General features: G+C 46.2%; 2 long non-coding RNA genes across 2 annotated transcripts; both read left to right on the plus strand.

Annotated features, from left to right (window-relative positions):
• Positions 1-28,488: 28,488 nt before the first annotated feature.
• On the plus strand, positions 28,489-32,658 carry LOC309346401. Its single transcript, XR_014158611.1, has 4 exons — positions 28,489-28,735; positions 30,363-30,456; positions 31,244-31,373; positions 32,491-32,658. It is a non-coding gene; the product is annotated as an uncharacterized lncRNA (long non-coding RNA).
• Positions 32,659-37,935: 5,277 nt separating this feature from the next.
• Positions 37,936-44,898, plus strand: LOC309346400. Its single transcript, XR_014158610.1, has 5 exons — positions 37,936-38,075; positions 38,300-38,465; positions 39,512-39,605; positions 41,946-42,075; positions 43,569-44,898. It is a non-coding gene; the product is annotated as an uncharacterized lncRNA (long non-coding RNA).
• The last annotated feature ends 16,050 nt before the right edge of the window (positions 44,899-60,948 follow it).

A 60,948-nucleotide genomic window follows, 5' to 3' on the forward strand; every position in this document is an offset into this window, starting at 1 on the left:
CTGAACACTAATGAGAAACTGGGTGGAGGACACACAGGAGGGGGGAAATAAGTGTGCCATCTAGTGGCACCTTAAGAGGCATCAGGGTCCCACCCCAAACACAGCTGGGCCAACTTACCGCGTTTGAAGAGAGTGCAATAATACACACCACCATCTAAAGAGCCTCCCCCCCCACTCCCCCAGTAAGACCATTAAGTTCAGAGCCTAAAATAACTGCACTACCAGCCCCATAGAGGCCGTCTATAGAGAATGCAAATCTGAAAGTCTTTTATCTAACTGTGCACTTTTCAGTATTCATCCACCCCATACCAGAGACATCATTCTCCGCTGATCCAGGCAAATAGGCAGGCAGATCGACATTTCCCCTGAGGTTAATGGCATGGAAGAGAGATTAATGTGCTCCCACAGGGCGCATCGGGGCGCATCGAAGCATTAGTTTGGTGTGAAAGCCCGCTGTTGATGCTTCACTGCAGTGACAGCTTTTGCTCTTCTTTTGCAGCTGTTTGGCAAGCTCAGGAAGCTCTGTCAAGCCTGTGAGAAGGAGTCCTTCCAGAGGCAGCCAGGGAAGGTGGACTGCGACGCTTGTATTCCTTGGGAAACACGTGCCCCATTCCCAGCAACAAAGCAGAACTTCTGACACTGGCAGGATATCAGGATGGGGCCAGGAAGTGCCCCACATCAAGTGAGTCATCTCATTTGAAGACTGACTTTACCAAGGGTCTAGGATGGGCATGTGTAGCTCAATAGGTAGAGCATGAGACTTTTAATCTCAGGGTTGTGAGTTGAAGGCCCACATTGGGGGAAAGATTCCTGTATTGCAAGGGATTGGACTAGATGACCATTGTGGCCCCTTCCAACTGTACAATTCTAGGATTTGATTACTTTTATTTATTTATTTGTTATATATATATAAGCCCACCCTTCACCCAAGGATTCCAGGGCAGAAATATGCACCATCTAAACAAAATTTAAACAATAGAATTAAATAATTACAATAATGAGTTCCGGGACCATGGAAAATACCCTCTGTCTTGCCAGCCTCTGTCAGTTAGTTCCTCAGGCGTGGGGAGTCTGTGGCTGGTGTGCCACCCTTTGTCCAGCAGGGGGCAGTCCAATCTGGTCAGTGAGACCATTTCCCCCAAACGACATCCACCTGTCAATCAGCCAACATCAAGTGCTATGTCAGGGAGAAAGAAGGCTGCTTATCGGAAACCCTGTCAATCATGTGTCATAATGCTGTTTTGTGATTGACAGCTGACCTGACAAAGTTGGCCTATGCTCTAGGGGGTGGAAAGAAAATAAATGAAAAAACGTTCCCTGTTCCTGCTGTAACTCCTCTCCCTGCGCACTGCATGGGATCATCATTCTTGGCTCATTCCTAGAGGTGGTTGTTGACTCCCCTGGGTCAGAGAAGGAACCACCTGATCCCTGTCAGAAAACACTCTTCAGGGGAGTGAATCCAGGAGACGCAAAATCTGGACACTTCACTTGGTAAGGGGTCTGCATTTTGGAATGCTGTGAAATTCCAGGAGAAATTGCCAATCTCTCTCTGTGTGTCCTGTTTTGAACGGCTGACCTATCCAAGTTGTGTTTAAATATAAAAACCACAAGAAGAGAGATGGGGTACGGAGTGGAAGTTATCCCCCTACAGTTTGCAGCTCACTCAGTCAGTCTTCCCCACCATGGTGAGCCGCACTGCGTTCCAAGTTAAATTGTAGCTGCCACAGTCTCTAAATCTGCACGTATACATACATGTAAGCATACACATATTTTGCTGCTCTGGGCTCCTTTGAGAGGAAGGATGGGGTATATATTTAATGGGTCAAATATATTGTTTTTTGAATGCAAATCTCCACCCACTTTTGTCCTTTTCTGGGGACAAATGTATCCCTTCGCTTCAGGCAATGTGAAAGTGGCCAACTGAGGACAATCAAATCGCACAAACCATGAATGGTCTTGTGTTCAAGCTGTTTTCCAGTTTCTTTTTACCATCCCGAATTACAGGACAGCGCATAAGGACTTGCTGTGCCAAATCACTCCAAAGCCTCATCTGGTCCCATGTTCTGTTCTCAAAAGTAGCCATGAAGTTCCTCCAAGAATACTCACAGGCAGCGTGTGATGGGGATGACCCGGCCCAGCTGTTGATTGTCCTCAGCATTCTTAGCATCTGGTACACAGAGATAGAGTGCCTCTGTGCATGGAAGTTTGATTTACATTTTCATGCCCAATATCCATTGGTTGACCTCTCCCATAAATGTGTCCATTCCCCCCCAAAAGCCCCTAAGCCAGTGGCTATCGTGATATCATGTGGCTTCATATTGTCACAGGTATTAACCAATAGGCACCTTCGCACAGGAACTTAACTCTTTCCATAGAAAGGTGCCTTACACTGAGTGAGACAATTGAACTTGTGGGAGTGAATTCTGTAGTTTAATTATGTACTGTTTAAAGAAGCACCTTCTTTTGCCCATCCAGAATCTTTCAATATTCAGCTTCACTAGATGCCCCCCTAGTATTATGAGGGAGAAAAACCTCTCTTGCCATACCATGCAAAATCTCATACACCTTCATCATATGCCCCTTTGCCTGTTTTCTAAACTTAGAAACCCCAAATGTTGTACTTGTCCCTCATAAGATCATTTCTCCAGCCCCTGTACACTGTCCAAAGTATTCCAAGTGTGGTTTCACCACATCTGCTTTTGAGAATCAGGGATGCAAGTCCAGTCTTGGCATCCTCACAACCCAGAAGGCCAGAAGACCTGGAGATACACCTGGAGCTGCAGGTGGACCCCATGCTCTGTCAAGGTAAAAGGAAGGATGGAAATGACCAATTTCCTTGCTCAGAAGTTACTTTTAGTCTTTCCTTTGGCGATCCTGAGAAGAAGAATGAAGCTGCTGGTCTTGTCCAGAGCTTTCTTTGGGAAGTTTGTCTTCTATTTGGGGTGGCTAAAATGTCTTTTAATCCAGCTCAGTGTCCAGGCTGTGGGTGTGAATATGCAGACCAAAGTACAGCATGTTCAGCCTCATCTCTCTCCCCTCCCCATTTAGAACAGCAGTTTCACTTCATCTCACCCACCAGTGCATCAGGACATGCAAATGACCACCTGTGAACCACATCTTTTTCTTTAATCCACTAAAGGGAGGCTTTGGGAGTAAAGAAGTCATATGACTTCATATAAAGTTATATGACTTCATATAAAGAAGTCATATAACAGTCATATAACCCATAACAGTTGGAGGAAGATGGTGCAGCTTTCTGATATGGAACAAGCTGTGCCCCACCCCCCAGCCTTGGGAAAGATAAATGGGAAGAAAAGGTAGGTGGTACTTTATGGCCATCAAAGCCAGGCATTTGACTCCTGCTCCTTAGTGGGGAGGGAGAGAAAACTTCCATTGAAGCTTTACCGTGCTTAGAAGGCAGGCAAACCAAAGGACAAAAGTTGCCCAAGGAAAAAGAGATGAGGAGGGAATAAAAGCAAGCTCAGAGACCAGTTCTTTAAATTACAGTTCTTACAATGGCCAGCTGGGAGGGAAGCCTTTCGCCTGGTGGAATGGCTGCTGCTATCTGACAGCTGAGGGAGGGCCAAAGGCCGTTGGTCTCTCAGCAGAGCCAATGGAGAAGCCCTGCTTCCCTTCTCTCGTTGCTGGTCTGCCGCCTGATGGAAATGATGGAAGAGATGTGGCTGGTGCAACTGCCAAGTGGAGATGAGGGAGAAAGGAGGAAACACATCCCTAAAAAAGGCCATTTCAAGGAGAGGAGACATTACAATCTATATACAAAAAAGGGGGAGTGAGTGGGTGGTGGGGCTCATCAACCTGGGAAGGAAGCTCATATAGGAGAATCATGGGATTGTAGAGTTGGAAGGGACTTGGGGGTCATCTAGTCCACCCCCCTGTGATGCAGGAATCTCTGATTCTAAACCTCCATTGCCTTGCCGGACTAAACCCTGCACAAATCTGGAGTGGAGTCCCCAAGAGGGTTGGATGGCGCTTTGTACGCCTCCTTCCAGCCCTTCCTGCAGCCAAGCTGGTGCCAAACGCCTTGCTCTGTTTTCCTTTGGACCACATCAGAGAGGCTGAGAGAGGGGTTTTCTTGTCTGGGCAGCCCAGGCCCTCCAGACACACTGCCCAGGCTGCTAACACAGCAGTCTGACTTCACCCCCAGAGGCACACTCCATTGTCTCTTGAGACAGATGGATTCCAACTACACTCACACTGTGGCTCTGTCAATTCCAGTTGTGAGTCAAGGACCCGCCACCCGCATAGGATTATAATAAGACACAAAGACACATTATTTTTGGTTAATGGACAAAATTAGGCCACAACTATATTGGTTACAGCATGTGAGTAGTATTGGCTTAGGCATTGGATAAAACAGCAATACATGACTCCACCCCGCTCAGCAGGGAGGCATTTCAGGGTTAACAACCAATGGGAGGAGCTTGTTGATGCAAATACAACTGGAAGCTCCTCCATGACGTCACCGGAGGTCATGCCATGGCCCTAGCCACCAACAGGGCATCGGATAGGATCCATGACTGCCGGATTCCTTTAATGGAATATCCAAAAGAGGAGGGGTAGATGATGGCCCATACCCAACTCTCCAACACAGCACACCTAGTCCAATGCCTAACCGCCAATACCAGAAAGTTGTGACGAATTGCTATGAGGTAGGCAAAAAGACCAAGAGGCTGATGCCAATTTGCCAAATGGATAAAAAAAGTCCTACCAGGCCCCTTGGGCAACCAAGGCAACCAACCGAAGTCCATAGCAAGGTCAATACGAAAAGAAGCTGACCTAAGAGGGAGGGAAGGCGGGAGATCCGAAGAAAGCAGGAACAGACTGGGGACAGAGCGCTGCCGAACCCTGCCCACCAGCCAGCCCTATTGGCTGGCTGAAGGGCTTGGTCGCGGCAGCTGAGACAGAACGGAGGGGCAGAGTGTTGCTGCAACAGCAGAAGCCCCCTGCTGATCTCATTACATTATGTTCCTGGAGGAGCTACTTTTAATTGCCTTAGTTGTTGCTAGTCTATGCATCAAAATGACTGTTTCAACTGAAACAAAAGCCTGCTTGTCTTGAAACCAGAGCTCGAGATGTTCCAAGAAAATTGCCCTGATTTTAATCTCCGGGGATTTCATGGATTAGCTTTAAAAAGAGAGAGAGAGAAGAAAATATTTAGCTCCCATTCATTCATTCATTCATGGATGTGTGAGCAACAGAACAGAGCAGAGGTGATTTGCAAGTGTGTTTGGCAGAGAGGTGAGCTTTTTGAAATCCTCAGAACATGTTTCCTGAGTACATACATCCACGGAAGCTGAATTCCTTCTAGGACCATTTTTTCAAGTCATATTTTTCATTGTCTATCCCCATATGAATATACATATGTCTTAAAACTGAACAACGGTAGTTAAAACACCACCAGCAATTAATAAAAAGCAAGCTGGTTTCCCCCCAAAAAACAACAACAACACATTTAGATTGTTTCTCAAATGCTTCCAGTGATGGGGCCACAGGAGCAACTGAGACGGCCTTATCCTGAGCCAGACTATGGCCCACTAAATTCAGTGTTGTCTTCACCAGGGGTGGGGAATCTTTTTGGGGCTGAGAGCTGCATGAGGGCTGGATGTGGTCCTTGGCCTACAGGCTAGCTACTGCTGGTCTGCACTGACTGGCAGCTGCTCTTCAGGGTTTCAAACACAGAACCTTTCCCAGCCCTAAGTGGAGATGTTGGGGAACTTGAACTTGGGGGAGGGCTGGCCCAAGACATTTAGGCACCTGAGGCAAACTCCAAAATGGCGCCCCCTTCCCACCAGGGAAGAGTGTGTGAGGGAAGATCTACATTAGGAAAAAGGGAAGAAGAAAGATTGACATCAGAATCTTGGGTGAGCCAGCCCTGGCTTGGGGCTTTTTGCATGTGAAGCAAATGCTCTGTCACTGAACCAGTGACTTCCATATATGTGGGGCCACTGCTGAAAAAACCCATTCCCTGATATTGGTTTGCTTCATATCTCTCATAGATGGGCCAGAGACCTGAACGGGCAGCAGTACAGCCTGCATAGTTTTGTATTGGTGTAGGCTGTGGTGGGGAACCTCTGGCTCACAGGCCAAAATTGGTACAGCATGGGTCCCAATTTGGCCCACGAGGCTGCATTCCCCAAACCATGCCCAGCTGCCCTACATCTGTGGCAGCAGGTGTCAAGGCAGCTAGAGACCCGGCTGGATCGGCTGGATTTTAGCTGCATAGCCGATTCCTGCAGAAAGCAGCTTTAGCAGCCTGACGCTTGGCGTTTATGAAGGAGCAAGGGCAGGGCTTGCAAAATGCTTTGCACAGCACTTCTCAAGTGCCTGATGGTGAGGTGGCAAAGCTTGGGAGGCACCATGCATGGGTTTGGGTAGCCGCATTGACCCACAGATATCTGGCACATGGGGCTACTGGTTCCACAACTCCCAGTGTAGGTGCTCCTTCTGAGATCCTGGTCCCAAACTGCTAAGGCAAGGATGGGGAACCTGTGGCCCTCCAGGTGTCATTGGACTCCAATTCCCATCAGTTCCAGCCAGCATGACCAAGGGTCATAGATGATGGGGACTGCACTCCAACAACTTCTGTTTCTTCGGCTTCCCCACAACTGCATTAATGACCAGACATAAAACTTTAAATCGGGTCTATGAGTGATCAAGCAGCTAGCATAAGTGGCAGAACTGGTATAATCTGTTCTGAAGGTTCTTGATTAGCACCAGCCTTCTTGTTGCCATATTTTGCACCCACTGAAGTTTCTGAACAGTCCCAGTGGCCACCCCATCCCAGATGTATGCCTCACGGTGGCAAGGTCATTACTCTTTAGAAAGGGTCACAGATGGTAAAACAGTCAAAACCAGTAAGTCATTCCTGGCTACTGATGTGACTTGTGTCTCCTCTGAGAGGGCCAATGCAGGAGCAGACTATGCAACTGGCTCTTCCGAAAGAGTCTACCCCATCAACACTTTAACCATAGCTCAACCCAGAAATGATCATATTTCACTGATGGGTGAAATAGCATTTCATGTCACTGATGATGAATCTGGGATTCCAGATGGAGCAGCAGAAATGCCAACTCATCAGTCATCGAACTGTCAGTGTTCCTGGTACTGCGGCCCACAGCTGACACATCTGTTTTGGACTCAGCCCTATCCTGCTAGTTTATGAGAATATCCTGCTTGGACTTTGGCCTATCCTTATCAGCAAATGAAGGTAGTATGACTCTGCCAAGGACCACAAGTATCTTTGCACAAAATAAACACCAGATTAGTCAGAAACAAGTATATAATTTGCATGAACAGTTTTGTTTGCATTCTCCACAACAGTAGAACCAAATGGTTGTTCAGTTTATCTCACTAGCTTCTGAGTTGGGTGGCCAAGGCCTGCTGCAGAAGTGTCTCTATGCACTACAGTATAGTACTGTGTCTTGCAAGTACTTTAGAAATAAGTAATCAAAGTACTGTAGGCACCTACAACAAAATGTTGCAGTGTGTCCCCAGCCTCTGAGAGCATGACTTCTGTTTGGGGGGACAGTCAGCTTGCAACAGCTGGTTGTATCATTGATTGGGCAACAGGAGGTTTTCAGGAGGAGACCCCTGCACCCCCCACCCTTTCCTACTCATTTACAATTTCCCCTGCTGTGGTAATATAGTGCTAAAATGCTGTTTGGGTCTGGCTGTCAGTCTAGAGCCTGCTTTTATTGTGACAAAGAGAGGAAGAGGGGAAGGAAAAAGATATTGTCATGTGCACCCCCATCTTTGAGTGGTGGCAGGTTTTGAGGATCCCAACTCATACCCAAGGTTAGGGTCCTTAGGGTGAAGGTCACTGGAGACTGATGACATTTGTGCTGGCAAGGGTTTTGGGGGCAGTTTGAGGGGGAGGTCAGGTGTGCCATCTTATGGTGTGCATAGGTCCAAGAGACATGAATGGCGAGGGAGGTGCTGCAGTGACTTGCAACACCTGTGCCATGTTTGCCTTCCTTTTTGGGAATATGCAAAACTACATCTGTAGCAAATGGTAAAGGTAAAGGACCCCTGGATGGTTAAGTCCCGTCAAAGGTGACTATGGGTTGCAGCAATCATCTGGCTTTTCAGGCTGAGAAGCCAGTGTTTGTCCAGCTTTCTGACCCACAGAGAACCATGACAAGTGCCAGAGCACATAGAAATGCTGTTTACCTTCCTGCCACAGCGGTACCTGTTTATCTACTTGTGTTGGTACGATTTCGAACTGCTTAGGTTGGCAGAAGCTGCGACACAGCAATGGGAGTTCACCCCATTGCGCAGATTCAAACTGCTGACCTTCCAATCAGCAAGCCCAAGAGGCTCAGAGGGACACGGGTGGCACTGTAGTCTAAACCACTGAGCCTCTTGGGCTTGCTGATTAGAACGTTGCTGGTTCAAATTTGCATGACAGTGAGCTCTTGCTGCTCTGTCCCAGCTCCTGCCAACCTAGCAGTTTGAAAGCATACCTGTGCAAGTAGATAAATAGGTACTGCTGCGGTTGGAAGGGAAACAGCACTTGTCTCAGTCCTCTGTGCGCCAGGAGCAGTTTAGTCATGCTGGCCACATGACCCAGAAAGCTGTCTATGGACAAATGCCAGCTCCCTTGGCCTGAAAAGCGAGATGAGCACCACACCCCATAGTCGCCTTTGACTGGACTTAACCATCCAGTGGTCCTTTAGCTTTTTACCTGCAGCAAATGCAAACTGGTTGTCTTGCTGGAAGCAAGAATGTACAACAACTTGAGGCCCACTATGCACACTTTGAGTTATAAGGCAAGATGAGGAATTTATTGAGAGGGCAGAGCAGGCTGTCCTGGAACAGTGAAACAAGGAGGTGGGGTACCCGGGGGGGGGGGGAGATTGCCCAATGCAGGAAACATGCCACAGAGAATCAGGACTATCTGGAACCATGCTGTGTCCCTGGAGTTGCAAAATCGATTCCATTACCTCACCTCAGACACTGCTTCTGGGAGAAGAAGTTGGAGACCTCTGAACACACTGAGGTGGCTGTGGAAGGTACAGGGCACTGAATGAATCCTGCCTTTCCTCAGAGGAGGAAGAGATGAGTGGTGGTGATAGGTGACTTCCTACTGAGGGGAACAGAGGCAGCTGTGTGTGGAGGTAACAGGTTGTCCCAGGTGCTGAGATTCAAGATGTGACAGAGAAGTTGCCAAGTCTTAACAAGCCTTCTGACCAAAACCCCTTCCTTCTGATTCCTGTGGGTACAAACGATCCAGTCAGACACTGCTTTCAACAGACAGCAAGCGACCATGAAACTCTGGATAGGAAGTTGCAGGGCCTTGGGGCAGGGGGGTGGGGAGCCATGAGGTTCAGGCGAGAGAGGGAATGAGGAAAGAGAAAGAGGGGGAGCGAGAAGCCATACATTTGCATTCAGTAAAATGGATCCTCTTGAATCAAATCAATCTGATTTGAAAAGATTTGACTTGATCCTCCTGAAACTGCGTGTTTTGTTCATTCCTCTCCACCCCACCCCACCCCCAGTCAAATCAAACATCACCATCTGTTTCCAATGGCTGAACTGTAAAAATCAAGGATTGGGTAAGTTTCCAGTGTTGCAATGGTAGAAAAACATAGACAAAAGTCATGGATTTCTATAGATCCACATTTTTTTTACAAGTGATCTGCTGGTTATGATTGGCTTAAAGAAGAACCCCCTGGATGCCTAGACCCAGATGTTCGGCAAACATTCTCTGATAAGAGAGCCCCAGCAGTGGTTTAAATCACAAAACATGCAACTTAGTAAAGCATGGAAATAGAGGCTGTTAGACCTTTAGAATATCCCATTTTTAATTCACTTCCAAAGCTTCCCCTTAAGCATAGAAAAGACCACAAAGTTGAATTTATTTCTATTTAGTTAGATCTCAGGGCAGTTCACAGCATAGAAATACAAAATAAAAAGACATAATAAAAAGAAGAACAAGAACAAAACAAGCCCATAACTGCCCTCCCACAATTTAATGATAAGTATACAGTACATTTAATCTCAAACTTGTTAAAAGTCAGATTTATGTGCTTTTCCATACAGCAGCAAGAAAAACACTCGCAGGAAAACATAATTACAGAACTTGGAAAAGGGTTTCTAAGCACGTGGTCTGGGCTTGGAGCAATTAGCCCAATGTCTTCTCTGGTTGGATTCACATGGTGGAAGAAAGTGGACAGCAAGAATTTGTTGACCCTTCGCCACTCAGTGAGAGGGGGTATGACCTAGCTCTGGCAAAACAGCTTACTCTATGCTTTTAACCCTTTCGTGCATTAACTAGAGCTAAGCATGTGGGTTATATGAGGCTAAATTTCCCACAGGATCTCCTCAAAACCACCCTCAAATCATAGGTCACATGTCCACAGATGTTTTGTTAGCACCTTTATTGTTAATCAATCTAAAACTCTGTGAGCAAAGGTGGATTTAGGGCAGTGCGAGTGGTGGGGTTGAACCAGGCGCACAGGCGAGGAGTGTGCCTTCTCAAAGCCCAGTAAGATGGCAAACGCTTGCCCGGCTTCAGCGTGAGGCCTCTGACAGGGTCCTACAGTCCTCCCACCTCCTTCTCAAAGCTGCAAGGGCTGGTGGGGGGAGGGTGACAAATGGTCCTGCACAAGCTGGCAAAATACCAAGGTTCGCCCCTGCTGTGATCACATGACTCAAAGTCATATTTTTGGTTTGTCACTTTTCAATAAAGTCAATGAGCAATATTCCAACCTGGACACAACCCCTTGGCAGTTGCATTCAGCTGAGTGGCACCCTGTCAAGAACATAGAGGGATAATATGCTTCCTGTTCCTCCCATTGCCATTACAATGTGACATATCTGGACACATTCACCACAACTCAATCCAGAAATTACTGAATTTCACAGACGGGAGAAATTATATTCTGAGTCACTCATCAGTGAATTCAGTCCAATCTCTAAGCCTGCCTCCCTTGTCCCATCTGGCTTTATCATGCCTGACCAGCTCACCACCACCACATTCCCTGGATTGTTTACAATCCACACCTTGCCTGGGTATGTTTTTCTCAAGTATTTGTGAAGGAACTCAAAGCCTCCCATTTATGCAGATATTTCTCCAGAAAACAAACTTCAAGTGAGTCAGGTGCCAACATTTTCTTCCAGTCAGTGCTCTGAAAAAAAAGGTGTGTTTGCTTTGGCACATTAGTTTACCCAAACAGCCATGCAAGGGGGGCGTTTCCATGTTTCCCTTCTCCCATGTCTGCATAAATTTGGGGATGTGAGTCCACTCCAGGCACTGGAAGGGAACACAGCTGTAGGTGTCATTTCCCACCCAGAAGAGTTTCCCACCAGCTGAGGACAGAGAAGCCAGGATGGTAAGTCACACTCTATTTTTTTGTCCCACTGTTGCTCTGATGTGGATTGGATGAAAAGGTGTGAAAGGATTTACTAGAGAGGCAGATTTATGCAAAGAGCAGTCAAAATTACAAGGATGAGGTTTTTGAAAAATTCCTTGCCTTCTCTGACACCTGATCCATCTAGAATGCACCTCTTTCTCCTTCTTGACCCATTAGCAGCCACTGCAGCTTCCTCTGGAAACCACAAAAAGGGACAGAGCAAAGTAAACTACCATATTTTTCGCCCTATAGGACGCACCGGCCCATAGGACGCACCTAGTCTTTGGGGGGGGGGGATAAAGAAATTTTTTTATCCCCCCCAAGCGCACCCCACGCTCCGGGCAGCAGGCTGTTATCCGCGGGCTCCCCAGGCTTGCTGATAGCTTCCTGAAGCCTGGAGAGCGAGTGGGGTCAGTGTGCACCCACCCCTCTCGCTCTCCAAGCTTCAGCGAAAGCCTGCATTCGCCCCTTAGGACGCACACAGATTTCCCCTTCATTTTTGGAGGGGGAAAAGTGTGTCCTATAGGGCGAAAAATACGGTATATTCAAAACAAATTAAAACAATTCTTTAAAAAGATAGTTAAAAAGACTCTTCTTAAAAACCTAAAAACGCCCTTAAAAGAATCAAGTCTTCAAAAAAGTTATATGATCTAAGAAAGTCTTTAAAAGAATCCTTCCAAAAGAATTTAAAAATTAAAATGTAGCACCTTAGAGACCAACTGAGTAGTTTTAGGTATAAGCTTTTGTCTGCATGCACACTTCTTCAGGTATCTTAAAGGTAAAGGACACATTAATTTCAGTAGCTCTGCTCTGACTCAGATTTAGTCAGATACAATCCATTTTAAACAGAAAAGGAAGCTCTAAATACACCCTCTTGAATGATTTGTGTGTCTGTTTTGCAGAAAATCTTCTTGAGCCTGACTGCCTTGTCTTTGACACTTGCCTTGTGTCAGGGATTCTGCATGTTTAGCCAGCATGAAGTAGAGATTAAAGATGGTAAGTAAACAGCAACGTAATGTTGATAAGTGGGACTGTGGGTAAAACCTCAGTGCCTAGGACTTGCTGATCGTAAGGTCGGCGGTTCGAATCCCCATGGCGGGCTGAGCTCCCGTTGTTCGGTCCCAGCTCCTGCCCACCTAGCAGTTTGAAAGCACCCTTAAGTGAAAGTAGATAAATAGGTACCACTTTATAGCGGGAAGGTAAACGGCATTTCCGTGTGCGGCACTGGTGCTGGCTCGCAAGAGCAGCTTCGTCACACTGGCCACGTGACCCGGAAGTGTCTTCGGATGGCGCCGGCTCCCTGCCTCTTGAGCAAGAGGAGTGCGCAACCCTAGAGTCGGTCACGACTGGCCTGTACGGGCAGGGGTACCTTTACCTTTACCTTTAATGTTGGTAAGCAATCTATTTATGGCCAAATCATTATTTAATGTTTCAGAAATGTGTTCCTGACTAGAGATTTTTTAGCATACACCTAACAAATCTGCTCTTGCAGAACCAGAACACAGATCAAAATGCAGCTACCTTCAAAATCTACACTTCTCTGGATGTTGTGATGCTGTTCAGAGTCTAAAATGACCTGACGCTGCTCCAGTCTCATCTTCTCATTGATGAGTCCCTGCTTAAGCGCTTACTTTTATTATGTATTTTGTGTTTTTTAGATTGTATTTTTAGGTTGTGAACTGCCCTGAGGATGATATATAAATAGTAATAATAATAACTGTTAGAAATTGAAACGGCCAGATTCCCCCTCCACAGGGCACCCCATTCACTCCCACCCTGTTTTAAGCTTGAAACCACCGTCTGCAGACGCAAGCAGGAGACTGCATGGCCGCAGTATAAGCAAGACAGTCGTCCAGGGTCACTACCTTTCTGGTCAGCAACCAGGACATGCAAGAATAAAGGTGGCAAAGATTCCCACTGCTCTTCTCCATGTCAGGAAACGCTTTACCTATTACATTTTCAAGTATCAGGCTGCGGTCAGAAGCACAGGAGGAGCTGGACAAGTGGACAAGTTGCAGCCACTGGGCTTCTCTTGCGCAGTCTTTGCATTGTGCTGAGCAGCAGCTTCTGATTGCATTGATTTTAAATGTATAGGATTTCTCTCCCTAGGTCAGCCGGTGCTGCCCACTGAGTGTACCGATCTCAATGATGGGAGCAAGCATGCATTCGGAACTCAGTGGAATACAGCGGATTGCATGGAATGCAGATGTAGTGAAAGTGGAATGCAGTGCTGTTCCAGGTAAGCCAAATAACCAGAATGGCACTGGATCTATTATTTTGCCCCATTCTCTCTGAATCATAGAATCATAGAATCATAGAGTTGGAAGAGACCACGAGGGCCATCGAGTCCAACCCCCTGCCAAGCAGGAAGATCTGGAAGATCTTCTGTTCAATAAACATTCATGGACGGAATTAGCTGAAGATGGGTGATCCAATTAATCTAGACATCTGAAGATAGGTTGCATAAAATTGTTGCCTATATTTCCTTGAACCAAACAGTGTATTGATTGATTAATTAAGATATTTATAGACTTTATAGAAAGCAGAGTCATGAAATTTGATCTGGAACAAGCACTGAGCATGTCCAGAGTGCCTTTCCAATCATTCGATGACCAGGCATTCGCTGCATGGAAGCTTGGACTTTGGGATCTCCCTGAGTCCCAGATCCTCTCATCCGGAGACCACCTAGGAGCTGGTGCTGGGGAGAGGGACCCAGATGCACCCAATGGAAGAGGACCCCTCCTTTTTCCTGCACCTTCCTGTCTCCTTCTGTCTCCCTCCTGGCTGGCCTCTTGGTTTTGCGCCAACATTTTGCTAAACCCTTTTTTGTGCATGGGTGCTGCCCTCAACCACCGCAAACATAGTGGGGGGTGGAGGGTCATCGTACAGCAACATGCAATGGCATATTGTGCAAGACATGTCCTTTGTGCATTCAGCTTGGGTTCCCCAGGTGAATTTGGCCTCAAGGCAAATGTTTTCCAAGGGCTTGGTTTTCCCTGGATGGAGCAAACATCTTGCAAAACTTTTTCTGCCAGGCAGTTCCAATCATTCTTGCAATGTCCTAAGCGAGCAGGTGAAAGGAGCGCTCCTCTACAAGATCTCCATAAGCTCAGGGAAACCTTAGTTTACACATTCTTCTTCTTCTTTTTAGGTACGGTGGTACTGTTGATGTTCCGGGATGTAAAGCAGTGGTAAATCCAAACACATGTAAATATGAGTTCTATAAACTGGATGATCCCTCCAAACCCTGTTTCTGAGCTTTACAAATCCCACCCAAATTCCTTCCATGTAAGAGAATCTGAATAAATCAGTCATATGTGCATTTCAGTGTGCATCTTTGTCTTTGCTTGATATCTTTTTTAAAAAAATAATATTTATTCAAGGTTTAAAAGTTACAAAAAGAAAAGAAAAACAATACCAAATACAAGAAAAAAGAATACAACAAGAGAGAAAAAATTAAAAATTAAAATACATTCTCTTAAAAAAAAACAAAAAACAGATTAAACCTTTATATAACTTTCTTCCTTTACTTCTTTCCTTGACCTCCTCACACCTCCCAGTTTTGTATTCTAGTTCAAATCGTTGTTTCAGCAAATCCTTCCAACCTAATTTTCATTCAAGTAATTTAATTTAATATGTTATATTTTAACGTCCTCTCTTTCGTCAATTTTATCAAATCATTTTTACTTAATCCTTTATATCATTTCTACCAAAACCACCTAACTTTCTTTTCCCAACATCTTTCTAACATTCCTTAATTTTACAATATTTTTGAAGATATACTTTAATTTTTTTCCAATCTTCTTCCACCGACTCTTCCCCTTGGTCCTGGATTCTGCCAGTCATCTCAGCCAATTCCATATAGTCCATCACTTTCGTCTGCCATTCTTCTCGGGTGGGTAATTCTTGTGTCTCCCAATACCTTGTGATGAGTATTCTTGCTGCTGTTGTAGCGTACATAAAAAAAGTTGTATCCTCCCTTTGCACCAATTGGCCGACCATGCCCAGGAGGAAGGCCTCTGGTTTCTTCTGGAAGGTATATTTAAATACCTTTTTCATTTCATTATAAATCATCTCCCAGAAGGCCTTAATCCTAGGGCATGTCCACCAAAGGTGAAAGAATGTGCCCGCAACGATATCACTCCTTGCAGAATTTGGTACATATCATAATGATAGTGATGGACATGCCTATCTCAGCTATCAGCAGCTTTTTAGATTCTAATGGGTGGCGCTGTGGTCTAAAAAACAGAGCCTAGGGCTTGCCGATCAGAAGGTCGGCGGTTTGAATCCCCACAATCAGGAGAGCTCCTGTTGCTCGGTCCCTGCTCCTGCCCACCTAGCAGTTTGAAAGCACGTCAAGTGCAAGTAGATAAATAGGCGGGAAGGTAAACGGCGTTTCTGTGCGCTGCTCTGGTTTTGCCAGAAACGGCTTAGTCATGCTGGCCGCATGACCCGGAAGCTGTCTGTGGACAAACACCGGCTCCCTTGGCCTAGAGAGCGAGATGAGCACCGCAACCCCAGAGTCGTCCACAACTGGACAAAACGGTCAGGGGTACCTTTACCTTTACTTTTTAACTCCTAGGTAAGTGCAGGTGTGGATTTATAGTTATTTGTGGCCCTCTTCCTTCACTTAAACAAATATGATTATGTCTACATGGGGGGGGGTGAGTCGACAACAATAATATTTCTGGGTTTGCACTGTGATTCCCCTCCCCAAACAACTTGGGAACAATTCCTGCTGGAGGAAAAGGTGGTGCTATGCTTCTGAAATACATGCCCTCCCCTCCCCTCCCCCCCCCAAATTGGGCGGAAATACGATGACAAAGCTGCTGCTGCTGCTGATCTTGATGATCTTGATGATACTTTTGTACGGCCTCCCAAGACAACTTGTGAATCATCTGGGGAAAGTTTATAACAATGCTGATGCCTCCACACCGGGAACCCCCTTCCCCACAAAAGGGGGGGGGGACTTGGAAGATTTAGGGAAAAGATCAATATGATTTAAATTCTGATAATGATTATAATAATGCATCTGCACTGCCCCCAACAACAATAGCTTGAGGGAAATTAGGTAAAATTAGATCATTCTGCAATTCACAATTTCTCCTCTAAAGGACATAAGATGTTATTGTTAAATACCATGGTGATTTTAAAAATGCATAATATTAACCCTGAAAAACTTTTGCAATAAGTGAACTTTGTAAACCTTTTGTGGAATAGGCATTATTTTTTTAGGAAAATGAAGTTGCAATGTTATTTCTCAAAAAACCACCTTGAGTTTACAAATTGTATTGCCGTGGAAGCGTAAATAATATTATATGTTAAAAAGAAAGCTCATCATACAGGGCCAGGCTAGCATAGGTTCAGGTGCAATTACTCTAACTGCACCATTAGAAATTGGGCCCTGCTAGGATGTTGGGGGCTCCTATTCCTTGCTGTCCAAAGAACTCACCAATCACAATTCTGACTTGGCTGAAACTCCTGACAGACAGGAGTGGCCAGGCTGGCTCATTTGACAGAAGTTGCTTAGAACATGCACATGGCGCTTCATAACCTTCTGCCTAGGAGGATTAGAGACTCACCTTTTAAAAGGCACCTCTCTCTGGGGCCGGGGGGGGGGGGGCAGTTCAGGGACCTGGAGTGGCAGCTGCGGCTGCCCAGAGGCCTCCCAAGGAGAGGGGAGAAGAGGAGGCTGAGGGAACCCTCCACAAGGGAGGGGTGAGGGGCTGCTGGCTCTGCAGGCAAGAGGTGCCATAACTGGGCTCCTGAGCCCCACAGGAGTCTGCAGAAAGAATGTAGTTGGTCAAGGGAGCTGTGGACTCAAAAAGGCTGAAAACCTCTGCTCTAGCCAATTATCCCAAACTGTCTTTGACGCTGAAAAAACTCACACAACCACAGTATAGCTCAACTCTTGTTTCTTGGGGAGCTCATTGACAGTGCCAGAATGAGGGAGGTGTAGGCGGTTCCCCCACCCAGGTCTGCAAGCTGAGCGGGTGAAACATATTAATAATAAAACCTATATTTCTACGGGTACCTACTCAAAGTTAAACCCTGGGTTATTGAGTTGCCGCAACTATGACATAATGCACTTGAGAGCATGCGCTGAATGGAAGGCGGGAGGAGGAAGGGTGCCAAATGAATCTTTGGGGCGCCAAATTTGGTCCTCGCTCAGGGCGCCATATTCCTAAAGTCTGCCCCTGCCATTGAGTGCGATGCCTTTTTGTGCATCTCAACGGAGCTGCAGTTCCTCCTCCAGATGTCATGGACTGCAACTCCCATCAGTTTCCCTGATACAAAAGCAGATAAAGAAGCCGGTTTTGTTTCCGACACAGTTCATTAAAATGGCAATCAGCTTAATCTTATGGCTTAATTTAAAAACCCAGCTAAATGAGCAAGCAAATGATCTCAAGATCTTCATAGACCCAGAATTGTTATCGTCATCTGCTGATTTTCCTTCTCTTTTGCCTCTTTCAGAAAGTCATCCTCCCACTGATTGTTTTGCCCCATGGGCTTTGCTTCCTTGGCCCCTTCAAAGCAGAGATAAAAAATGGCATCATTGTCAAGCAGCCTATTAATATGAGCAAAGGATGATTTGATGCTTTGAACACACACACACACACACACACACACACACACACACACACACACACACACACGTAAAGGACCCCTCGACAATTAAGTCCAGTCAAAGGCGACTATCTCACTATATAAATTTGTTTTCGTACATTTTGTTATTTTCCAATTCAACAAAACTAGTGACTTCCCGCTCACCCAACATTGATGCTTATCACCCAATTATCCAATTTCATCCTCTGTAGCATGTTTCTTAATATGTTCTGCTATTTCTTACACTTCAATCCCCGCTATTGTCTCGTATGGGAAATAACTTCTTAAATAGACTACAGTCTATTTAAGGCCGTCTTTAGCATAGGCTCCAAATTTACTTTAGCTCCCAAATTAATTTTTATTATGCCTGTGTCACTATTATCATTTGATAAATAGCGCTCACACCTGCGCAGCTCCAAAAGGAGGGCTTTTTTGTGTTTTTTGTTTAAAACCAGCTTTTCTAAAGAAGACAAAGAACACTTGTAAAGTGCAAAGACTCCAGGCATGCGCTTACGGTCGTAGGGAGGTGTCTGGAAGTTGAGACGGGTGGGCATTGTGCACATGCATGGGAGAGCCGTCTCGGGCAGCCTTTCATTGTGGGAGCAACCTTCTTTCTAGAAGAGCTGGGGGGGGGGGCCCTTGTGAGCACACATATACGAGTTCTTCTTGGGAAGGTTCCGGAGCCTGCGCACACTCCCGTTGCTAGATAGGCGTGTTCTCTTTCTGTCTCTCCCTCTTTCCTGTCACTCCCCCTCCTCCCGGCTTTGGTGAGCGGCAGGCATGCGGCGCAAGATCAGTCGTGTCAAAAGTGTCGCTGACCCCGCTGCCGCATTGCAGCTCAATAATACAATGCACTTAGGTGGCTTCATCGGTGGGCGCCTGGTGCCCCCCAGAATTCGGCACCCGGTGCTCTGCACCCTTGCCCCCCCCCCCCCGGTAAAGACGGGTATGGCCATTCCCTTTAAGCCAGGCATGGCCAAACTTGGCCCTCCAGATGTCCCGGGACTACAACACCCACCATCCCTAGCTAACAGGACTAGTGGTCAGGGATGGTGGGAACTGTAGTCCCAAAACATCTGGAGGGCCAAGTGTGGCCATGCCTGCTTTAAGCAGTCCTCCTTAAAAGATTCTCAGTTTGTGACTCTAATCATTGCCTCGGGTTTGCCCTCTCTGCGTATTCCAGGATTTCCATCAGCCATTCTTCCTTTGAGGGTGTCCTCTTATCCTTCCATTTCTAAACGTAGAGAATCCTTGCCGCTGTAGTTACATACATAGGCCTCTTTAACTGTGTGTGTGTGTGTGTGTGTGTGTGTGTGTGTGTGTGTGTGACTGGTCCTGAAAGCATCTGCCTCTCCCACTCTGGAGGGCACAGCTAAAGAATACCAGGCCATCTAGTCTCGGTTCTAAAACTTCCAAGGAAGGCCAGTCCCACCTTCCCAGCTAATCTGTTTCTGAAGAAATTTGTGTTTGTTCATGCTTCAGTCATAAGACTTAACTGTCAGGGGTGCTTTACCTTTTTACAAGTAGTGTCAATTCCTCTCAGCGAGAGTAGTTTAACAATCAATCCCTCTTCCCAGGCAAGTTTATGAAAACTTCAGCTGTAGGGAGACCTTGGCTTAGGCATTGGGCTTTTATCCCTCCCAGTCCCCGGCCAGGGATCTGGGGAACATCAGGGTTATCCAGAATATGTGGGGATTGGGCTGGCTCTGGAGAACGTCTGTTCAAGCAGAGAGTCCGCCCCCCCCCCCATTTCGCCACCGTCGCAGGAGGAGAGCAATGGCAACCTAACAGCGTATGGCCAATGCCTCCCCTCAAAACAAGGAACCCTGGGATGGGCGCCGTGGGGGAGGGGTCACCGCTCCCCCCCCCCCATTTAGGGAAGACAGACTAAAGGATTCCGCTCAAGACCTGAAACCGCCAAAGTTGTGACGTTTTGCTACGGGGAAGGCAAAATCTGCCAATGCGGGAAAATTCCTTTCCAGCCCTTCAACAGCGACCAGAATGTAGCAGCGCCTGCGTTCCTATGGACAAGAGGTTAACCTGCAAAAGAAGGCTGAACTGGGGGTGGGTAGGGTGGGAGAAGCTCTGGAGCCGACTGAGAACTCCCAGGCAAGTTCTGCCCACTGTTGGGTGGGCTGGTCAGTCCCTCCCCTTACCTGGCCAACTCTCTCCTGGCAACGCAGGAGATGTCCACAAGTATTTGTGTTATGAGAGATAAAAACTTTACTTTCTCCACTTTGCTCCACCCCCTTGTTCATTTTGCTGGCCTTTTTGGACAGTATCCTTCTTGAGGTGAGGCTGTAAAGACAAATATCTGGAGCCATATCTCTTACAGAACTCAACACTATCCTGGTCTAATAACATGTTCAGGGTTCAGGTTCTGGTCTGCACCTATCAATGAATATCTCCGGAAGACGTAGAACTCTCCAGGCTGTTCTTGGAAACATTTATGTCATCAGAAGCAAATGTTTCCTTCCTGGCAAGCATTTCCTTCCCCCGTTAGGACCTCCATCCCTCTCATTTTGCCCCTCCTCCTTCCCATTTCTATAAAAGGGGGCATGGGATTCTCCACAGACTTACCTGAGGGACACCAGAGCCCTTTCCTCCAACCCCAATAAGAGTTGGCCAGCAACTCATTGAAAAACCAAGATGGTAAGTGGAATGCTTTGGGGACGGTTGGCACACATTTTTTTCTTTAATCTAGATTAGGTTTAAATGGTGGAAAGGGGGATTTGAGGTGTGGAGAGGGGGTGTGCAAAGGCATTCAGAATTATGAGGATTGAGTATCTCAGCTGCTGAGGCTTTCTCAGACTCCAGGCTCATCTGAAGTCTTATCCACCCTTACTTTTCCTCTGCTTTTTCCAGGCACAGTCTGTGCTTTATAGCAGGGGTAGGCAACCTAAGACTGGATGCAGCCCAATGGCCTTCTCAATCCAACCCGCGGACGGTCTGGGAATCAGTGTGTATTTACATGAGTAGAATGTTTCCTTTGATTTAAAATGGAACTCTGGGTTATTTGAGGGGCATAGGAATTTGTTCATATTTTCTTCCAAAATATAGTCTGGCCCACCGCAAGGTCTGAGGGATGGTGGACCGGCCCACGGCTGAGAAAGGTTGCTGACCCCTGCTTTATAGCTTTAGAGCTCACATTTGGGGATCAAATCCAAAGCCGGGATGGCTTTTGTAATTCTGGAACTGTCCCTGGAAAATCAGAACATTTGGAGGTTATGCCTTCTCTCTATCCAGATCCCCATTCAGACCAGTGCTCACAACATTATTTAGTTATCTTTAGCTGGGGTGGTGAAACTTTTTAAATATAAATTCCAGCGCAACCCTGCTGCTCAGGTTAATGACTTAGGACTCATTACAATGACCTACAGTTGGAACTCTCACAGCAACAACTCCAGGGTACAAACCACATAGCCTGAGCCCTTTCCTCCAACTGTTTTCTTTCCTGCATTTGTCAGGAAATTGGCCGGGGGAATTGGCCAAAGGCATTTTCTTACCCAACCTGAGCATCACCCTGTGCTTTAATGTAAATAATCATTTATCTCTGAACGCTCCTCTCTTTGCTGTGGCTCAGAATCCAAAACTGATGGACTTTGAGAACAGATATATAAACAAAATCAATGTTTCTGAGGTATTGAATGCTATGGGATTTGTGGGGGAGGGCAGTTTACTTTATAAAAAATCCCAATAAGTATAAAATAAACCAACTCAGCTACTGAAGTGTATAAACTTAATGTAGAGGGAATTTTTCAAAGGCCTTGGGTTGAATCCAGTGCGAATCATACCCAGAGTAGATCCATTGAAATTGATGGACAAGACTAACTAAAAGGGTATAGGGACCCCTGACCATTAGGTCCAGTCGTGACCGACTCTGGGGTTGCGTTGCTCATCTCGCTTTATTGGCTGAGGGAGCCGGCGTACAGCTTCCGGATCATGCGGCCAGCATGACTGAGCAGCTTCTGGCGAACCAGAGCAGCGCACAGAAATGACGTTTACCTTCCCGCCGGAGCGGTACCTATTTATCTACTTGCACTTTGACGTGCTTTCGAACTGCTAGGTTAGCAGGAGCAGGGACCAAGCAACGGGAGCTCATCCCGTCCCGGGGATTCGAACCGCCAACCCTTTGATCGGCAAGCCCTAGGCTCTGTGCTTTAGACTAACTTAGGCACATTAATTTCATTGGCTCTGACCTGACTAAAATTTAGTCACATACAATGCATTTTTTAACAGCATCTTGAATGATTTGTGTATGTGTGTGTGTCTATTGCAGAAAATCCTCTTGAGCCTGACTGCCTTGTCTTTGACACTTGCCTTCTGTCAGGGATCCTGCATATTTAGGGAGCCCAAAGCAGAGATTAAAGATGGTAAGTTAATAACAGCAGCAGCAACAACAAATGATGTTGTCAAGCAGCCTATTCATTTAGCCAAATCAGTATTTAATGTTTGGGAAATGTGTTCCTGACTAGAGATTTTTTAGCATACACCTACCAAATCTGCTCTTGCAGAACCAGAACACAGATCAAAATGCAGCTGCCTTCAAAATCTACACTTCTCTGGATGTTGTGATGCTGCTCAGAGTCTAAAATGACCTGACGCTGCTCCCGTCTCATCTTCTCATTGATGAGTCCCTGCTTAAGCGCTTACTTTTATTATGTATTTTGTGTTTTTTAGATTGTATTTTTAGGTTGTGAACTGCCCTGAGGATGATATATAAATAGTAATAATAATAACTGTTAGAAATTGAAACGGCCAGATTCCCCCTCCACAGGGCACCCCATTCACTCCCACCCTGTTTTAACCTTGGAACCACCGTCTGGAGACGCAAGCAGGAGACTGCATGGCCGCAGTATAAGCAAGACAGTCGTCCAGGGTCACTACCTTTCTGGTCAGCAACCAGGACATGCAAGAATAAAGGTGGCAAAGATTCCCACTGCTCTTCTCCATGTCAGGAAACGCTTTACCTATTACATTTTCACGTATTAGGCTGCGGTCAGAAGCACAGGAGGAGTTGGACAAGTGGACAAGTTGCAGCCACTGGGCTTCTCTTGCACAGTCTCTGCATTGTGCATTGTGCTCAGCAGCAGCTTCTGATTTCACGAGCTGTTTGGGAGCTGATGTTAAATGTATAGGATTTCTCTCCCTAGGTCAGCCAGAGCTGCCCACTGAGTGTACCGATCCCTATGATGGGAGCAAGCATCCATTTGGCTCCAAGTGGAATACACCGAATTGCATGGAATGCACATGTAGTGAAAAGAAAATGCTGTGCTGTTCCAGGTAAGCCAAATACCCAGAATGGCACTGGGTCTATTAATCTCTTTCAAATTATTTTGCCCCGTTCTCTCTGGAAGACCTTCTGCTCAATTAAAATTCATGGACAGAATCAGCTGAAGATGGGTGTCCCATTTAATCTTTACATCTGAAGATAGGTTGCATAAAATTGAGCATGTCCAGAGTGCCTTTCCAATCATCCAATCACCAGGCATTCGCTGCGTTGAAGCTTGGACTTTGGGATCTCCCTGAGTCCCAGATCCTCTCATCCAGAGACCACCTAGGAGCTGGTGCTAGGGAGAGGGACTCCGATGCACCCAATAGAAGAGGACCCCTCCTCTTTCCTGCACCTTCCTGTCTCCTTCTGTCTCCCTCCTGGCTGGCCTCTTGGTTTTGCGCCAACATTTTGCTACACCCTTTTTTGTGCATGGGTGCTGCCCTCAACCACCGCAAACATAGTGGGGGGTGGAGGGTCATCGTACAGCAACATGCAATGGCATATTGTGCAAGACATGTCCTTTGTGCATTCAGCTTGGGTTCTCCATGTGAATTTGGCCTCAGGGCAAATGTTTTCCAAGGGCTTGGTTTTCCCTGGATGGAGCAAACATCTTGCAAAACTGCTCTTCTGCCAGGCAGTTCCAATCATTCTTGGCATGTCTTAAGCGAGCAGGAGAAAGGAGCGCTCCTCTACAAGATCTCCATAAGCTCAGGGAAACCTTAGTTTACACATTCTTCTTCTTCTTCTTTTTAGGCACTTTGATATTGTTGAACGTCAGGGATGTAAAGCACTGTTCAATCCAAACAAGTGTGAATATGTTTTGTATAAAGAGGATGATTTCTCCAAACCCTGTCCCTGAGCTTTACAAATCCCACCCAAATTCCTTTCATGTAAAAGAATCTGAATAAATCAGTCATAAATAAATAAGTCATAAATCAATCAATCAATCAATAAATGAAATAAATCATTTCAGTGTGTATCTGTTGTCTTTGCTTGATATCACTACTTGCAAAATTTGGTACATATCATAATGAAAGTGATAGACATGCCTATCTCAGCTATCAGCAGCTATTTAGATACTAATGTATTATTAACTATTGCTTAATTTGAAATAAGTTGTTTATTTTAAAGTTATTGTGACTTTTTTCTCTATTGGATCCGATACAAGTCACTCACCAATCACAATTCTGACTTGGCTGAAACTCCTGACAGACAGGAGTGGCCAGGCTGGCTCATTTGACAGAAGTTGCTTAGAACATGCACATGGTGCTTCATAACCTTCTGCCTAGGAGGGTTAGAGACTCACCTTTTAAAAGGCACCTCTCTCTGGGGCCGGGGGGGGGGGGCAGTTCAGGGACCTGGAGTGGCAGCAGCTGCGGCTGCCCAGAGGCCTCCCAAGGAGAGGGGAGAAGAGGAGGCTGAGGGAACCCTCCACAAGGGAGGGGTGAGGGGCTGCTGGCTCTGCAGGCAAGAGGTGCCATAACTGGGCTCCTGAGCCCCACAGGAGTCTGCAGAAAGAATGTAGTTGGTCAAGGGAGCTGTGGACTCAAAAAGGCTGAAAACCTCTGCTCTAGCCAATTATCCCAAACTGTCTTTGACGCTGAAAAAACTCACACAACCACAGTATAGCTCAACTCTTGTTTCTTGGGGAGCTCATTGACAGTGCCAGAATGAGGGAGGTGTAGGCGGTTCCCCCACCCAGGTCTGCAAGCTGAGCGGGTGAAACATATTAATAATAAAACCTATATTTCTACGGGTACCTACTCAAAGTTAAACCCTGGGTTATTGAGTTGCCGCAACTATGACATAATGCACTTGAGAGCATGCGCTGAATGGAAGGCGGGAGGAGGAAGGGTGCCAAATGAATCTTTGGGGCGCCAAATTTGGTCCTCGCTCAGGGCGCCATATTCCTAAAGTCTGCCCCTGCCATTGAGTGCGATGCCTTTTTGTGCATCTCAACGGAGCTGCAGTTCCTCCTCCAGATGTCATGGACTGCAACTCCCATCAGTTTCCCTGATACAAAAGCAGATAAAGAAGCCGGTTTTGTTTCCGACACAGTTCATTAAAATGGCAATCAGCTTAATCTTATGGCTTAATTTAAAAACCCAGCTAAATGAGCAAGCAAATGATCTCAAGATCTTCATAGACCCAGAATTGTTATCGTCATCTGCTGATTTTCCTTCTCTTTTGCCTCTTTCAGAAAGTCATCCTCCCACTGATTGTTTTGCCCCATGGGCTTTGCTTCCTTGGCCCCTTCAAAGCAGAGATAAAAAATGGCAACATTGTCAAGCAGCCTATTAATATGAGCAAAGGATGATTTGATGCTTTGAAAACACACACACACACACACACACACACACACGTGTAAAGGACCCCTGGACAATTAAGTCCAGTCAAAGGCGACTATCTCACTATATAAATTTGTTTTCATACATTTTGTTATTTTCCAATTCAACAAAACTAGTGACTTCCCGCTCACCCAACATTGATGCTTATCACCCAATTATCCAATTTAGGAAATCTTAGCCCCAGCAATAGCAATTAGGTGAAATGAAAATTAAGGTACAAGAAATTTGAGGTGGAATTAGGAAATAATTTTATTGTGTTTTAACTAAAATATATAAGAATTGGTGTACAATATTTGGAATTTGATAACATGATAAATTGAAAGATACAATAAGTTATGAAATAAGATGACAAATTGCTGAAGTTTGTATTATAAATAATGCAAGGTCTGGAGGATGTGGGGAAGTCCAGTAGATTTGATAAAAGGATTATGGAAATTTGAAACTTTTATAATCTTTTTCTTTTATCTGTTTTTCTTTTCTGTATCTCTGTATCCTGTAAAATTAATAAAAATATTTTTTTTTTAAAAAAAATATTATCATTTGATAAATAGCGCTCACACCTGCGCAGCTCCAAAAGGAGGGCTTTTTTGTGTTTTTTGTTTAAAACCAGCTTTTCTAAAGAAGACACTTGTAAAGTGTAAAGACTCCAGGCATGCGCTTACGGTCGTAGGGAGGTGTCTGGAAGTTGAGACGGGTGGGCATTGTGCACATGCATGGGAGAGCCGTCTCAGGCAGCCTTTCATTGTGGGAGCAACCTTCTTTCTAGAAGAGCTGGGGGGGGGGCCCTTGTGAGCACACATATACGAGTTCTTCTTGGGAAGGTTCCGGAGCCTGCGCACACTCCCGTTGCTAGATAGGCGTGTTCTCTTTCTGTCTCTCCCTCTTTCCTGTCACTCCCCCTCCTCCCGGCTTTGGTGAGCGGCAGGCATGCGGCGCAAGATCAGTCGTGTCAAAAGTGTCGCTGACCCCGCTGCCGCATTGCAGCTCAATAATACAATGCACTTAGGTGGCTTCATCGGTGGGCGCCTGGTGCCCCCCAGAATTCGGCACCCGGTGCTCTGCACCCTTGCCCCCCCCCCCGGTAAAGACGGGTATGGCCATTCCCTTTAAGCCAGGCATGGCCAAACTTGGCCCTCCAGATGTCCCGGGACTACAACGCCCACCATCCCTAGCTAACAGGACCAGTGGTCAGGGATGGTGGGAACTGTAGTCCCAAAACATCTGGAGGGCCAAGTGTGGCCATGCCTGCTTTAAGCAGTCCTCCTTAAAAGATTCTCAGTTTGTGACTCTAATCATTGCCTCGGGTTTGCCCTCTCTGCGTATTCCAGGATTTCCATCAGCCATTCTTCCTTTGAGGGTGTCCTCTTATCCTTCCATTTCTAAACGTAGAGAATCCTTGCCGCTGTAGTTACATACATAGGCCTCTTTAACTGTGTGTGTGTGTGTGTGTGTGTGTGTGTGTGTGTGTGTGTGTGTGTGACTGGTCCTGAAAGCATCTGCCTCTCCCACTCTGGAGGGCACAGCTAAAGAATACCAGGCCATCTAGTCTCGGTTCTAAAACTTCCAAGGAAGGCCAGTCCCACCTTCCCAGCTAATCTGTTTCTGAAGATATTTGTGTTTGTTCATGCTTCAGTCATAAGGCATCTTTAGCAACCTTGCGGTCAGGGGCTTTTTAGCAAGAAGGGAGAGGCACCAACGGCCACACAGGGAGGGGAACATGGACCCCCAGGACCAGACTACGGCTGCACTGAGGCAGAAAACGCCACTTCCCTGGAGCCCCAAGGAAGTGAATTCCTCAGCAATATTTTGGGAGATGTGGTGTAAACCAGTGAGCCTTGGGCATTCTGATTGGAACGTCAGAGGTTCAAATCCCCACAATGGGGTGCGCTCCTGTTGCTTGGTGCCAGCTCCTGCCCACCTAGCAGTTCGAAAGCACGTCAAAGTGCAAGTAGATAAATAGGTATCGCTCCAGCGGGAAGGTATACGGTTTTTCCATGTGCTGCTCTGGTTTCACCGGAAGTGGCTTAGTCATGCTGGCCACATGACCCGGAAAAACTGTTTGCGGACAAAGCCAGAGTCGTTCACGACTGGACTTAACTGTCAGGGGTGCTTTACCTTTTTACAAGTAGTGTCAATTCCTCTCAGCGAGAGTAGTTTAACAATCAATCCCTCTTCCCAGGCAAGTTTATGAAAACTTCAGCTGTAGGGAGACCTTGGCTTAGGCATTGGGCTTTTATCCCTCCCAGTCCCCGGCCAGGGATCTGGGGAACATCAGGGTTATCCAGAATATGTGGGGATTGGGCTGGCTCTGGAGAACGTCTGTTCAAGCAGAGAGTTCGCCCCCCCCCCCATTTAGGGAAGACAGACTAAAGGATTCCGCTCAAGACCTGAAACCGCCAAAGTTGTGACGTTTTGCTACGGGGAAGGCAAAATCTGCCAATGCGGGAAAATTCCTTTCCAGCCCTTCAACAGCGACCAGAATGTAGCAGCGCCTGCGTTCCTATGGACAAGAGGTTAACCTGCAAAAGAAGGCTGAACTGGGGGTGGGTAGGGTGGGAGAAGCTCTGGAGCCGACTGAGAACTCCCAGGCAAGTTCTGCCCACTGTTGGGTGGGCTGGTCAGTCCCTCCCCTTACCTGGCCAACTCTCTCCTGGCAACGCAGGAGATGTCCACAAGTATTTGTGTTATGAGAGATAAAAACTTTACTTTCTCCACTTTGCTCCACCCCCTTGTTCATTTTGCTGGCCTTTTTGGACAGTATCCTTCTTGAGGTGAGGCTGTAAAGACAAATATCTGGAGCCATATCTCTTACAGAACTCAACACTATCCTGGTCTAATAACATGTTCTGGGTTCTGGTTCTGGTCTGAACCTATCAATGAATATCTCCGGAAGACGTAGAACTCTCCAGGCTGTTCTTGGAAACATTTATGTCATCAGAAGCAAATGTTTCCTTCCTGGCAAGCATTTCCTTCCCCCGTTAGGACCTCCATCCCTCTCATTTTGCCCCTCCTCCTTCCCATTTCTATAAAAGGGGGCATGGGATTCTCCACAGACTTACCTGAGGGACACCAGAGCCCTTTCCTCCAACCCCAATAAGAGTTGGCCAGCAACTCATTGAAAAACCAAGATGGTAAGTGGAATGCTTTGGGGACGGTTGGCACACAATTTTTTCTTTAATCTAGATTAGGTTTAAATGGTGGAAAGGGGGATTTGAGGTGTGGAGAGGGGGTGTGCAAAGGCATTCAGAATTATGAGGATTGAGTATCTCAGCTGCTGAGGCTTTCTCAGACTCCAGGCTCATCTGAAGTCTTATCCACCCTTACTTTTCCTCTGCTCTTTCCAGGCACAGTCTGTGCTTTATAGCAGGGGTAGGCAACCTAAGACTGGATGCGGCCCAATGGCCTTCTCAATCCAACCCGCGGACGGTCTGGGAATCAGTGTGTATTTACATGAGTAGAATGTTTCCTTTGATTTAAAATGGAACTCTGGGTTATTTGAGGGGCATAGGAATTTGTTCATATTTTCTTCCAAAATATAGTCTGGCCCACCGCAAGGTCTGAGGGACGGTGGACCGGCCCACGGCTGAGAAAGGTTGCTGACCCCTGCTTTATAGCTTTAGAGCTCACATTTGGGGATCAAATCCAAAGCCGGGATGGCTTTTGTAATTCTGGAACTGTCCCTGGAAAATCAGAACATTTGGAGGTTATGCCTTCTCTCTATCCAGATCCCCATTCAGACCAGTGCTCACAACATTATTTAGTTATCTTTAGCTGGGGTGGTGAAACTTTTTAAATATAAATTCCAGCGCAACCCTGCTGCTCAGGTTAATGACTTAGGACTCATTACAATGACCTACAGTTGGAACTCTCACAGCAACAACTCCAGGGTACAAACCACATAGCCTGAGCCCTTTCCTCCAACTGTTTTCTTTCCTGCATTTGTCAGGAAATTGGCCGGGGGAATTGGCCAAAGGCATTTTCTTACCCAACCTGAGCATCACCCTGTGCTTTAATGTAAATAATCATTTATCTCTGAACGCTCCTCTCTTTGCTGTGGCTCAGAATCCAAAACTGATGGACTTTGAGAACAGATATATAAACAAAATCAATGTTTCTGAGGTATTGAATGCTATGGGATTTGTGGGGGAGGGCAGTTTACTTTATAAAAAATCCCAATAAGTATAAAATAAACCAACTCAGCTACTGAAGTGTATAAACTTAATGTAGAGGGAATTTTTCAAAGGCCTTGGGTTGAATCCAGTGCGAATCATACCCAGAGTAGATCCATTGAAATTGATGGACAAGACTAACTAAAAGGGTATAGGGACCCCTGACCATTAGGTCCAGTCGTGACCGACTCTGGGGTTGCGGTGCTCATCTCGCTTTATTGGCTGAGGGAGCCGGCGTACAGCTTCCGGATCATGCGGCCAGCATGACTGAGCAGCTTCTGGCGAACCAGAGCAGCGCACAGAAATGACGTTTACCTTCCCGCCGGAGCGGTACCTATTTATCTACTTGCACTTTGACGTGCTTTCGAACTGCTAGGTTAGCAGGAGCAGGGACCAAGCAACGGGAGCTCATCCCGTCCCGGGGATTCGAACCGCCAACCCTTTGATCGGCAAGCCCTAGGCTCTGTGCTTTAGACTAACTTAGGCACATTAATTTCATTGGCTCTGACCTGACTAAAATTTAGTCACATACAATGCATTTTTTAACAGCATCTTGAATGATTTGTGTATGTGTGTGTGTCTATTGCAGAAAATCCTCTTGAGCCTGACTGCCTTGTCTTTGACACTTGCCTTCTGTCAGGGATCCTGCATATTTAGGGAGCCCAAAGCAGAGATTAAAGATGGTAAGTTAATAACAGCAGCAGCAACAACAAATGATGTTGTCAAGCAGCCTATTCATTTAGCCAAATCAGTATTTAATGTTTGGGAAATGTGTTCCTGACTAGAGATTTTTTAGCATACACCTACCAAATCTGCTCTTGCAGAACCAGAACACAGATCAAAATGCAGCTGCCTTCAAAATCTACACTTCTCTGGATGTTGTGATGCTGCTCAGAGTCTAAAATGACCTGACGCTGCTCCCGTCTCATCTTCTCATTGATGAGTCCCTGCTTAAGCGCTTACTTTTATTATGTATTTTGTGTTTTTTAGATTGTATTTTTAGGTTGTGAACTGCCCTGAGGATGGTATATAAACATTAATAATAATAATTGTTAGAAATTGAAACAGCCAGATTCCCCCTCCACAGGGCACCCCATTCACTCCCACCCTGTTTTAACCTTGGAACCACCGTCTGGAGACGCAAGCAGGAGACTGCATGGCCGCAGTATAAGCAAGACAGTCGTCCAGGGTCACTACCTTTCTGGTCAGCAACCAGGACATGCAAGAATAAAGGTGGCAAAGATTCCCACTGCTCTTCTCCATGTCAGGAAACGCTTTACCTATTACATTTTCAAGTATCAGGCTGCGGTCAGAAGCACAGGAGGAGCTGGACAAGTGGACAAGTTGCAGCCACTGGGCTTCTCTTGCACAGTCTCTGCATTGTGCATTGTGCATTGTGCTCAGCAGCAGCTTCTGATTTCACGAGCTGTTTGGGAGCTGATGTTAAATGTATAGGATTTCTCTCCCTAGGTCAGCCAGTGCAGCCCACAGAGTGTACTGATCCCATTGATGGGAGCAAGCATCCAATGCTCATCAAGTGGAATACACCGAATTGCATGCAATGCGTATGTAGTGAAAAGGGAATGCTGTGCTGTTCCAGGTAGGCCAAATACCCAGAATGGCACTGGGTCTATTAATCTCTTTCAAATTATTTTGCCCCGTTCTCTCTGGAAGATCTTCTGCTCAATTAAAATTCATGGACAGAATCAGCTGAAGATGGGTGTCCCATTTAATCTTTACATCTGAAGATAGGTTGCATAAAATTGAGCATGTCCAGAGTGCCTTTCCAATCATCCAATCACCAGGCGTTCGCTGCGTTGAAGCTTGGACTTTGGGATCTCCCTGAGTCCCAGATCCTCTCATCCAGAGACCACCTAGGAGCTGGTGCTAGGGAGAGGGACTCTGATGCACCCAATAGAAGAGGACCCCTCCTCTTTCCTGCACCTTCCTGTCTCCTTCTGTCTCCCTCCTGGCTGGCCTCTTGGTTTTGCGCCAACATTTTCCTACACCCTTTTTTGTGCATGGGTGCTGCCCTCAACCACCGCAAACATAGTGGGGGGTGGGGAAGAATCATCGTACAGCAACATGCAATGGCATATTGTGGAAGACATGTTGTCAGGGAAATGACATCGGAGTGAGAGGTGGAGGCAAGGCTCCAAAGCGATGCAGGAGAGGGGACCAGCAGGGGGGAAGGAATTCAGCGCAACACCAGTAGAGAAGGGAGGGAGATGGAGGATTCGGAGAGGGGTCTCCAAGACTCTTCACCCAAGACTAGTGGAGAGAGCACGGGCACGCCTCTGCCCACTCCTTCCTTGCGCAGAAGAGTCCCGCGCAGGGAAAGTAGGCGGAGACTTGGCGTCAGACAACTTCTATGCTGGAAGAGGTTCAAGAAACGCCCACTGACGGATTCTTCAAGCGACTGAACGGCCACGGAGTGAGGGCTGTCAGCCGAGGCATGGTTAGCCAGGCAACCTAGCCAAAAGTAATGGCAACTTACGCACAAGTAACCCCTTATAACCATTACACATGTCCTTTGTGCATTCCATGTGCTTGGTGTTCCCTGGATGGAGCAAACATCTTGCAAAACTGCTTTTCTGCCAGGCAGTTCCAATCATTCTTGGAATGTCTTAAGCGAGCAGGAGAAAGGAGCGCTCCTCTACAAGATCTCCATAAGCTCAGGGAAGCCTTAGTTTACACATTCTTCTTCTTCTTTCTAGGCACATTCGTCTTGTCGAACGTCAGGGATGTAAAGCACTGTTCAATCCAAACAAATGTGAATATGAGTTCTATAAACTGGATGATCCCTCCAAACCCTGTCCCTGAGCTTTACAAATCCCACCCAAATTCCTTTCATGTAAAAGAATCTGAATAAATCAGTCATAAATAAATCAGTCATAAATAAATCAATCAATAAAGAAATGAAATAAATCATTTCAGTGTGTATCTGTTGTCTTTGCTTGATATCACTACTTGCAAAATTTGGTACATATCATAATGAAAGTGGTAGACATGCCTATCTCAGCTATCAGCAGCTTTTTAGATTCTAATGGATTATTAACTATTGCTTAATATGAAATAAGTTGTTTATTTTAAAGTTATTGTGACTTTTTTTCTATTGGATCCAATACAAGTCACTCACCAATCACAATTCTGACTTGGCTGAACCCCCTGACAGACAGGAGTGGCCAGGCTGGCTCATTTGACAGAAGTTGCTTAGAACATGCACATTGTGCTTCATAACCTTCTTCCTAGGAGGGTTAGAGACTCGCCTTTTAACATTTATTTTTATTATATTTGTATACTGCCCTCCACCCAAAGATCTCAGGGCGGTTGAGAGCATAAAAATACAAAATAAAACGCAAAATACCTACTAAAAACAGGAGGAGAAAAAGAAAAGGAAAAAGGAAAGTACCTCTCCCACCTACTGGACCTCTTGGGAAGGAGGCACATGAAGAAGGGCCTCAGAAGAGGATTGTAGGGTCCGGGTAGTGTCAGGCTTTGGGGGATCAGCACAGAATGAACTCAGGCTTGCTAGAGAGGTTAAAAGCAACAAAAAAGGCTTTTATGGGTATGTTCGTAGCAAAAGGAAGAACAAAGAAACAGTGGGGTCACTCAGAGGAGAAGATGGTGAAATGCAAACAGGGGACACAGAAAGGGCTGAACTCCTCAATGCCTTCTTTGCCTCAGTCTTCTCCGATAAAGAAAACAATGCCCGACCTGAAGAATTTGGAGCAAATGATTCAGCAGAGGAAACACAGCCCAGAATAACTAAGGAGATAGTACAAGAATACTTGGCTAGTTTAGATATATTCAGGTCTCCAGGGCCAGATGAACTGCATCCAAGAGTATTAAAAGAACTGGCAGATGTGATCTCAGAACCACTGGCAGTCATCTTTGAGAATTCCTGGAGAACAGGCGAAGTCCCGGCAGACTGGAGGAGGGCAAATGTTGTTCCTATTTTCAAAAAGGGGGAAAGAGAGGACCCAAATAATTACCGCCCAGTCAGTCTGACATCAATACCAGGGAAGATTCTGGAGCAGATCATTAAGCAAACAGTCTGTGAGCACCTAGAAAGGAATGCTGTGATCACCAATAGTCAGCATGGATTTCTGAAAAATAAATCATGTCAGACTAACCTGATCTCGTTTTTTGACAGAATTACAAGCCTGGTAGATGAAGGGGATGCAGTGGATGTAGCCTACCTTGATTTCAGCAAGGCATTTGACAAGGTGCCTGTCAGGGGCTCAGGAGCAGAGACACAGGGGAGAGAGGAAACGGAGAGCGAAGGGGAGGAATCTGAGGGCAGCGTAGGGGAGTATGACAGTGGCCCGAGAGATTCCATGAGCTTCTCCAGCGATTCAGAAGATTCCCAGAGGGGGGCGCCGATGGCCAGGGCAAGGGGGGTCCCAGGGGGGACACACCAGAAGCAAGGGGCCAGTGGGGACTCCCAAAGCAGCAGCGGGAGATCAGGACCAGTTCCCCCACCAGAGCGGAGTGGGGGGGAAGAGTCCCATGTGTCAGGGCCAGCGTCTCCTCCAGTAGGGAGAGAGGATGAGTCAGGGCTGGCCACGCCTCTATCGGAGAGTGAGGGAACGGAGGGAAAGTCAAGTCCAGCTAGCACTCCCGAAGGGGGAAGCAGTGACAGGAGCAGTGTAACGGTCAGGAGAAAGGTTGCCGGCTGGGCGCGCGCGCCAAGTTCAAATGTACAGGCGCGCGGGACAGCAAAAAGCCCGGATTGGGAACCAGGTCCTAAAGCCCGCCGGAGGCAGGGGGAAGAATCAGGGGACTCAGCGTCAGAAGAGTCCAGAAAGGGCAAGACCCCAGCGGACAAGCGGACCCAGAGGAGGAAAGAGCAGAGGAAGAGGTGGAGCAAGGCTAGAGTCTTGAACTGGTGTCTGGGGGGAGGAGATTCAGACGGAGCTTCAGCGGTCTAGAGTCCAAGACGTAGAGCTGCGCGCCGCGGCTTTGAAATGGAAACTGAACTTCAATAAAGACTTTTGTATATAACAAGAACTGGCGTTGGTCCTTTGTGAGCTGGGACCTCGGGCAGCTCTGACAGTGCCCCATGATATTCTTGTAAAGAAGCTGGTAAAATGCGGTCTTGACTATGCTACTGTCGCCGGAAATCACACACCCCCTCCATTTGTCACGTGTATTACACAAGCACCACACTCACACGCATCTCCCCTCCCCAACCCTAGAGATGTCCCTTTAGAGGGTCACCTCTTAAAAGCCTTCCGTAAATAAGGAAGCGCTAGCCTGACGGCTTTCCACTCTAGCGCTCCGCATCGCCCTATTCTTAACATGAGTAGACTGGGTGACCGAACTCTGAGTCACTCGATTGCCGCTTCAACCAATCAGCATTAGCGAACAGCGCCCCTGGTGGCGGCTGCGCTGGTACTGCAGCCGGCATTCGCTGTGTCCCTGTTTGACAGCTCACTGATACAACATTTCCGAATTCACTCAACCATGACTGATCCAATCAAGAGCTTGCTACATTGTTTCCTGAACTTGGGATTGGTTTGAACTTCAAAGTCTTCGCCATTTTATATTCGCTAAAAAATCAACCGTACGTTGGATTTTCGTCGGACCACTTTTATTTTACTGTATATCTCTAGGACTATCAAAGGGGGGTGACCTGATGCTGGGCAACCATAATCTCTCGACCGAGCGGTCACGTACTCAGCGATTCCTCTCGGTTGACGTGACTGCCTTGATAGCCATCGTGATGGGTCCAGACAGGAGGCTATCAAGGACACAATAAAGCTGCACCTTTTACTGTATTCCACACGGACTCACACAAAGGACACTGACCGGATTCCCCTCAGGGGGCAGGAAACTTCGCCCTTCTCCTTTTGTTCTTAAAATTGACTCATGTGGGGAGGGGAGAGGAGGCTCCGGCCAGGTGTCAGGACACTCGGATTACCTGTGTAGCCCCTCCTCGACTCCTCCTAATTTTAATGTAATCATGATGTAGATGTGATGTAATTCTGGGGGTGTAGCTTGGGGGATTAGCAACTAATAAAAGTCAGGGTTTTCTTTTGTTCGGGGCTTCCATCTTGCTTCACTTCGTGGGCGGTGGGAGTCCTGTCGCGACAGTCTTTTTCTTAAATAAAGACCGAGCCTACTGGCTGCTGTTTTGCTCTGAATTGCTCTGGTCGGTGTCTTCATTTGTCCAAGAGAGCCCTCGGACTTTCCGGTAACACTACCACTCAGTGGATTTGTAACTGGCTGACTGACCGAATCCAAAGGGTGCTCATCAATGGTTCCTCTTCATCCTGGAGAAGAGTGACTAGTGGGGTTCCACAGGGTTCTGTCTTGGGCCCGGTCTTATTCAACATCTTTATCAACGACCTGGATGATGGACTCAAGGGCATCCTGATCAAATTTGCAGATGACACCAAACTGGGAGGGGTGGCTAACACCCCAGAGGACAGGATCACACTTCAAAACGACCTTGACAGATTAGAGAACTGGGCCAAAACAAACAAGATGAATTTTAACAGGGAGAAATGTAAAGTATTGCACTTGGGCAAAAAAAAAATGAGAGGCACAAATACAAGATGGGTGACACCTGGCTTGAGAGCAGTACATGTGAAAAGGATCTAGGAGTCTTGGTTGACCACAAACTTGACATGAGCCAACAGTGTGACGCGGCAGCTAAAAAAGCCAATGCAATTCTGGGCTGCATCAATAGGAGTATTGCATCTAGATCAAGGGAAGTAATAGTGCCACTGTATTCTGCTCTGGTCAGACCTCACCTGGAGTACTGTGTCCAGTTCTGGGCACCACAGTTCAAGAAGGACACTGACAAACTGGAACGGGTCCAGAGGAGGGCAACCAAAATGGTCAAAGGCCTGGAAACGATGCCTTATGAGGAACGGCTAAGGGAGCTGGGCATGTGTAGCCTGGAGAAGAGGAGGTTAAGGGGTGATATGATAGCCATGTTCAAATATATAAAAGGATGTCACATAGAGGAGGGAGAAAGGTTGTTTTCTGCTGCTCCAGAGAAGCGGACACGGAGCAATGGTTCCAAACTACAAGAAAAAAGATTCCACCTAAACATTAGGAAGAACTTCCTGACAGTGAGAGCTGTTCAACAGTGGAATTTGCTGCCAAGGAGTGTGGTGGAGTCTCCTTCTTTGGAGGTCTTTAAGCAGAGGCTTGACAACCATATGTCAGGAGTGCTCTGATGGTGTTTCCTGCTTGGCAGGGGGTTGGACTCGATGGCCCTTGTGGTCTCTTCCAACTCTATGATTCTATGATTCTAAGATCCCTCCCACGGTGGCAGCCAAGAGGCAGAGAAAGGATGAGAGTTCTTACCAAGCCATTTATTCAATAATTCACAAAGCGTGACAAAGGAATGCACTCTTCCCTAAATAACGGCATTGCTCCGAGTAAAGTCCCCTCCCCTCCAGGTCTCCCCTATTCTATGTCACTCCTGCATCGGCTGATTTGAGCTGTCTGCCTCTGAGCTCTCTGTTCTGCTACCCTTGATGCCCACCTGGCCCCGGAAGGGGGGCTGGCCAGGAATCCTTTCCAAGGACACGGAGTCTGTCAGCTGTCTCTCCCCTGGTGCTGCTGCTACTTCCTGCTCTTCCTCTCCCAATATTTCCCAGCTTCTCCCCTCTGCAGCCTCTCGGTTATGCCCTTCTGCAAACCAGTGTTCTAAATCTATACTGCCCTCCTGTTCTCAGGTTGGTTCAGGAGAACGGGGGGTCCCCACCATTCCTCCTTAGTCCAGCCCCTGACCGGTAGGAGAGAGTCAGTCCTTGGTATCGTGATCCTGAGCCCTTTAAGGCTGGCAGGCAGCAACACAAGCAACAGGCAATTCCTGCACTCTTCTCCATCCAAACAAACACTTTTTTTAAAAAAAGGAAAGTAGCCGCCTGTCACTCCCGCATGTGGCTGGCAGGCAGCAAAACTGAACAATTAGAGCAGCGAGCGTGACATATACAGCCCTTTCCAAAAACTCCTGTATGGCTAGAGCAGCTGCCTGGCCAGGATGTGGCAAACCAGCCCTGGCACCCCTCCCTGCTTTTCAAAAGCCCCTGCCTACAAGAGAATGTCTCCTGCCCCTTTTCGTTAAGCAGCAAAGCAAAGAGAAGGCAAATGGGAATGATACCTTTCAGGTCTCCCACTTTTTCAAAAGGCAGCCCAAGCAGGGGAAGTGAAATGGCCTCAACACTTCTCCCACCCTTTGGGATGACGCAGAAGGATGCCCAGGCTTCCGACAGAGTTGCCACTGCTGCAAACCCTAGGAAGGAAAAACAAAGAAGCTGTGATCCTACTTCTGCTAATGGTAAGACATGCAGGACATTTTCTCCTCTCCCCGGAGAAATTCAATGAAATCCCACTTTCTCTGCCCATAAATAAGCTGGAGGAGTTTTAAAGACTGTTGCTCAAAGCTCTGTTTCAAATATTCCTGAAGAGGCTTCTGTTGCCATTCTTCAAAATGAACACAAACTAAAGTCTGAAGCAAATATTTTCTTCTCGTTAACTTTTTTATTTTTTTTGACACATTAGTACACCAGAACTGCAACATGAAGGAGGCATCTCCTCAGCTTAATCTCTGGCCCCATATCTGCATACATTTGGGAGGCAGATTCCCTGGAGTCACTTGCAAGGAACAGCCCTTGGAGAAGCAGCTGTGTCTTAGCCGGAAGGATTTGTGCATCGAAAAGCCAGGATGGTAAGCAGAATTTTAATAATAATAATAATAATAATAATAATAATAATAACAACAACAACAACAACAACAACAACAATAATATGCCACCCATCTGGATTGCCCCAGCCACTCACAACAAATTATGGTTTATGTGTTAGTGTATCCAACAGTTTCTTACAATTGGATCTTGTAAAATGGTGGAAAAGTTGCAGTGGAAAGGCAGATTTACATGGATCAGCAGCGAAAGGATAAGGTGCTTGAACGTTTCTCTGTCCTCTTTGACCTTTGGACCATCTACTGTCTGCCTTGCATTCATCCTGTGCCTGCAGACCTTTCATGATTTCCTGATGGTTTCTTTGGAACTTTGCAGAGGATTGGTTTGGTTTTTTTTAAAATAAAAACTAGATTTTAGAAGTAGGCTTCTGAAAACCTTTACAAATCAAGCAGTTCAGGACCTGGAGTGGCAGCAGTGACTGCCCAGAGGACTCCCAAGGAGAGGGGAGAAGAGGAGGCTGAGGGAACCCTCCACAAGGGAGGGGTGAGGGGCTGCCGGCTCTGCAGGCAAGAGGTGACATAACTGGGCTCCTGAGCCCCACAATAATCCACAGAAAGAATGTAGTTGGTCAAGGGAGCCCTGGACCCAAAAAGGTTGAAAACCTCTGCTCTAGCCAATTATCCCAAACTGTCTTTGACGCTGAAAAAACACACACAACCACAGTATAGCTCAACTCTTGTTTCTTGGGGAGCTCATTGACAGTGCCAGAATGAGGGAGGTGTAGGCGGTTCCCCCACCCAGGTATTAATAATAAAACCTATATTTCTACAGGTACCTACTCAAAGTTAAACCCTGGGTTATTGAATCGCCGCAACTATGACATAATGCACTTGAGAGCATGCGCTGAATGGAAGGCAGGAGGTGGAAGGGTGCCAAATGAATCTTTGGGGCGCCAAATTTGGTCCTCGCTCAGGGCGCCATATTCCTAAAGTCTGCCCCTGCCATTGAGTGCGATGCCTTTTTGTGCATCTCAGTGGAGCTGCAGTTCCTCCTCCTTGTGCTTGTTTTTCAGAAAGATCTCCTCAGCCTGACTGTCCTCTGTTTCAGCCTGGCTTCCTGCTGTGGATTCTGCTTCCAAGAAGTGCATAAAATAAGGGTTAGAAATGGTAAGGCTAAGGCTACAGTGGGTGACTACTCGTTCCTTTTGTTAGGGAGATTGCTGGCCAGTGGTCCTTAAGGGCCCATGTGGGGTGGTCAGTTTACGAAAGACAGTCCTCTATCTGGAGGGGGTCAGGGGCAGTTCTCTAGATGAAGAAGCCCTCTTTTGGACGGAATGGCTGGTCCAAGATCAGTTCAAAGAAAAATTAGAGCAGGGGCCCTGAAGTTGCTCACCAACAATGAGCACCTAGGAAGCCAACCGGTTAGCCATACATATACATTGCACCTATACATATACAATAGCAGGTGCAAAGTTTGTGCAAATCTGTGCCCTCTGTTAGTAATGTCTTTCCTCTTTTTTGTGATCCTTTAGTGGCCACTCATTGATATCTCTTTAGAGGAGAAAACTGTTAGATCAGGGGTTAGCAAACTTTTTCAGCCGTGGGGTGGTCCACCATGCCTCAGACCATGTGGTGGGCTGGACTGTATTTTAAAAAAATATATGAACGAATTCCTATGCCCCACAAATAACCCAGAGATTCATTTCAAATAAAAGGACACATTCTACTCATGTAAAAAGACCCTGGTTCCTGGACCGTCCACGGGCCGGAGTGAGAAGGCAATTGGGCCGCATCCAGCCCCCGGGCCTTAGGTTGCCTACCCCTGTGTTAGATGGTTTCCTGTTGATAAAGAGATGCCCTTGAATGTGCCAAGGTCAGAGGCAGTGTCCCTCTGAACAGCACTCCACGCCACCCAGTGCAGGCATGGGGGGGGGGAGCGAGGGGTGAAGGACAAATGAAGCCCCCCCCCAGCCCCCGCAAGTGGCATGGCTGTTGCACCCCCCTCCCCAGCTCCGAACCTTGTGAGGCTCACACAAGGCTGGGATTGAAGGGCGCATGGTTGCCACGTCCCCGCACCCCCTCCCTGAGCAGCCTTGCAAAGCTCGGATCGAGGGAGGGCGGCACAAGAGGGGTGCAACAGCCATGGCATGCTGGGGGGCCTGCATTGGGGACCTGCTCCACACCCCTTCAGAAACCTGGGCCCAGGGCCAGGGCCCCTCTGGCTCTTCAATCTGCAGAGTTCATTTTATTTATTTATTTAGAGAGAGTGTGCGTGCAAGTTTTTAGCATTTGTAGAAACTGAGATCAAAATGTTTGCAGATGTATTAATCATTTTATTGCTTGCTGGGGTCCTTTTGGAGAAAGGATGAGATATAAACAAAATAAAAAATAAAATAAAATGATATGGAGGTGCTATTCTCATCATTTTTTAAAAAGCGAAAAGCTTACCTACCTCCCACCTTTCAATTATTTATTTTATTTGGAGTATTTGCTTTGCTCTCATCTCTCTCTTGAAAAAAATCCTATGGACATCAGTAGGAGTTCCTATCTCCAAGTCTCTCTTTCCCCCCATAGATCACTTTATTTGGGTCATTCCATTGCCTGCTGGTAGGTGGAGAGGCTTGGTGGAACCTTGACCAGTTAGGCAAGAGTGGGAGATGGCTGAGGTCCCCCCTGCACAATTCTTTAAGGTGCCAGATATTATCTCCATGTCTCTTTGTGACTATGGCCTGGTTCAGATGCTCAGTGGCCCTGGCAGGAGTGCCTGTGTTTGAGGCCACTGCCATCTGCACATGCTCACATCATCTTGGAAACATGGCTCTGTGAATGCACCTGCATGTCTCAGCCCCACGGAGGCCTGAGGATTCTCCTCATGAGGCTCCATGCTCCCTCACATGGGGCAAACAAAGGAGCATGTGAGATATTTGTGCAACAGGCATCATTTTGAATACAGTTATCTTGTGTCTGGTTTCCCTGTTTGATGCTAACATGATAAAAAAGTAACAACAGCTCCATAAAGGAAGCAGCGGAAAGTTTCTTTCTTGTTTCCTTTTCAAACAAAGAAGCTCGTCTTATTTCTCTAGCAAGTGTCCTTCATGCATTCCATGACAGTATCTGTTTCACAGGTTAAGCCTAGGAATGTGGGAGCTATTATGTAGATTCCTGGTGACATAAGCCTTCTTTCATGAAACCCTTGCCTTAAAATTCCCTGGTGTCCAGGGGATTCCCGACACTGAGAGCATGCTATATATAAAAAATAGCTAGTAAATGATTGCATCACATAGCAAGGAAGTGTATACACTGTGTTTAGAACCCCACAACCTGATTCCCTTTTGCCTATCAGGTGTTTAGTGGGGTGCATCTGAAAGGGGGGAAAGGTTTGACCTTGTGCAAAGTGTGCAATTACCGTACATTTCCTGGGTAATTACATTTCCTGGGTTTCATTGATACTTGGAGGTTGGTGCTATTGCCAAGGAGACTGGTGTGATTTCTTCTCCCCCACCCCAGGTGAACTCCTGCGTCCAAGTGAGTGTATGGATATATATGACGGGAGCCAGCATCCATTGGGAACTGCCTGGAATACAGCTGAGTGCATGCGATGTGAATGCAAGGAAGGAGGAATGGAATGCTGTGCCAGGTAGGCAAAAACCCTGAGTGGGATTGGATTTATTCACCCTTTTGAAAGTAGGGTATTAGGAGTAGAAGCAGCAGCAGCCCCTCTCTCCCGCTGCACATAGGGCAGGGCCTTTAGAAGTGGGAGATCAACAGTAGGTAGCTCCAGAACCAGCTAATTTTAGCTTTGCCTCCATGTTGCTTCCTGCTAAGTTTTGCTGAGACTAAGGAGGAGGAGGAAGCTGCCAAGGCAGTGCCACCCCTGGACTGATTGGCAAGTAGGCAGGCAGGTTTGGTCAGACTGAGGTGGGTGGGTCAGGGCATTTGCCCTAATGGACCAGCCTCCACCAGGCAGGGCAAAGAGCAGTTGGAAGGAGAGCCTGTAGCCTCTGTAGGCGGGTGGAGATGTCTACCATCATTTGAGAGGGTAGCACATGCCCAGCTCTGACGATAATTCTGCATATGGATCCAAATAGTTCCTTCCTTAGTATTCCTCAAAAAAGAAACAACAAGCCCTGGTACCCTCAGCATCATAGGAAGCTGCCTTATACAGAGTCAGACCATTGGTCCATTTACAGTGCTCAGCACTGTCTGCTGTGACTGGCACTGGCTTTGCAGGGTTTCAGGCGGGGGCCCAGGTAGGCTGGCCCTCCCTGGAGAACCCCACAACCTCTTTTAGTGCTCAGCTCTGCTCCAGAAAGTACAAAGAAGGGTCTGAGCACAGTGCAGAGTCACTTTGCCTCACCATTGCAGGATAGTCCCTGGCCCTAAGCTAGTTGGGACTGTGTAGTTGACCACCAACACTATGAATTGGAACCAGAAACAAACTGGAAGCCAATGCAACTGATGTAAGACCAGTATAACATGGTCTTAAAAACATACACCAGAAAGCAAAGCAACTGTTGCCTTTTGTCCAAAGCTGCAGTTTCTGAACATTCTCCCAGGGCAGCTCCAGGTAAAGGATGTTGTAGTCATTGAGCCAGGAGATGATGAGGAATGGATGCAGGTGGTACATCAGCTGCAGGTGGGCAAAATGCTCCTGGGCACACCAGCCACCCAGGCATGCAGGAGCATTGCCGAATCCAGGAGCACTCCCCAAACTCTCTTGATAGACAGGGATGGGGAACTTTAAGATTGGGGGTCAAAGGTGACCCTGCAGTTCTCTCTTTCTGGCCCTCAGGACCCTGCCAAGACCATGGCTCATCCTGGTCATGTCCTGTACTCCTTTCAAGTGATGTTGTCTTTCTGAGATGGGACTTTGTTGTCTGGAAAGAGAAAAGTTCTGGCTTCTGCCTGGCTGGAACATAGCCTGTGATACAAAGGAAAGAGCCCCATCCTTTGCTCTGCGCACTTTGGCCACCACTAACTTGTGCCCCTCCCCACCCAAGTTGCCCATTGGGGAATGCAGCCCTCAACTTGAAAAGGATTCTTCACCCTGTTGTAAATCCTTATTAAGTATCTTTATGAAAAGGTGGTCCATAAATGATTTAAAAATAGAATTTTTCTTTTTCTTTTCAGATATGGTGGCATTCTAGATGTTGTAGGATGCAAAGCAGTGATCGATCCAGAAACGTGCCAGTATAAGTTATATAAGCTTGATGACCCCACAACGCTGTGTGCCTATTAATTTCCAGAGGGTCCTGGCAATGTCCTCCCTGGGAGTTCACTCTCTTTTGAGGTGGCCTCTGGACAGACCCACTTTGGGGACTGTTTTAAGCCTCACCTTCCATGTGTCTCACCTGCCGAACAGCGAAACAAGCTTGGACCGGCTTGAATTTCATATTAACTTAATGCTTGCTAAATGCTAAAACAACAGCAGCAGATTCTCACTCCCAGAACATAAGTGATCTTCAGTTGTGGGGATGGCTTTCAACCCAAGAGCCACATCCCCTCCCCACAGGGCCAGTGGGGGGGGGGGAGCAGAGGGACAAAGTTGGTGCAGCAATAGATGTGAACCTGACCTTTGTAACACAGGCTACATTCCAGTCCCACAAATCTAGGGTGTCTCCCCCATCTTCCCCACATATCTCTCCATCCAAACAATACAGTTCAGAATCACATTCTTGCAGATCAAAGCATTTGAGGAGGGGGCAGAGCAGGGCCAGAGAGGGTGTGGCCTGAGAAGGAGACAGGATTCGGGGAGATCCTGACATGGGATGGATAGTGAGGCCTCCAGGGTTGCCTGGATCCCCCAGGCCTGCAGACCCACCACCACCACCTAAGGAACACTGACACCATTGGTTACCAAATATAAAAGATAACAAGACTTTATCACAGAAGAACATCTTGGAAACATTTTCAACTACAGTAGTCTGACTAGGAAAAACTGGCAGGCACATGTTAGGAAACCTTCAGCAAGTTCCTTTGCATGTTTACTTTGAAGTAAGTCCCCTCTGTTCCTTGTGGTGGAAGTGAAGAGAGTTGGACCTGGTTTCACAGCTCTCTGTGCAGAAGAGCACATTCCTCTGTGGCCTACCCTCACGACCAATGCCCTCCTGTTTCTTTGCTACCGGAATAAAACAACTTGATTTGTAATTCAAGGCAGCCTTCGCAACCTCCAATCTGTGTTGTAGTTAGCAATAAATATGGAGGAGGGGAAGTCAGATGAAAGCCAAACTTGCTCTGTTGTTTCAGCTGTAGCAGGAGAATGAAAGCAAATCCCCACCCTATAGTTAAAGCACATTCAATGCACACAGCTGCCCCCCAAGAATCCTGGGAACTGTAGTCCCCCCCCCCCTCACGGAGCTATACAGTAGGACATTGGAAAAGAAGCAAAGAAAATAAAGGGACTGTCTGGATGCTGTTATGTTTCTCATTTCTATAGTGAACGAATAAAAGCTAATCTTCACACTGCTCTCCATTGATATCTTTTCTTTAAAATGTTACTGTCATTTGATAGTTTCATCACTGCAGCTATTTTCCATGTTGTTTATTCCATGAGTAATCAAGAGTCACACCAAACATATTTTAGTTGCACACAATAATTTGTGGATTTTAATTCATTGCATTTATCCATTAATCCATATCCTTGTCTTTCAAAATATCCAGATGGCATGCTTCAGGATGAAGAAGCAGTTAGAAATAGTGGCATATGAAGGGCAGAGCAATCCTACCTCCCCATCCTAATACCCAACCCAATGCTTTCAGGGGTTAGGATTCAGTGCAGCTGCTCCTCCCCTTCACTGGGATCCCCTGGGCTGTGCCAGCAGGGGAGGGGCACCTTCAAAGAGGTGCCAATCTGTCAAAAGTGTGGAAGAGTGCATGCAACCCCTGGCAACAGCTGCTGCAAAATGGGGCAGGGCAGGTGATGGACCAACTGCATACAAGTTGTGTCCATTTCCTGGGCAGGAGCCCAATCCAGACTGGATTAACCAAGGAACTGGTGCAGTGAAAAGGGAATAATATATATACACCTCCTTCTCTCTCTCTCTCTCTCTCTCTCTCTCTCTCTCTCTCTCTCTCTCTCCTTCTGCTGTAGATGTAGTTTAGCAGGGGGCAGCAAGTTTTATCTTGCCTGGGCCGGATTGGTCCCACAGAGATCCCTCCATGGGCTGGATTGTGTGTGTGTATGTGAGCACGTGTGCCCGTGATTTTCAGCACTGCGGAAGTGAGTCCCTACATCGCGCTGTGCCAGTTTAGTGCTGCGTGCAAGCAGGCGACTCAGTTCGGGGACGGCTCGGGGGCTGGTCAAGCGACCTCTGTGGGCCGCTTCTGGCCCATGGGCCTTAGGTTGCTGACCCCTGTAGTGGAGAATCCTCCACTGCTTGCCTTCCTGGTTAGACAGGAAATGCATTGTAAATGCAAACGCATCTGCAGATGTTGTAGAGCTGTAGTGAACAAAACTGAGAGGCAGTGTTTAAAACTGGGATTAGGATCATGAAAGATGATAATCTGTGTTGTTTTTGGTACCCTTCCAAACACTGCCCTGGGACAACTGGAATTCTACCCTGAGGAAAATGTTGCCAAACAAAGTGAATTTGCACAACCCCCTTTCTAAAATCTGGCTTTTCAAGGAGGGGTGTTGGTGGCAGATCCTTGACTAGAACGGATGGACTGGGAGTCAGAGAGGACAGGGAATGTTTCTGAAGCCCATTTTGGCAAGACCAAATATAGTTGCATCATCACAACAATCTTTACAGCATTTCCATAGAGAACAGATTAAAGATTTGGATATCTGGCCTTACTGAAACACAAAAACATTAGTTGACTTTCTAGTTTTGCTGTGCAGATGGAAAGTCTTCATGGTGAGAAATGGCTTCTAAAGGAAATGAGTGTTCTATGGTAATTGCAGCAAGGAATCTACATTTATAAAAGGAGGAGAAGCCAAATGAAGGAAAATGTCCTTTTAAGCAGAGGTTGGATGGCCATCTGTCATGGGTGCTTTAGTTGAAATTCCTGCAATATCATTCCTATTAGTGGATGCAGAGGCCAATAAAAAAGATCTCTACAGAGGCCTCCGCTGCCAACCGATGGTGCCCTTCTCCCAACCCCCTCACTTACCTGAAAGAGAGAGAGAGAGAGAGAGAGAGAGAGAGAGAGAGAGAGAAGCCATTCCTGCATCCATAGAATAGTCTCAGCAGGGGTGATGGCCAGTTTCCTGACAATGGAAATCAGTTTCTTATTATGGCTTCACCATTGTCACTTAAGCTTCTGAAGGCTTCAAATACAGTGGTACCTCTGGATGCAAACGGGATCCGTTCCAGAGCCCCATTCGCATCCAGAGCAGAATGCAACCCGCGTCTGCACATGCGCGGGTCACGATTCGCCGCTTCCGCGCATGTGCATGACATCATTTTGAGCATCTGTGCATGTGCGAGTGGCAAAACCCGGATGTAACCCATTCCGTATACCTTGTTAGAGGTTAGAATTTGCAAGATCATAACAGATGATTTCTCATCCTCTCAGAAAAGCAGAAGTTTCAGAAATAAGAAGCGGCTGAGATACGGTGCAATGACATGTACAAGACACACACTGTCTGAGGTTGCTCATGCATGCCATGCAGGCACATGGGTGGGGTCCTGGTGGGGTCCATTACTCACTGATAGAGCACCTCCTTTGGGGGGAAGGGCTGCAGCTCAGCACCAGAGGGCACATCTGTCCATTTCATTTCCCCTCAGGTTCTCATTTTCCTAAGCCTCAATTTTGCCTTCCACATGTTAGGGAGATTGCTGGTTATTTAATGGCCTAGGTAGGCTGGTCAGTTTACTGAGGACAGTCCTCTATTATGCCCACAAGGCTCTATGCTATGGTTACCAGACGTCCTCATTTCCCGGGGACAGTCCCCGGATATACAAATCTGTCCCCGGACAAAATCTGTCCCCGGAATGTCCCCGGATTTCATTTAATCTCCTTGGATTTATATTTTAAGTGTTGTAGATTTATTAGTAGGGAATGAATGTGGTGTGATTAATTCAACGGCACAAGACACATCATATGGGGACTTCCAGCGAAGCAAAATGGCGGGCGCCATGGCAGTGAGCAGTTCCTGAAGCCAGCCAGAGCCAACTGCACTACCAGGCCGGCAGACTGCTGCTGCGGCCGCCACTGCCAAGGGGGAACTGGGGATGCCCGGCACATCAAGTGGGGGGACCGCTGACACCCCCCTGTGACCCAAATCAAGCCAGGCGCAAGAGTGTGTGGCCAACTGCCCAGTGGAGCTCTGGTGCCAGGAAAACCCTGGAGCCGCCGCAGGGAGAAGGAGGAGCAGAGAAGGAGAAGGAAGAGAGAGAGAGAGGAAGGAGAAAAAAGAGGGGAGCCCCGACCTTGCCACGCCACTGCTGCCTCTCAGGAGGAAAGGTAGGAGAGCACCGGGAGGGCAAGGACACGTGGCCGAACCCAGGTCCAACCCGAGCCTACTCCACAGCAGCTAGCCCTCCAAGAGAGCAGGCCGGGGTCCAGAGTAAGGTTGCATGACAGAGGAGACCACAGAAGAGAAGATATCTTAATTTTTTAAATAACTTTTCAAAAATATCTTTTCTCTCTTTTTTTAAAAAAAGTGTCCCTTGATTCTTTGAAAAAATCTGGTAACCTTGCTCTATCCACCCTTGCAAGGGGCAGATTTAGGAGCATGTGAGGCTTTTTTACAAGCACCAACCATCTTGAATACTGTAATTGATCTGTGGTGCTAAATGTTTAGGTACAGTAGTACCTTGGTTTTCGAATGTAATCCATTCCAGAAGACCTTCGAGTTCTGAAACATTTGAAAACCGAAAACGCAATAGCTGACAGCTAGGCCTGGGGATCTTGCACTCGGCGGAAGTCACGTGGCATGTTCAACTTCCGAGGCGTTTTCGAAAACTGAAGCATTTATTTCTGGGTTTACGGCATTCAAAAACCAAAATGTTTGTTAACAGAGAAGTTCGAAAACTGAGGTACCACTGTATAGTAAATATCAGGATTTAATTAGAACTTCTTTGTTATAACTGGAATACTGTATGTTATAAGACAGCTTCAATGTGTCTTAGAAAGGAGGCTATGCAAGGGTTTAATTAGTGTTTATGTGTAAAGACTGTGTGTCAGACTTTGAGATCCATGGATATTGGAATGTGTGTGCCTACCTCTGTGTATCAGCAATTAGCATGTGAAGAGTTAATTAATCTATGTAAATATCCTAAGTGTGTACCAGTCTGTAACCCTACTCCATCAACAAGTGTTGATGAACTCCGGGGAACTCCTTTGTTACGTGACACCTGCGGGGATTACTCATTAGTACTGAAATCTTGGCCCTGTTGCCATATGTAAGGTGAGCATTCCACTTCTCATTATATGTGGTACATTTATGGCACCAAAATTGTGTCCCTGGGTCTTCAGTTTCTCATCTTGCTAATGACACTGTAATCTCTGCAATGCTCAGAGGTCTACCAAATATTCTGGAAGAACAAGAAGCAGGGATTTTCCTTGTTCTTGTTTAACTCATGTTTAGCCAATGTTTAACTCATACTGCCCAGAAAATTTCCTGGAGAGTGTGTTGCTCAAGGTGGCTGATGTCTAGTCAAAGTCATAATTCCTATGTGCTCCTTCAAAAAAAAGAGTAAGCCATTTACAAGGGGTATTCATTCTCTTTGGAAGAATCCCAAACTGAAGTGAGCCAGTTGGGAGAGTCAGAAGCTGCCAAAAGTGAAGGGGGTTCCCCTCTGAATCGGTCTGCGCTGGATTCCAGAAGGTTTACGTTCCCCAAAATTTAAGACCTATTTGCAGTTTTCTCAAATGAAAACAACACTCTCCTCCTATGTTCTCCAACAAAATGCCAGGGAGTGAGGATGAAAAGGATGGGGTGAAGTTTTATGACAGACAAGCTAACAGAAGCTAATTATAGTGGTACCTCGGGTTACAGATGCTTCAGGTTACAGACTCCGCTAACCCAGAAATAGTACCTCGGGTTAAGAACTTTGCTTCAGGATGAGAACAGAAATCGTGCTTTGGTGGCGCGGCGACAGCAGGAGGCCCCATTAGCTAAAGTGGTAGCTCAGGTTAAGAACAGTTTCAGGGTAAGAATGGACCTCCAGAAGAAATTAAGTTCTTAACCCAAGGTACAGGGAATGGTTTTACCAAGACTCCAATTACAGTGCTTTGGGGAATGATATGGAAGCAACATATCAGAAAAGAGCACAAAACTATGGTGTGTGTATGAAGTGAATCCTTTTTTATCCTCCCACAATTCAACTTTAAAGGCACTTGGCACAACCACTCTGCCCCATCCTGCCCGGCACAGCTGTCTGAAATCTGGCAGATTTCATCCATTTGCAAATTCCATCCATTTCTGCTAAAACATTTTAAAAAGTCATAGGCTGTTTTCCTTTTTAAGTAAACTTTAACTTCAATTAATTTATATAGTTTTAAAAAATAGTTATATACTGCAGTTTCATTTTAAAAAACTTAAATTAGTTTACAACACGCACACACATACACACATTCCCATCAGTTTTGCCTTGTACAATATAGTTTTGTATGTTATCTTTGGTAACAATTTTGTATGCTATTTTTGTAGATGTGGCACATAGAAGTGCGTCATCTAAATTTGTGTTTCTACAACACAAAGTTAGATGACTCACTCCTTTTCGCCACGTTGCATTTGAAAAGGTTAATAAGTTAAGTTCACATTAAAATGCAAAACGACTCAAATTTCTTCCCCATCCACATAGGAGGAGAGAGTTCCGCCTTTGCTCCAGTAATTCACATAGCACCTTGAATTAGCCTCTCAGACTTTTTCTGGTTATATAAATGTGGTGGATAGTTAACTGGCATTATCACACAGAACTGCTTTAAGAGCAGTATTTCTTACTTAGTTTCACTAAGGTCTCCTTTGATGTGGTTTGCATAGAATTTTTGTATAGGTTTTGATGGTAGTGCAAATTTATTTGGTCTGGCTACAGAGGGCTTCAGAATTGCTCGAACATTGCCAGATACTTCCAGCAAAAGAACGTTAGGCATGTTTTGTTCCAATTAATGAGGCATTAAGATTGATGGGAGAGGTAATTAAGGTACAAGTCTATAGGTTCTTGAATGCTGCTTAAGCAATTAGCATCCCCAAGGAACACAATCTGAACAGGAAATCTCCTTCCATGTAGAAGGCAAAAGTCCTCAACCTTCCTGGGCTGTGAAGGCCCATAGATAAAGATCAAAGAGAGGAGGGTTTTACTGATGTTTGCTAGAACACATCTCAGATCTTCCGCATGATTCCCCGCCTTTGTGGATGCTCAATTGTGCAGAGAGAGCTAATGAAATCTTTTGAATTTCATTTTTTTAAGTTAACCTTTATTTTATTTTATATATACAAATACTTATATACTCCAGTTTTGTAAAATAAAAAATTAAAGCAGTTTTCAACAGTTCAACAGTTATATATATTCAATAAAAGCCACACAGCAAATTTAATTCGGAAATCACCAACTAACTATTATAGAAGTTATGTTATTTGTCTGCATGAGTGTTCAGCAAAAGTTTAAAAGTTACAGCAGAGAAAACCTGCTGAAACTCAAGTGGAAGACTGCACTGGAGGTGGAATTGTGTTGACAAGAGATGGGGATGGATGGTGTCAATTTCAGTTTCTCATTTATCAAACCCTATGTTTAGTTTGCCACATCTCCAAATCAGCCTGCAATTCTTAGTGCCCCAATGAAAATCTGCCACCATTTTAGAGTTCACTCAAGCTATTGTACAAGCTGGTTTGCAATTTTGCATAATACACGTTTTCCAGGCAATTTAGCCTAACACTGTGTTCTTGTATTTTATTTCCAGTAACATATGTAAGATTATGTACACTTCCCCTAAAATGTGAATTTTTGTACACATCATTTAGACTGAAAAAATAAAATAAGCCCAAATTTAAAAGAATCAATTCTGCTTGCTACATTTCCACTTCAGATTGCAAATGTAAATTAAAGGTAAAGGTAAAGGGACCCCTGACCATTAGGTCCAGTCGTGGCCGACTCTGGGGTTGCGGTGCTCAGCTCGCTTTATTGGCCGAGGGAGCCAGCGTACAGCTTCCGGGTCATGTGGCCAGCATGACTAAGCCGCTTCTGGCGAACCAGAGCAGCGCACGGAAACGCCATTTACCTTCCCGCCGTAGCAGTACCTATTCATCTACTTGCACTTTGATGTGCTTTCGCACTGCTAGGTGGACAGCAGCTGGGATCGAGCAACGGGAGCTCACCCCGTCGCGGGGATTCAAACTGCCGACCTTCTGATCAGCAAGTCCTAGGCTCAGTGGTTTAACCCACAGCGCTACCCACGTCCCACCAAATGTAAATTACTTAGGTCCATATTAAAACATGACATTTCTTCCCCTTTCTGTACAGGAAGAAGAGTTTTTGTCTGTGTGTGTGTGTGTGTGTGTGTGTGTGTGTGTGTTTGGTGGGGGTGGTCACATTAATTCAAATAGAAGGAGGCGTTCTCTTTGATTTTGCCTCTCTTTGATTTTGCCTCTTGGGCATATATAAATGTGATAGATTCCTTGCTCCCATTACCACAGAACACTCCTTTATTCTAGCAGCCATTTCTTAGCAAGAAGTGCTTTCTGTCTACACAGCAAAAAGTCAAGATGGTAAGTGGATTAATGCTTTTGTGCCTCAATAAGGTCAGTGATCCAAACCTTTCACCTGTTGCAAAGGCTTATGTGGCAATGCAAATTTATTTGCTCTGACTAAAATGGGCTTCAGAATTAGGGTGCTTCAAAGGCTCCCTGTCCCCTCTGACTCCTGCCAGTCAATATCAGAATCCTAGTCATTAGTCACACAGTTCATGCCTGCCAGATGTTTTGGATGACACCTCCCACAAGCCCAGACCTGCACAACTGTACGCCCATCAGCATCATACAACTATGGGGGTTTTGGCTCATGGAAGTTGTAGTCCAAAGCACCTGGAGGGCACTAGGCTGGAGAAGGCTGTCTTAGCAAACCTGCACCTCATGTGCTTTCATGATGCAACTCACGTGTGTCTCTCAGTCTATACGTTTAAAAAAGCACATTCGCTAGAAAATTATATGCAATATATACACCTTCAAAGAATATAAAAAATTACTTTGGCCGGGGGGAGGAAAAGCATATCCACCATACTTGGATGGAATTAGGCCAGGCTTCCATAGAAAGGGATTCAACTCGATTCTGGGCCCTGGTGGCAAAAGGGACAAGAGAGGCAAACGGCCCTATTGATAAGCAAATTACCTCTGTGCAATGGCATGCGCATTCTTCTTCTCTCTTCAGTCTGTCTAGCCTAGGAACCTCCTTGAATTCCCATTATAACATAGATACTCCTGTGCTATCTTCCTGCCCTGAATGGGACCCAGTAACTGATGATGAAATAAATGTCTTGATTAACTCCCTCCCTACCAAAAAAGCTCCTGGAGTATACGGTATATGTTCCCTGGGTAATTATTAAAACAAATCCTGGCTGGTGGTCCCCAGTCCTTGCTTCATTGTTTACCCATATCATGGGAAAATTCCCCAAAGGTGGGGAGTAAGTATAATTGTTCCCATTCACACAAAAAAAGGTTCCAAGGCTGACCCAAAGAATTTCAGACCAATTAATCTACTGAGTACCGTGTCAAAATTATACTCAAAATATCTATTGGGTAAGTTGGGAGTCATGAGCTGCTGAAATGCAGTTATTGCTGAAGAACAATCAAGGTTTATGAAGGGTAAATCCACAATAGACCAATGTTTTGTCCTTCACCTACCACAAAATGGTAGGAAAGAGTTGTATGCCGCTTTTGTGGATCTTATTTTTGCCTTCGACCTGATAGAGAGGGGACGTCTTTGGCAAAAGTTAACCTCCCCTAATACTGACAGAAGGCTGCTCTCTTTAATTCAACAGCTGCATACCCATACTCCACTTAGGGTTAGACTTGGAGCAAATGGGTTGCTAGGGATGCCTCTTTCTTTTGCACACTTTCTTTTCAATTTTTTATATAAATGATATTGTTCAAGAACTAAGTGGGCTAGAATATTTTCCTGTTTCTATTCAGGATGTCAAACTCTATTTAAGAAATTTTAGCTTCAGCAATTGTAATAGGTGAAATGAAAACCAAGGCACAAGAAGTCAGAGGTGGAATTATGAAATAACTTTATTATGTTTAAATTTAAATATATAAGAACTGGGACATAACATTTTGAATTCAGTAACATGATAAATTGAAAGATACAATAAGTTACGAAACAAGATAACAAATTGCTGATGTTTGTAGTACAAAGAATGCAAGGTCTGGAGGTTGTGGGGAAGTTCAGTAGGTTTGTTAAAAAAGGATTATGGAAATTTGTAACCTTTATATTTTTTCTCTTTTATCTGTCTTTTTTTCTTTTTTTCTGTATTCTGTAAATTCAATAAAAATAATTTAAAAAAAAAAAAGGATGTCAAACTCTCAGTTCTTCTGTATGCTGATGATTTTGGTTTCTGCTACCTTAATTGGGATGCAGAGATGAGGAAGTTGAATGTATTTTGCACAAAAGAGCAGTTAACAGTCAACCGTTCTAAAACTAAAGTGGTGATTTGGGGGAAGAAGAGAGAACCTCACAGATGGAGTTTGGACAATAAACCTATTGAACAACAGTGCTATTATAAGTACCTGGGCTTGGGTTTTAATTCAAATTTGTCCTGGAAGCCACACCTACTTGCAGTTAATTGAAACCATCTCACTCTATTCACTCTTTATTACAGTTTTCCAGAGTTCAGGGGAGGGGGAGAGTTTAGTTGCCCCCACAGTTGAGGTATTTCAAAAGAAGATTATGCCAGTACAGTGCAGAGATTTGGGGATATAGTAATGTCCTCCCCTTAGAAGTGGTGCAGAACTCTTTCCTGAAATCACTGTTGATTGTCCCCAAAGGTACACCTGCCCCCTTTTAAGAGCTGAAACAGGGCTAATCTGCTTACAAACCAGTGTGCATGTAGTGCTAGCCCTATACTGGCTGAAGCTGGCTAGCATGAGTATTACCAGGCTCCCTAAAAATGCTTCCAAGAGCAATTGCATTTTATACCCTGAAGCTCTTGGGCAAACTCAGTCAGTAAGATTCTCCATTATTATGGGATTAATGTGGACTCCCTACCAAATCTTGCCTCTAACAGAGTCAAACAACTCATCAAAGAGAAAAACCATTTGGACTCTAAATGGCGGGACCTTCATTTACTTTCTCAGATGGCATACTCATCCTGGTATCCAATATAGAAAACATATTTTGGGCTGGAGCCGTACTTCATTAATCTCACGCTGGCACCACTTAGAAAAGCATTTACAGCTTTGCGTCTTCAGTGTATGCCCTCTGCATATCTAGTGGGGAGATTCAATAACGCCCCTGTGCACCAAAGACTCTGCATCTGTGAGTCGGGAGACACGGAGGACATTCCATCCCATTTGTTACTGTGCCCTTTATAGACAAAAAATCCTTCATTACATCCTTTCCTCTCTTTCCCCTTGAGCAAATCTCTATTTTGCTGGCTGGCAATAACATATTTATTACTGCACAGGTTGCAAAACCTGCCTTGGCTGAAAGTAAGTTGAGCACTAGGCACCAAGACACGTATCATAAGGGGGAGTGTGAGATGTGGAGTGCTTAACTTATGCAGGTGTGATTTTTGAATTTTTGCTTTGCTGTTGTTGTTTAGTTTTAAATCAATTATTTGTATTCTATGCATTGTGACCAATTGTGACAGCTTATAGCTTTTAGCAATAAATATTTCATTCATTTATTAAAATGTAAATAACCACAAAGTTCTAGTGGAGTCAAAGCTTAGTGTAAACTCTCAAAGCAACTGAAAGCCTGTTTTGCTGAATTCTTCCCCCTTCCCATTCCTCTTTTTCAGAAAGTTGCTCTCATCCTGATCATGTTATTCATCACCTGGCTGGGCAAGTGCCAAGGCTCCTGTGTCCGAACCATAAATAAAGCAGAAGTTAAAGATGGTAAAGTTATTGAACAGCCTACTGATTTGTGCAATTGATTATTTCATGCTTGGCTTTAAAAAAAAAAATTGATCCTGACTCAGGATTAGGGATGTGAGAGAAATTCCATTCAGTTTGCATTTGAAGGTGAATCTATCAAATTATCAATTTCTAGAAGACATGAGAAACAAAACAAAGTCTTCCTTTGCAATCTGCAGTTACTGTATATGAATTTTGCAAGGCAGTTCTCCAAGCAAATAGTGTTTACAGAAATGCATATGCTAGGTAAAAGTGTGTGTAAGAATGAACATATTAGCAAAAATATAAAAATAAATGCAATATATTGGGAGAAATCACTTGCAAAAATGGGGACATTAGTCAAAACTGCATACAAAATGTGCTTATTATGAAATATTTGCACTAGCAACGTTGAACAATTTTCATGAAGAAAGAGCAGGGCCTGCACACTCAAGCAAGCATTTCCATAGACTTCAACCCACCCCTACTTTCTGGGACAAGGCACCAGATGGCCAAATTCATGGAGATCCAGGCTTGGGCTGAGTCAGGTTGAGACAGCCCTAAATTGCCCTGGGTTGAATCAGGCCTCCAGAGCAATGAAAAGCTGTCAGGAGACAGCATGTCCAGAAGGAAGACTGCAGAGGTCAGCTTCACCACCTTGTTAAAAGCAACAGCTAAACATTAACTCCCCGCCCAAATTGATTCAGGACTGGTTCGTGGGTGGAAGGGTTGATTCCTAGATTGTCCTGGATCAGGTGAAGGGTGTTTTGGAAATTCAAGCATTCTTTTGGATTCAGTGGCAACAGCAACAGTAGTGGAGAGGAGTTCACTGCCTTTATGGTGTCAGGCTCGAACACAGCATAAAAAACAGTGACACATACTTTGAGCAGAATAACATAGCATAAGCAAGATAAAATACTTTCCCCTTCAGTTATCAGGAGCACCAGAGGATAATAACAGAGAGATTTTAGCTGGCCAGTACACAGCAGGAACAGATCAGCACCTACGTCAAAGCTCAAAGGTCAGACCCTATCAGGAAGACTGACATCCCTGAGAGGCTGCATGCTGGCTGGACTGACGTCCAAAGGTCCTCCCACACCCTGCCAGCACTTATCCCTGAAGCACACTAGCAAATCAGGGCAATAAAGCAACCCCTGAGAGTCCTAAAGGGTGTAACCTTTTAGGATGGGCCAATAATGAAGCAGGAAGACTTGTATAAACCAAGAAACCTATCTCCTCAGTACTATACAAAATTCTTCCTCAATAGGTTTTCCCTATAGAGGGTGTGTGTGTGCACAGCCTTACGATGTACCAGGAACTATTCTTATTTCCTGATCCATGCACTTGATCAGTTACCATCCATATTTTGGTCCTTTGGTTTGCCTTCTGGGCATACCTTCTCAAACTGTGTTTGCCAGGATTGCCAGAGTTGTCCTCCTTCAGTATCCAGTCCCCTCTTCAGGTTCCCTAAAAATTAAAGATTTGAGTGGGCAGTGGTGTGTATCTTCTCTTTCCCACAGGAGAGGGGAATCTGTGGACCATCACTCTCACCATCCCCAGCCATTAATCACGCTGGTGGGGTGGAGTCTAAAATGCAAATTGGAGTCTAAAAACACCTGGAAGGTCGCAGCTTGTCCATCCCTGGCCTAATATACAACTTGGTGAATGCACACATATGCACCCAAAGGCACCAGCCAGACCACAACCTGTCGTTTCATCAACCATTTCATCAACCACTGCAGCTGCAGAAGTGTATTTTGAAACCATTGGTTGTGGTGATGGGCATCCATGCAGGCAGGGGTGGGGGGAACCACTGCCCTCTCTCCCAGATGCCTCATAATTTCCAGATCCCCATTTTTATTTTTTAAAAGTGGGAGGAGAGTGCATTTCTAGCATTTGTATAATTTGAACTTTCAGGCAAGATGTACAGGTGCTATTCTTCTCAATCTTGGGAGATAAACTAGTCTGTTCCCCCAGGGGGAAGCCCACAAGCTGAGAACAGGAGCAACTGGGACTCAGAAACAGGCTGTCTCCCACAGTGGGAAAAGCCAGGCTGGAGAAATAAGCTGTGGGTGCTGTTACAGGCTGGGCAACCATGAGAGTGTGGTGCCAAGTGGTGATAATTTCCCCAGGTTAACTGCTGATTTGAACAGCTGCTTTTTGTTGCATTTTGGAAGTGCGGGCACTGATGTCGATGAAACTGACTGTGTTCTCCCTGCCATCTCTAGGATCAGTCATTCCTCCAGATGGATGCACTTCTCCTTTGGATGGGACAAAACACGGAATGGGTTCTGAGTGGAATGGAGCTAACGGCATGAAATGCACATGCAGCAGAAGCGGAGCAGAATGCTGTGACAATAGGTAGGAAAAAGTAAAACATTGGCACTGGGCCTATTCATGCATTGCCCACATTGGCAGGGGGAGAATCTCCCTCTGTCAGTGAATAGAGGCTTGGTCAGTTATGCATCAACCTCCCCCCCCCCCAAAAAAAGAGGACACAGATTTACATGTGCTACTTTATATTTATAGGTGCAAATTTAAAAACAGTTAGAAATACAAGGCATTATAATCATCATCATCATCATCATCCTGCCCTTCCTCCCCCAGGAGCCCTTGGCAGCATACAGAAGTAGAATTTAATAGACAAACAATGCAAATATTTTAAAACAGATTAAAACATTCTAAAAAGATCTAAAATCAATTGCAGCTTTAAGAAAACATTGTAAAAAATTTAAAACATTCTTTCATCCAAAGCTCTTAGGGCTGCCTGGAATAGTATTTTAAAGCTACCAAATCGCTCTCCCTTCTGACAATTCTTAATCTTTAAACCAATGCAGCTTTTTCAACAGAGGGCACCTTCAAAGAGAGGACTGTCCTCTGTATGGCGGGACCCGTGGAGGCTGGTGCCCATGGAGATTGGCAGGGCAGGCGTCAGGGAGGCCAACAGGAGGAGGCACCAAAGCAAATGGCTGGCAGAACTGGAGCTGATGGTAGAGCCAACTCATTGCCGTTTTATTCCCCTACTCTTCCCTGCTGAGTTATACAAAGGCAGCACTGAGAGCTTATCCACATGTACCTTTTGCCCTGCTCTTTCCTGGCATGGTCCATGGCTGAAAGCACCATTGTTTTGCCTTGGAGCTTCCCCTGCAAAAACCCACACTTTAAAGCTCAAGCGCAGCAAATGGTGATTTGGGTTTTTGTGGGGGAAGCTCCAGAGCAAAAGAAAGGGGTACTCGGAGACAGAGCTTTAAAGCAGGGGTCAGCAAGGTTTACCTTGCCTGGGCTGGTTCACTCCAGCAGAGATCCCTCCGTGGGCTGGATCACGTGTGTGCATGAGTCAGCACACCCACGATTTCCGGCGTCCGCGTCTGTGCAGACAAGATTTCTGGTGCCGCGGAAGCGAGTCCCCACGCACCGATTTAGTGCAGCGCGCAGGGACTTGCCAAGAGGGCGGTTCGTGGGCCGGTTAAACGACCCCCGTGGGCTGCTTGTGGCCCATGGGCCTTAGGTTGGCAACCCCTGCTTTAAAGCATGGGCTGTGCCTAGGAAGTGCAGGGGAAAGTAAGTGTGGAGAAGCCCTGAGACAAAGACTGACAGGCAGTGCCATTCCCTGGAGTGGCTGTCAGCAAGGAGGCAGGCGCTGGCTGAGGACCTCCTGAGCTTGCCTTAATGGACTGCCCGCCACTGAGCCGGACACTGTGAGTAGCCCCTCTTGTTGGTGTTGTGGCACCACATTAAGATTGCAATCCTGTATAACAATGCGCTTATCGAATTGACTCCCATGATCTATCAAGCTGAACCAGGGGCAAAGGACATGCAGTTAGAAAGAAGGAAAGGACAGAGTGAGCAGAGGGATTTATTTTCAGGACCAGAACTGAGCTCACACATCCCTTCCACACAGAAGTCCACTTCTGGTTAGCCTTCTCCATTTCAGCCACATGTTTAGGACCTTGGCTTTTTTGTTGCTGTTGGTAAGCAACTGGGAGGCAGAAGCAGCTGTATTTGAAGAACTGCTGCAAATCACTAGGGGAATCAGTCTGCCAGTAGACCTTGATCTACCTTCTGCCCACACACCAGGGGAAGGCAAGCTGCTGAACTCCACGTTCAACTCCTACTTTCACCAGTCCTGACCAGCATAGCTAATAGTCAGGGGTGATGGTAGCCTTGTTGGCTACTCCCAGTATATACACTTAGTGCCAATCCACATTTACCTGAAAAATCCTGACTTGCTTTGCTTAGTGGCTCCATGGGTGCACTTTCTACTTCTGTCCTGGAACCATCTCCAGGAAACCAGGTTTCTTTGTGCACACTTGGGTTGTGCATCGTCAGATTTTTCTGAGTATTATCTGCCTTGCTCCACCCTCTGGGGGGGTCAGTGTGGGGGTTACCTGTTGCTAAAAGGTAAAGAGAATAAGCTAAGTTTCCAGGACTCTTTGCTTCCCCTTCCAAATATGTTATTAAGAGGGTTTCTAAAGGCACTCTAGGCTTCTGGCCTTCTTGCTCCAAACTTATGACCTCTGCATTCTCTAGAACGGACTTTCAATTTTTTAAGAGGGAAGGTTTTGCAATTATGCAGAAAGATGTGATACAATCACAACGTGAGTGTTTTATTGCAGAACAGGGTCATCTGGAAAATGAGGGGGAAATCCCAGGTCCCAGACAGGCAATAACTGGGGGGGGTGCAGTTAAATGGTGGGAAGCTCTAATGAAAAACTGTTGCCAGGGAGGGGGCATGGAAAGAAAGGGAGGAGGTGGGAGGAGACGGCCCCTGCTGGCAGATCTGCAGAAACTTCCAAAATCAGTTTGTGTGGACAGGCAGAGTCCCCCAAACCCTGGGCGCCCCCCCCCCCGTGTGGAATAATGACTCAAGACAACGTGTTATGGGATTAAAATTGGCCACAACTTTATTATATTTCCGATGTGGGTAGACCTTGGCTCAGGCCTTTAGATCCGCTGGGGATCTGGGGAACATCAGGGTTATCCAGTGGGGGGGGATGGGTTGGCTCTGGAGAACATATGTTCAAGCAGAGAGAGCCCGCCCCCGTTATGCTGCCGTCGCAGGGGAGAGCAATGACAACCTCTAGGCGTATGGTCAAAGCCTCCCCTCAAACAACCGCTTTAACGGGGAACCCTGGTATCGCCGCCGCAAAGAGGAAGGGGGCGTGGGTCACTGCTGCACGTCCCCCCCCCCACATTCAGGGAAGATAGACTAAAGGATTCTGCCCAAGGCCTGAAACTGCCAAAGTTGTGACATTTTGCTACAGGGAAGGCAAAATCTGCCAATGCAGGAAAATTCCTTTCCGGCCCTTCAACAGCGACCCTGACGTAGCAGCGCCCACATACCTATGGAGAAAAGGTTAACCTGCAAAAGAGGTCTTAACTGAGGTTGGGTAGGGTGGTTTGAAGCTCTGGAGCCTACTGAAGATTCCTAGGTACTATCCTCCCTCTATTGTGTGGGCAAGTGGTCCCTCCCCCTACCTGGCCTGATCACCTTGGCAACGCCTCCCCATGCGG

The sequence above is a fragment of the Podarcis erhardii genome, assembly GCF_964252035.2.
Source record: "Podarcis erhardii genome assembly, chromosome: 7".
NCBI classification, from domain to species: Eukaryota; Metazoa; Chordata; class Lepidosauria; order Squamata; family Lacertidae; genus Podarcis; species Podarcis erhardii.